Below are 72,089 nucleotides of genomic sequence, written 5' to 3'. Positions count from 1 at the left end.
AGCCTGCCTACACCACAGCCATAGTAACGCGGGATCCGAGCCACGGCTATGACCTATGCCACAGCTCATGGTAACACCAGATCCTTAACCCACCGATCAAGGCCAGGGATTGAACCTTCATCTTCATGGATACCAGTCTGGTTTGTTAACCACTGAACCATGATGGGAACTTCCCACATGACTTTAAAAAAAGATATAATGCTGGTTAAAAAAAAAATAGAAAGTTAGGAGTTCCTCTTGTGGCTCAGTGTGTTACAAACTCAACTAGCATCCATGAGGATTTGGATTTGATCCCTGGCCTTGCTCAGTGGGTTAAGGTTTTGGTATTGTCATGAGCTGTGGTGTAGGCCACAGATGTATGTGGCTTGGATCTGGCATTGCGGTGGTGTAGGCTGGCAGCTGCAGCTCCAATTCAACCCCTAGCCTGGGAACTTCCATTTGCTGTAGGTGTGGCCCTAAAAAGAGCAAAAAAAAAAAAAAAGAAAAAGAATAGTAAGCAAATCCTTGGTCAAACTGTGCCCCCAATAAGAAAAAAAAATATTCCATCTCATCAGATTTCTCACTTTGTCCGTAAAATGTCCATATTTCTTTGTGCCTGCTAGTTGGTCAGGACTTGGAAGTAACCAGCTTTGGGACTAGGGCCCAGACAGTAAATGCTGTGCTGTTATGAGAGCAGGACTGGCTCCATGATTTGTGGGGCTCACTGCAAAATGAAAATGTGAGGCTCTATGTTGACCAATTATTGGGGATTTCAAGATGGCAAGGATAAAGCGCTAAACTAAGCACAAGGCCCTTTGAGGCTTGGTGCCTTGTGACTACACAGAATCACCCTTTGTGCAGCCGGCCCAGGTTCAGGACTGGGAAGCATCCATTACCTCCTCTTCCTTCCTGGGCCCACATTTGTCTTGGAGATCTGCATCCCCTTCTCCCGGCTCAGGGAACTGCTTCCCTCCTTCCACATTCACTCCACATTTGAGACTATCTCTAAGTAACATGCATGTGTTGGTACCAAGTAAATCACAGTGCCATCGACTCCTCAAAGGCCTGATGAAAGGCCTCAGAGGAGAGGCAGCCTCATGGCTCCCAGCAAGGCTGCTCTGCTCCCTCTGAGCTACCCCGTGTGCACATCCTCAACCTCGCTTCCAACTATGGAGTTTTCTCTTCCTTTGAATCTGACAAAATCCTTTGTAATTCTCCTTAAATGTTCCAGGGCTTTTTCCCCTTTTTCAAATCATTGTTCTCAATGCCTGCCAAATGCTTTAGATCTTCCCCTCCTTGTCTTTATTGTAAATACTTTCCTTACTCGTCAATAGCAATATTATGGCTATACATAGTACCAAAAATCTCTACAGCTATCAGGCTTTCTTTATCCTTCTGTTCTCAAAGAATTTGTCTCACTCTATTAGTGTTTATGTAATTCTTCTAATAGAATGATTTTTAAAAACATTTATTGAAGTATCGTTGATTTACAATGTTGTATTAATTTCTGCTGTACAGCAAAATTATTTGGTTTTATATATACACACATTCTTTTTCATATTCTTTTCCATTATGGTTTATCACAGGGTATGGAATATAGTTCCCTGGGCTATACTGTAGGAGCTTGGTCATCCATTTGCTATATAATAGTTTGAGTCTGCTAATCTCAAACTCTCATTCCATCCCTCCCCCTCCCCCTTGGCAACCACAAGTCTGTTCTCTATGTCTGTGAATCTGCTTCTATTTCATAGATAAGTTCCTTTGAGTCATATTTTAGATTCCCCATATGAGTGATATAATTTGGTATTTGTTTTTCTCTGTCTGACTTACTTCACTTAGTATGATAATCTCTAGGTCCATCCATGTAGCTTCAAATGGCATTATTTCATTCTTTTTCATGGCTGAATAGTATTCTATTGTATATATGTATCACAATAAGATGATTTTTTGGAAAAGGAAGCCTGACACCTATTCATAATCTCTTCTATAAAGGTTATCTGCTACTCCCACTGGCATTATCTGATGTCTAGCTAGAACCTTGTTTTACTTTTCTGATTGAGTGTGCTTCCTTTATTAAGGTGTTCCAGGGTGGGCCTGTGTGCCTAATTAAAAGAACAAATTGGAGTTCCTGTTGTGACTTAGTGGAAATGAATCTGACTGGCCTTGAGGATGTAAGTTGGATCCCTGGCCTTGCTCAGTGGGTTAAGGATCCAGCATTGCTGTGATCTGTGGTGTAGGTCGCAGACACGGCTCAGATCCTGTGTTGCTATGCCTGTGGTGTAAGCTGGCAGCTACAGCTCCAATTGGACCCCTAGCCTGGGAACCTCCATACGCAGTGGGTGCAGCCCTAAAAAGAAAAAAAAAAAAAGACAAAAAGAAAAAAAAAAAGAGAGCAAACTATGGATTTGAGGCCACTGGACTTTTATGTAGATTATTTTCTTACTAATTGTTACATAACTTCTGTTCTGATAACAGCATTGTTATTCTTTCTCTTGGTGAAAAGATGTTCGAAGGAAATAACCCATTCCGTCTGGCTGAAAATCAACTGAGCACATTAGTGCTTCATAGCTTTTCATCCTTCCCACTCTAGACACATGTTCACTGCCTTTCCACAGGTTCATTGCATTCTTTCTCATAGACTCTTTCCACCTGATAAGAACGTTCCCTGCTGTCTTCCTTGACATCTCTTTCTTAAGCTCTTTTCCTACTTAGCAAAATCCTCTCTTTCTAGAAGGAAGGATTGGGTAGTGAAAAGAGCATGCCTGGGACCTGGAGTTATTAGGTTCCAGCTTGACATACTTCTGCAACAACTCATGAGCTTTGAAGACTTAGGCAATCTCCTGGTCTCTGTTTCCATAGTTGCAAATGAGAATAATAAATGGCACTTTTTTTCACCGAGAGGCCATGAAGGTTACTTGAGTTAATACATGTCAGAGTTGTTTTGGCTATTTTAAAATGTATGTTTACTACTTTTTCTCTGTGTTGTTCATATTCTAACTTTTACTTTGATAGATTTTCTCAGTTCATGACAATAATACATAGCCTGTTTGTAGTTTAATTTTAATTATATATTTACTTTTTTTGACATTAATTTTTTGGTACTGAGCCAGGTTTTGACCTTTTTTTTTTAACCCAAGGAATTTAGAGTTGAAAATAAAAGGAAAAATTATAAGGAAGAGACTTAAGTATAGTTCAAGTCCTAAAGTATGCTAATTAACACATCTGTTTGCTGTTGGAACATCTGGGAAAGCAACTACATAGAAATTCTCTTAAAAATGATTTATCTAAACATTTGTGGAAGATTCAGGTGTGTGATTTTAATTGCACAATTAATTAATTATTGCTGAGGTTCTCTTATTTCTTCACAGCAATCAACTTAATATAATATGCACTGTAGTCTAAATTATGGTACAGAAGAAAATTAATAAATGTAGCATCAGTTTTTATTTTTATTCTAAAAGTCTGTTTAAACTATTGTTTTTGACATTAACTAGATTTTCTCCATTTCTTTTTTCCTTTCCCTCCCTCCTTCCTTCCTTCCTTTGGTTTTCATAAACAAAATACAATAAGGAGAACAATGTTATATGGAAGAACTTTATCTCAAAGTATTTAAACTGTGAAAAAATGAAAACAAAGAAATGGACAGCAATAGCCAATTTGAACTCTGTCTATGAATTAACTTGGTATACAAAAAAAAAAAAAAGACTGCTGATACTGTGTGTGTATATATATATATGTATGTATGTTTGTTTGTAAGAAATCTGACACATTCATGCCCAAAGAAGGGTTCATTCCTTCAGATATTTTGTTGATTGTCTTTGTCGTTATTCCTTATCACTTTAGGTTAGTTATTTTTTTTCCAGATTTTTACCAGGTTTTAGTGAACTTACCAATTTTCAGTTCATATATCACATGTATATGAGCTTGATACAGTCTTGGGAGTGGTAAATGTCATTATCCAAAGAAAACTATTTGAAAGTCACATCTTCCCATCTTCCAATGTAGCTGGTACCTAATGCAGTGTTCTCCATTGGTCTCTCCTTTGGGTGAAGACCTCAAAGGTTTCTGATAAAATGCAAAGAGGCTCTTGAGAAGAGTATATCATAAAAACATATTTACACATTAATAATTTTACTTAGGTATTTAGCAGCAGAAGAATGGGACTCAGATCCAGTAAGGTGGGGTTTAGAGGAAGTACAGGAGGTAAGGACAGGGCCTTCCAGTTTGAGCTTATACCTTTCCCTTTGGTGCAGGGGCAGACTAGAGCCCTGTGTATCTCTTTGGGGGACAGGTTCTGACGGGAAAGGGTACCAGAGATAAGCCTCATCCTTCACAATGTATCTTAGAATGATGGGAAACTGAACAAGCACATCTACTTGGGTCAAGTTTAGAGGAGGTATGTAGTTCAAGGCAGGGCTTTGGAACCCTGCAGTCCCACCTCCCCTGCTGATAAAGCTGCATAAGCCGAACAGTTACCTAACATCTCTGAGTTTGTTTTCGCATCTGCCAGATGTGGATGGCAGTATCTATTGTTCTGGATTGCAATGATGATTAAGGGGATAATGTTTATAAAGCATTTACAACCCCGCCTCTACTTCATAAACATCGATAAACTGTTAACCTACATGACCATCTATATTGATATCTAATTCTGTGTCTCTTAAGATGCCTTCAATTTTCTGTAACAGAAAAACTGGCTTCAAACTTAACCATAAAGACTGAAACCATAATGAGGTTGACAGACTCAAATGGAAAGCCAAGTTGGACAGTCTTTGGGGTTGGTTTGTTTTAGCGATTTTAGGAATATCAGCTCCCTTGAAGTTTCCTTCTCTTCATCCTTCTTTCTGGCTTTAACTTCATTCCAAGGCTGGCATCCCTTTGTGGTTGGTAAGTGGCCACAAACACTTCCTGGATCTACCTGTTTCCCCATCCAGGAAGCCTCCCAAGAGAGGCAGAAGTCTCTTTTTCCAGAGCTCTCTCTGTCTGTGTGATCCGTCTCGCTCCATGGCCATCCCAGACCTGAAAACTGGGACCAGGGGAAGGGATTATAGTGGTGAATTTATGCCTGAGTCACAAGCTCCAACTTGACATCAGCTTCCTCCCAAACACAGGATTTGTAAAGGGGAAATGTGGCTACCTAAGTCAGCGGGCATGAGTGGTGAGGACACAACCATGGTGTCAATTGCGGTGGAAGCACTGCCAGCAAATTTAATGACTGGAGGAAGGTGTTATTTCCCTGGAGGGGGTAGGTCTCAGAGGTCACATGTGGAGAGGCTTTGTTATCACAGCTCTAGTGAAGACCAGAACCCAGCGTCCTAAAACTATACTGGATCGCCTCCCACCACATAGTTCTATCCCTCTAGATCTTCCTGCTGTGTCCCTTTCTGATTTTATACCTGGGGAAATGCAGTGTCAGAGACTTCACTTCCTCGAAAGTCTAATGAAAGGTAGTGCTAGAACTGGCAGCCCCTCAGCCGTCTCAAGGCATGTTACATCATTCAAAGCACCAGTGGACAACCCAGTTACTAGGCATCTTGTTAGAAAATGAATGGTTGTTGTCATGAACCTGAATTCTTCTTTCAGCGTTGTTTACAAATGACAAATTCCTGGAAGCAAATTAAAGGCCCACCAAAGGGGCAATACATCATATTTGCAAAATTAAAAACAGTGATGCAGATCTGTAACAGTGATGGGAAGCTTTATATATGTGTTCACCAAGCTACAAGTTATATGAAGAGAGCTATGAGGCGTTCCTGTCATGGCGCAGTGGAAACGAATCTGACTAGGAACCATGAGGTTGCAGGTTCCATCCCAGGCCTTGCTCAGTGGGTTAAGAATCTGACATTGCTGTGAGCTGTGGTGTAGGTCGCAGATGCGGCTCGGATCCTGAGTTGCTGTGGCTGTGGTGTAGCCCGGCAGCTGTAGCTCTTATTTGACCCCTGGCCTGGGAAACTCCATGTGCTGTGTGTGCGGCCCTAAAAAGCAAAAAAAAGAGAAAGCTGTGAAAGCTAAGATTAAAAGAACATGGTATTAGGCATTCCCACTGTGGCACAATGGGATGGGGTTGTGTCTTTAGAGCACTGGGACGCAGGTTTGATCCTGGCCCCGCACTGTGGGTTTAAGGATTGCACATTGCCTCAGCTGTGGTATAGGCCACAACTGCTGCTTGCCCTGGCCCAGGATGCAGAGGGACAGCCAAAAAAGGAAAAAAAAAAAAAAAAAAAAAGAAGAACATGGTATTTGCCTCTGTGTGTGCATGTATATATTGATATAAACGCTTAAATATCTTTAAGAATACTGAAGAAACTGTAGATAATAGTTGTTTGGGGAAAGAAAGAGGGATCTATCTGACTGAGACAAAGACATTTTTACTGATTGATTTTTTAACTAATTTATTTTTTTTAAACTCACATATACTACATTTTGGCTTTAAAATATGACTTCAAAAAAGACTTGTCTTCTTAGTTTCAGAACTTGGGTATCAAACTAGGTTCTATTACCTCCGAGCATGGTGATCTTAGGCAGGGCCCTATATTTCTCTGAGCCTCAGTTTCCTCTGTGAACTAAAGACGATGATGTTTTTTCATACAAGATTATGTAGATTAACTGAAAAAAAAAAAAAAAAGGACCTTGAATGCGCTTTTTAAGCTCTCAAGGGGCACCCAATTGCCAGTCATTACTATGTTGCAGCATTTTTCCAGATAATAATTTCCCTTTGCTTCCCTAGCACCCCCCCACCTCCACCCCCATCCCTGCTTTCTTGGGTCACAGCCTCAGGGAGGATGCCTTTGGCATTGAAGTGTAAATAATCTATCTCCTTAGAGTTTCTGGCCGGCAGCGGAAGCATTGACTGGGAAGAGAAACGGAGGGATTCAGGAATCAGGGAAGATCTAAATCTGATTCCATTGGCCTTTTTTTTTTCACCATTTGATGAACATTTTAATTATGGCAGCTGGATTTGGTTTTCCTGCATCCTTGCATAATTGTGGAATTAGGATTCAACACTTCTTACTTTATCTTCACCTATCTAGAAAAGATGGAAAAGTCTGATTGCATTTACTTGTTCAACCAGGAGTCATTGAGCACAGACTGTGTGCAGATACTGGGCTGGATGATCAGGACAATCCTCCTGCCCCCTGGAGTTTACAGTAGAGCTGACTCAACCACTGTTTATTAACTAACTATTGGGCATAGTAATCAGCATTTTTAAATAAAGGATAAACAGAACCCTTAGATACGATAACTCCTTTCGCTGCGGTTACACTAATACCCATGAATGCATTTCTAGTTCTTCACTGGTAATACAGAAACAAAGCACCCACCTGCCTGGAGTTTGGATGTACCTGTACACCCATCCTGGACATATTTTCCAAAGAGCAAAACAGGTAGGGGGCCACAAGGAGCTAAATATTGGGTTTCCCAAGGGTTTCCCCTCTAACTTGGGTCTATAAGTTTGATCCTTGGCACATCCAGGCAGGAGCAGAGGGCTAATAAGAAAGGTAATGAGAGAAACTGAACGAGGAGAGATCCCTTGGAGACAAGAAAGACATCTTTTTAGGATTCAGCATCATGATGAGCACTTGGGAAGAACCACAGATCCTGAGCCAAACTTGGGATCTTCCTTCATAAAAGGACCATGATTCATACTCACTGACTTCCTTCCCCCACTAACCTTCCCCCCCTCGCCCTCTCCTATGAACTCCCCTACTCCCAACAGAACTTCCCATTAGAGAACTCACATTCAAATAATTTAGGTCTGAAAAAAGAAACCTCTTGTTAGAACACAGACATCGTTGACAATTAGCCAGGATTCCAAAGGGGGGAAAAAAAGGGAGGCCCGGGCAAGGTAAACGCATTTGTGTTTATATAGCGTGTGATGTGTTTTGAAGTTTTCCCCAAGGAGAAAGGCCCTCTCTCCAACTTCAAAAGCCATTTTCATGTTTTTGAAATTACTAGAAATTATGGGCTAAACCCCCTTCACACGTAATTTATTTCACCCCGTATCTCATATTTTGTGATAACATGCAAATACCATATGTTGCACTTTCTCTTTATGGATGGAGGAGGGAAGCGGGGAGAACTGGCAGAATTATCACTAGGCACTGCAAAACCTTCCATTGAAATCCGCATTCACCGTGGTGACGTTTACTGGTTATGGCAGAGCTGATCAAGTGCAGATTTTCCTGCTGCTGAGGCTAAAATTGCAAGCTGCTCATAATGCCATCAGATGCTGCTGGGTTCTCAGCCAATGAGAACTTAAACACTTCCCTCCCTCCCTGCTCTCCTTGGCAGTGGCAGCCCCATGGTACCTTTGGTCCACACTTTACTGTGTTTGAACTCCATTGACCGCACGAAGTACTTTCCTGAAATCAGTGTATCTCCCATCCTCTCACGGGTTTCAAATACTCAAATCAGAAGGCGCAGTGTATTCCCAGGACCTTGGCTTTTATTTTCCCTAACAAGTATTTATTTTCTTAGACAAAATGCTCAATATTTAGGAGTATATATTATTCATAAGATCGAGAGAAAAAAAAATCACATCTTATATTTTGCTATTCTCTTTCATCTGAGGCAAAATGTTTTATGCCAGGCCAAGGGAGACAAAAAAACATAAAGCCATTATTCAACTCCTGGCTGCTTCAATTATTTTTCTACCAACAATGGTGAAAAGATGTGATTTTACAAGCAAACAGGAAGAAAAGGCTTGAACACACCTTGGGAGTGTGTTTAAGAAGTTGATTTATGTTTCATGCTGAGTCCTACACCTGCAGTTCAAGCAAAACCCAACTTGGCTGCCCCAAAGAGTCTGGTTTATTAGGTATCAAGGAGTCGCAAGAAGCCATGTAATTAAAACCGTAATTAACTGGAAAAGGAAAGTGCCACCTGAGTTTTGAGAGGCTGTCAATTTTATTTCCATTACAGCTCTCCTGGTTCTCCTCTTGGACTCTTTTTTTCCCCTTTTGCTTGATAAGAAAACAGTGAATATGTACACAGGGCATAGATCTATGTTTTTTCGTGTATTAAAACATGTATGAATGGCGACTTATGGAAAATGTCACACGTGTTATTACCTGTTTCAGGTTTTCTAGACAAACTTCTTCCTGGAAGGGTGAAGGCTGCTACCCAATAGTATAGCCTCCAGCCCCAAGTGACTGACTACGGAGCACTTGAATGGGGGCTGGTTTGAATTCAGATGTGCTGTGAGTGTAAAATACACATGATATTCTGAAGATGTAGTATAAAAAAAGGATGCTCTGAGTATTGATTACTTGTTGAATGATATTATTTTGGATTTGTTGAGTTATATAAGATATGCTATTTTATTTTTTTTTGTATTGAAGAACAGTTGATTTACAATGTGTTAGTTTCTGTTATATAGCTCAGTGATTAAGTTATACGTGTATATATAACTGAAGTATATATTTATGTATATACTTTAAAAAATATATATGTAACTGGAGTATATATGCATATATATACTTTAAAAAAGAATGTGGAAAAATATACATATATACTCTTTCAATATGTATATATTTTTCCAATATATATATTCTTTTCCATTATAATTTATTATAGGATATTCAATATAGTTCCTGTGCTATACAGTAGGACCTTCTTTTATCTATTTTATATATAGTAATTGGAATATACTCTTGTTTAATCGCACCTGTTGCTTTTTACTTTTTTGAGAAAGGCTGCTAGAAAATTTAGAATGACATTGGGTGCTCATAGGCTATTGACAGGGGCAGCACTGTTCTGGAGGTTGGGTTACTGTGCTGCCTTCCCAAGGAAGCCCTGGAAATACTTTACTTGTGCTCTCTGCCATCCCCAGGGCTGCCGGCTGGCACGGAGCTCTTGGTGGCAGGAGGCATGGGTGCCGGAACGTGTTATTATGGCACATGTTTGTGATTGCCAGATTGTTCAACTCGATTTCTCAATAAAAGGCTCAAAGGGAGATGTCTGAGCAGCACAAATGGAAATTCAAGGGTCCTTTCTTCTCTAACTGCCCCTTGGCCAACAGAGGTTCAAATGCAGCATGAAATATGTTAGCACCAGAACAAGGAGTGCTGGAAACTTCAAATGAAGGTACTGAAAGCCCTTCAAAACCAACACGTGCGCCTTAATTTGCGAATTAAAGTGCTGATAAAACAATCTTCTGAAAAAGGTCAATCCATTTACAGTAGATTCTGTAAACTTCAGTCTCACATTCTTACACCATCTCTCTGAACCACATCCTTTGAGGGTAATAAAGAGGATCTGTAATAAAGACACAATTATGTAACAGTTTCGAAGGTGGCTAGGGAAGGATGCTTTTTTGGCACTTAAAAAAAAAAATCAGAAATAGGAAGGCATTGTGAATATCTTCCTCTTCCTCTTTTTCTTTTTAGCGATTTTTGGGGGTGGGTCGGGTTGGGGAGCAGAGATGCGCATTTTGGTCGCATTCAGACGAAAATGCAGCATCTTATTTCCCTGTTAGCAATAGAGCAAGGACAAACCTTTTAATGAAAATTGCCTGAGGGAGTTAAGAGACTGAAACCACCTTTCTGAGGGCAGAGGGAGAAAAAAATCACGTCTCTTCCTAGCCTGTTTGCCCACCTCCGCTGCAATTGCATTTCTAAAATTGCATCTGTTACAAGGTAAGGGTCTCTGGAATCCTCCAGTTCAGAACAGAAATATGTCGGTGCGTAATTTTGGAAGTGAGCCTGAGGTACCCAGAGCAGATGACACACGGGGCTTAGGTCCTGATTCAGCTACAAGTCAGCGGGGCACCCCAGGACCATCTGCGTTCTATAAATTACAGTAACGCCAGCACATGCCGCTTGTAAATCACCAGCGAACAGGCTTCACCTTGTGACACACGACATGAACCCTGTTGTATATTCCAATAAACTCCCATAAACCATCTGATATAAACTCTGGATTATGTTTCTTTAGGGGTTGCAATACTTAGATTTTCTTTGCCGGCCTGATTCGCTTTCAACTTGTGAACTGAATACACACAGCGTCGTTCCCTTTTCTTTCCCACATATATAGGCATTTTGCTGTTTTTCCAAGTCCAGAATTTTACTTAGTGGCTGACATAGGCAATTTGGTGAACTTTAAAGGACCGATCTTTTTTTCTTCCGCCCTCTTTAATAAACTTGTTTCTTTCAACACGACTGTGAATGTCAAAGTCTTGTGGTTACTCCACAAGGAAAATACGATTTATAAACAGCACATTAATGGCCAAATTGTCAGTAACCTACTTCGCTGAATATAAATAAACTTATGTTATAAAGAGTCTTATCATTCATATGGCTTTGCTGGGCTTCTGGCTACCTACACTGCTGCCTTCTACAACAGGTTTTTTTTTATTCAGGAGCATAAGGAGGAAGAACAAATTGGGGTGGAGATAGCATTCAGTTTCATTTATGGCTCATCCACATATGGTTCCAGGCAACGTTTGTTTGAAACACACTGTTATCTTATTCATAGAGCTCATCTTCCATCTCTGGGGAAACCCTTTCTGAGAACTCACTTCTTAAGGCTTGTGATAGCTGACTTACTGGCTCCCAGGTCAACGATATTATATAAAAAATAAAAATAAATGGAAGATCTTCCGTGTTTGTGAATTAGAAGCATTAATGTTGTGTAAATGTCCATAATACCTAAAGCAAATTCTAGATTCAAAGCAATGCCTAGCAAAACTCCAATGGCATTTTTCAAAGAATGAGAACAAACAGTTCTACAATTTATATGGAAACAACAACAACAAAAGAAGCCAAATATCCAAAGCAATCTTTAGAAAGAAGAAAGTTGGAGTCATTATACTCCTAATTTCAAACTATGTTACAAAAGCTATAGTAATTAAAAATGTGATATTGACATAAAAACAGACACATAGACCAATGGAACAGAATAGAGAGTCTGGAAATGAACCCACACATATATGGTCAATTAATTCATGAAAAAGAAGGTGCAGTGGGGAAAAGACAGTGTCTTTAATAAATGATGTTGGGAAGAGTGGAGAGTGACGCTCAAAAGTATGAAAGTGACCATGATTTATACCACAAAGAAAAATAACTCAAAATGGATTAAAAAATTGGATGTAGGACCTGAAACCATAAAACTCCTGGAAGAAAACTTGGGCAGAAATCTCCTTTATAAAGGTCTTAGAGATGGTTTTTTTTGCATCTGATGCCAAAAGAAAAAGCAATGATAGCAAAAATAAACAAGTAGGACTACATCATACTGAAAAACTTCTGCACAAAAAAGGAAACCATTAACAAAATGAAAGGCAAGCTACTGAATGGGAGAAAATATTTACAAATTACATATCGGATATGGGGCTCATATCCAAAAACATATAGAGAATTCATACAACTCAATAGCAGAAAAACCGGACAATCCAATAAAAAATGGGCGGAAGACCTGAATAGTTTTCCAAAGAAGACATATAGATAGCCAAACAAGCACGTGAAAAGAATCCTACATTCCTCATCATCAAATCAAAACCACAATGAGGTATCACCTCACACCTGTTAGAAAGTCTATTATCTAAAAGACTAGAAATAACAAGTGTTGGCAACAATGTGGGGAAAAGGGAACACTTGTGTACTATTGGTGGGAAGGTAAGTTAGTGCAGACACAATGGAAAACAGGATGGAGGTTGCTAAAATATTTAAAGTAGAACTAACATATTATCCAGCACTTTTGGGTGTTTATCCAAAGAAAAAGGAAACACTGATTTGAAAAGATATATGCACCCCTGCCCTGTGTTGACTGCAGCATTAATTACAAGAGCCAAGACATGAAAACCACCTAAGTGTATATCAATGGATGAATGAATAAATTGTGGCATATACATATATGTATTATTCAGCCATAAATGTGAATGAAATCTTGCCATTTTGCAACAACGTGAATGGACCTCAAAAGTGTTATGCTAGCTAAGTGAAATAAATCGACAATGAAAGAAAAATACCATATGCTCTCTCTTATATGTGAAATCTAAAAATATATATATGCTAAAAACCGCAAGCTTGTAGATACAAAGAACAAATTGGTTGTTGCAGGGGTGCAGTGAGAGACTGAGAGAAATGGGTGAGTTACTTATGTTGTTTTATAATTTAAATAAATTGAATAATAATTAAAATGTCATTTTTTAAATTTGTGATTGATTCAAGATTTGTAGAGGGTTCATGTGCTCAATAAAAATTAAAGTTCTTCAAAGTTACAGGAGTTCCTTGAGATATAAATGTACTAACATGTACCTAAAGTTTAAATGTTTAGATTCTGCTGAGAAAATGTCCCTATTGCTGAATGTAATTACCTTAGTGGAAAAGAGGTAAAATTAAATTTTGCTAATTTATACAGCAGCACTACTGTGAATTCAAAACACAACTTCCAGGAACTTCTAAATACATAGTGTCATTCTTTAATTAATGCAGTTTATCCTGTAATTTTAGGGATTTATTGATACTGGCAGAAACATTTGCAAATAACTTAAAAATTTCATGACATATTATGTACCTCAAAGGATTTCATTCAGGTTTTTTTTTTTCTTTTCAACTGCAATCAATAATTTCTTTCAAAACTCTTAATATGCTCAGATATAGTTAAAAGATTCTTGGATAGTCTCAAAAGAAGGATTTAAGAAAACAAATATGAACAAAGATGAACTTTGTAGCATTAATGTTATTTTCTTTCATTCACATCATTTTTGAACAAGTTCTGCCTCTGTTTTCTATTACACCTAAATAGTTCTCGTTTTTATTCAACATCAAGAGATATTAATGTGGGTGCATCAAATCAGAGTTTGGGTTCTTTGAACCTATCAAACTATTTTTTCCAGAATATTTGGGGTTTGATAAAACCCCAAATGCATGCTAGAAGCACTTTTTCCATTAATTATTAAACCCATGTGCATTTTGAAGAAAATTTGATCCATATGGGTTCTGGTTCATTTATGCTTTACTCATCAAAATACTTTTTCTTCAAGTCCATGTCCAAGAAATCTTTTGAGCCCCGTTAAGTTTTTCGAGCTTTGCCAAGAACAAACAAAGTTGAACACCAAAAGATTCAAGTTGGTTTGTAACCCTATACCTACAGAGCATTAGTGGGCTCTAAACTTGGATTAAACACATGCTCTCATCTCTAATAGGTAGTTGGATGTACCTCTAGAGGGAAGCTTGAGGCCTGGTACAGACAGTAAAATTCACATATATGTCAACAGGGGCAACAGATAATCCCAGAATGCATCACAGTTCATTAAATGATTACTTTTATTATACTTTTGGAGTACATATATCTGAGATGTTCCATAGATTTTGAGCTGGAAGGTCAAGAGGCACTCCAAGTAGCTAACAACCAAAAAAAAAAAAAAAGTGTTATTATATAAAATTCTAGTATTTGGGCCACAATTTCTAAATATTGGGACTTGGTTAAAAATAAATAATTATGGGAAAATTGAAATAGTCATTTGACAGGGAAAAATGTGAAAGTGGCCAATAAGTCTTTTCTCTATCTTTTCCTTTTCAAGTGTCTAGTTAAGAGATAACTTTTTTTGTTTGTCTTGTTAGTTTTGTTTCATTGTTGTGTTGCCTTTTGTCTTTTTCTCCCTTGGAACCAATAGGCTCCGTCAAACTAAGGTCATAGGCAAATGTAGATCAGGTTTTAAGGCACCAGGCTTGGACTAGATTGGATTTTAGTCTCAAAAATTCCAGAGGAATTTAGAGTCAATAGATGATTATAAATAAAATGATATGCTTTTCTTGAGAGGTCAGAGAAAATGAAATTTTCTAAGGTTGCCATGATTGGGATTATGTTAAAAAAAGAGTCCTTATTTTTTAGTGATTCCTTACTGAAATATGTGTAGATGATATGGCATGATCTTTATGATTTACTTCAAAATTCAGTGGGAGTTAAGATGAATGGATAAAGATTCATTCGTTTTTATGAATTAGTGGAATACTACTCAGCCATAAAAAGAATGAAATTTTGCCATTCGTAGCACCATGGATGGACGTGGAGGGCATTATACTAAGTGAAATAAGTCAGACAAAGAAAGACAAGTACTGCTGATATCACTTATATGTGAAATCTAAAATGTACAGCAAACTAGTGAATAAAACAAAACAAAAGCCAACTCACAGATATAGAAAACAAACTAGTGGTTACTGATCAGCAGAGGGAAGGGCAGAGACACAATATAGGGTTATGGGTTTTTAAAAAAAAGGATATTATGGAATTAGGTAAAATCATATGTGTGAAATTTTTGAAAATTGTAAAGCACTATGGAATTGAAAGAATCTTTTATTCAATTAAAATTTTAGAAAATTTAATGTGTCCTTTGTTAGTGTCCAAATTTAAAATTTTGATGATGTCTAGTTTATCCATTATTTTTGTGTTGCTGTTTCTTGGATTTTTGATGTCATGTCAAAGAAACTATTGTCTAATCCAAGGTCATAAAGACTTACCTTACATTTTCTCCTAAGAATTTTATAGCTTTAGCTCTTATATTTAGGTTTTTGATCTATTTTGGTGTATGTGGTGTGAGGTAGGGGTCCTGCTTCATTCTTTTGCATATGGCTATCAAGTTGCCCCATAGACATTTGTTAAAAAGGGAATTCCCTTCCCCTGCCATTGTCTTGGCAACAAGCAATTGACCATAAAGGTATAGGTTTATTTCTAGACACTCATTTCAATTCCATTGAGCTGTACATCTAAACTCATTCCATTACCATGAAATTTTGTTTATTGCAGCATTATAAGAAGTTCTGAAGTTGGGAGGAAATCCAGTTGTGTCTTTCTTTTTAAAGATTATTTTGGTTATTCTGGTTCCCTTGCACGTCTATATGAATTTTTGGTTCAACTTGTCAGTTTCTGTGAAAAAAAAATTGGCTGGGATTTATAAGTATTTTTGGAATCTCTAGATGAATTTGGAGAGCATTGTCATGTTAACAATATTAAGTTTTCCAATCCATGAACACAGAATGTTTTTCCTTTTATTTAGGTCTTATTTAATTTCTTTCATCAGGTTTTCAGTATAATTGTTGCATTTTTATTGTTAAATTTATCCCTAAGTATGTTATTTTTTATGTTATTTAATTTAATGTAATTTAATTTAATTTTTATGGCCACACCTGCAACATATGGAAGTTCCTGGGGACTACGGGACAAATCAGAGATGCAGGGGTCAAATCAGAGCTGCAGCTGTAGGCCTATGCCTCAGCCACAGCAACACTGGATCCAAGATGCATCTGTGACCTACACTGCAGCTTTTGGCAATGCTGGATCCTTAACCCACTGAACAAAGCCAGGGATCAAACCCACATCCTTGGGGAAAAAAATGTATCCTTAACCTGCTGACTCACAATAGAAATTCCCTGATGATATTTTAATGGAATTCTTTTTTTTTTTTTTTTTTTCTTTTTTTTTTTTTTTTTTTGTCCTTTTGCCATTTCTTGGGCCACTCCCACAGCATATGGAGGTTCCCAGGCTAGGGTTCTAATCAGAGCTGTAGCCGCTGGCCTACACAAGAGCCACAGCAATGCAGGATCTGAGCCTTGTCTGCAACCTACACCACAGCTCATGGCAATGCCAGATCCTTAACCCACTGAGCAAAGCCAGGGATTGAACCCACAACCTCATAGTTCCTAGTCAGATTCGTTAACCACTGAGCCATGACGGGAATTCCCTGGAATTATTTTCTTAATTCCATTTTCATTGCTAGTGTATAGATACACAGTTTATTTTAATAAAAAAATTTATTATAGTTGATTTACAATGTTCTGTCAATATCTGCAGTACAGCAAAGTGACCCAGTTATACGTATATATATCTACATATATATGTACACACATATATATACACACACACACACATTCTTTTTCTCATATTATCTTCTTTCATATTCTATCACAGGTGATTGGATATGGTTTCCTGGGCTATACAGTGGGACCTCATTGCTTATCCATTCCAAATGTAATAGTTTGCATCTACTAACCCCAAACTCCCAGTCTATCCTACTCCCTCCCCCTCCCCCTCCCCCTTGGCAATCTTCTGCTCTCCGTGTCTGTGAGATTGTTTTGTCCTGTAGATAGGTTCATCTGTGCCATATTTTAGATTCCAAATATGTGATATCATATGGTATTTGTCTTTCTCTTTCTGATTTACTTTACTTAGTATGAGAATCTCTAGTTCCATCCATGTTGCTGCAAATGGCCTTATTTTTGTCATTTTTATGGCTGAGTAGTATTCTATTGTGTATATGTACCACATCTTCTTAAACTATTCATCTGTTGATGGACATTTTGGTTGTTTACATGTCTTGGCTATTGGATACACAGTTTATTTTTATAGTTGATCTTGTGCCATGTAGTCTTGCTGGACTCATTTATTAGTTACAATAGTTGTTTTGTGAATTACTTAGGATTTTTAATAAATAAGGCAATGTTATTTGTAAATATAGTTTTCTTTATTTCTTTCTGGCCGTGGTGTCTTGTCTTGTTTTGTTTTTTTTTTTCTTTTCTTTTCAGCTTAATTGTCCGAGCTTGAATCTTCAGTACAATGATAAATAGAAGTGAGGAGGGTGGAGAGTCTTGTTTTGTTCTTGATCTTAGGGAGAGATATTTCTGCCTGTTACAATTAAGTATGATATTAGCTCTAGGTTTTTTGTAGATATCCTTTATCAAGTTGAGAAAGTTCATTTCTCTTCTTAGTTTGTTGAGTGTTTTTTTATCACAAAAAAGTTGTTGTAATTTGTCAAATGCTTTTTCTACATTAACTGAGTTGATCATGCAGTTTTTGTCCTTTTTTAATACGATGGAATATTACATTGATTGATTTTCATTTGATGAACCAGCTTTTTTATTCTTGGAATAAATCCTATTTGGTCATGCCCTATAATCCTTTTTACATGTTGATGGCTTTGGTTTGCTTGCACTGTGTTGAGGATTTTCGTGTATATATTTATAAGATATATTGGTCTCTAGTTTTCCTTTTTTGGGGGTGTCTTTGCCTTGTTTTGGTGTCAGAAGGACACGAATTTCATAGATAAAGGTAGAAGGTGGCCCTTCTCTTCTGTTTTTGGAGAAGTTTGTAAATAATTGGTTCAGTTCTTTTTTAGGCAGATCAGTTTTACACAAGGGGATGAAAGTCTGAACAACACAGTTGTATGGCACTTACTCCTTATGCCAGGCCTTTAGATATTAGTATATACATCTTACTTTTTCTACCATATATCATCTATTGAACATGTATTTATCAAGCACCTAGTATGTGTTAGGCATTGTGGAAGGGGTTGCAGGAACAACAGTGAACAACACAATCCCTGCCTTGGAATTTACAGCCCAGTGATGGCGACGGACAGGAAACACTGTTGGCAGGGGTAAAATGCCTTATACATCTCTGTAACACCCTCTCCTTAACCTCTGGTGTAATATCTTAAATGCATTCAGCATACCTAAAAGCAAAATAATTTATTTTGGTTTGGTTGCTGCCCTACCACTTGTTTGGGAAGATTGGGTTATTCACACCTCGTCATGTGAGAATTACACAGGCAAAAAATAATTTTATCATTCTTCCCTTACTACAGTAAGGGAAAGGAATGCGTGGAAGTTTGAAAACCTAGCCCTCAAAGCCTGATACATAAAGGCAGGGAAAAAACCCAAACAATGCATCTTATTCACAAAACTGCTCATTGTTCACACGCATGTCTCTTACACCACCATTTCTCAAACTGTCACGTGCAGAAAAATCATCTGGGGATCTTTTTTTTTTTTTTTTAATATAGATTTTGAGTCTATAGGTATGAGGGGCCATAAAATCCTCCATTTCTAGTGAACTTCCAGGTAATGCTTATGTTCCTGGTCCACTGACCACACGTTGAGTGGTGAAGCTCTACACCACATCCTCTTTATGCAAAAGCAAAGAACCAAGAGATAGCAGATGAATTAGGTAGAAAAAATTTCCTTTCGATATTCAGAGTTAGCTGAATTGCTGCAGAACTGTCTGTTGAAGAAAAGACCTAGAAAAATCAACAAAGTCTGTGTACACCCCCCCAGATCCTATGAGAAAACCAGCAGAGAGGGAATAAGGAAACTCTTATCTTCCTGAATGATGTCATTTATGCTGAAACTTAATTATAAGTGAACATCCATCTTTCCTGTCAAACAATGCAGTGTACATAGGCCAAATCATTTTTAATGTAAATATAAATGGTTCTTGTGTGTAGCCGCTGGGGAGATGGTTAATGTGGGGAGGGAGGAGGAGGATAGAAAGCTAATTCTACTTTGTAAAGGGAAAATGGCCTCAGCGCCTTGAGATTTTACCTATTATGAAGAAAACCCCATAAACACTGGTATGTTGGTGATAGGAAATTGGGTTGCTAGGGTCCAACATGCGGAAATTTACCTTGAACAGTTTTACTTTATTTCTGCTTTCCAGTCAGATAGTCAACCTAGAAACATGGACTTTTTCTATCAGCATGATTTTTTTTTTCCATTAATATAGTTGAGTTTTCTGGCACATTTCGGGTCCCACAAACAGTTCTCTAGAGTTTTAGATATAAATACTTAAAGTAAAAGACCAGTAAAGTAAAAACCAAACATTACTCATTGGAACTAGTATATTATGTTATGAAACCAGAAAATGTAGAAACCATAAGCTCCTCTTATTGGTACATAAACTCATGTATTTGGGACTGTTGCACAACTGAAATCATTCCATTTCAAAGGCTCCTAAAGGACCAGATTATTCTGTGAACCCTGATGAGAGAAAATAGACAACCGGACTCACAGGGTAGATTAAGTATGAGTCTAGTAAGGAGGTGACTCCAGGGAAGGAAGAGTGAGCATAGAAACCAGCTAGTGCAATTGGGATGAAACGTACAGAGTCTTCTATATATGCAAGTACATGGTACAATTTTTACATATTATAGGTGAAACTACATTAGACAATTTTCAAACAGAGTTATAACATCTTCCATATTAGCAAGCATTTTTATGCCTGCTTACATGCTTGGGACTGCATTAGGTAATGGGAAGGCTGTTCAGAGGTACAAGGCATTGTTCCTACATTTAGGAAATGATAAACAAGCCCTGGTAGGTATATTCATACATATTTCCTAAAAAATCAGTAACATTGTACAGTGGTGTTTATCTCAAAGTGGGATGAGAAGAAGGAGAGAGAAAGAGAGAATTCCCTTTTGTCTGTGATGCCCAGGAGACTTCCTAGAGAATCTGTGTTTAAGAGGTTGGAGGTGAGAGAGTGGAATTGGCCTCCCTAAACAAGGACAGGACAGGTTCTCTGTGGGGCCAAGTGGATATGCCAAATGGATCCCATGTCCTTTCTGCTAGACCATGATCTGGGAACTGAGGGGCCTGGAATTGCCCACTCCCATGACCCCGGCCTGGCTTCCATGCCTCTCTGCATGTGGACACCTTGCTGCTGCCATGCACACTTAGGCCACCTCATTGCCCTTCATCGACAGGACCAACACCCATGAGCCCTTGAGGCCACCCTAGGCTTCGTGCTGCCAGGATGCTTTCTGACGAGTGCTGGGGGCCACATGAAGGAAAGCTGTGTGCTCACCACAGAATGGGGTATTGTGTTGCCCAGGGCAGACTTAGGCTTTTTATTTATTTTTGGCTGCACCTAGAGCATGCTGAAGTTTCTAGGCCAGGGACTGAACCCGAGCCACAGAAGCCACCCCAACCACAGCAGTAACAATGCTAGATCCTTAACCCAATGTGCCGCCATGGAACTCCCAAAGTTCTGATGGAAAATTGGAATTGGGATTCAAACTTGAGACCCTCAGCCCAGTATCTTTTCCCTGTTTCACACTTTCCTCACTGGATATTTTCATTCTCCAACCTCCCCCTCCTCGCACCTCCCAACACTCCATTTTTAGTTTTTTTCCTTGGAACAAGTACTACAGTAGAAAAAACTGGAATACTGCTTTTTCCACCAACTCTAGCCATTTCTGTCAAACCCTTAATACCATTTCTCCCTCCAGCTCTTTTGTTTGTTTGTTTGGAGAGAATCAGAGAGGAGAAGAGGGGAGGGAAAGGGAGAAAGAGGGCAAAGAGAAAACTTTCCTCTGGAGCTGGTTGCACCTGCCCCAAGAAACAGAATTAGAATTGCTTGATGAAGCAGAAAGGGCAAAAAGATATGCCCGTGTCTATTATGTACGGATTTGGATATAGGATTATCTATCTACCTATTGCTCTATCGATCGATACATTTATCTATCAACTTTTTCATCCTTGCTTCCTACCCTCCAGTGCTGACCTAGAAGAAATAACCTCCTTCTTAATCTGGTGCCTGGAGCAGACCACTGGTGGCATGAGGCCATACTTCACGCTGGGTACATGTTGTCTGACTTGGTTTTGTGGTTTGGAAAGAAACCCTTCTTCTTCAGCGACTTTCTAGATGGGACTTTCTGGAAGAAAAAGCTTCAATTGTTTCCACAGTGGCTCTGTTGCTGGCACCTGTGCCCACACCACTGCCAGCAGCTAATGAATGTGGTGAGCAGCACGGAGGTGGTGGAGGTCAGCTTCCTTTGTGTTCTATTTGTTATGTTTTTAGAAGAATGGGCTGGGTGTCAGGAGCTACTGTTTTGGTTTTGATTACCTATTTTTGTGTCTGGTAGGTCTCTCATTGAAAATGCCTTTCTTCTTTTGTTATGAATCCACAGCATCTGGACTTAATAGCCTCTTCATAAGGATAGGCTTTCCCCAGTATTGTCAAGGTTATCTTGTGACAGGAGACATATTTTTGGATCAGATGACCCAGGTACTATTCAAGAATTCATAAGTGTAGCCATTTTGACCCTAGACTAACATAATATTAAAGAATTTTTTTTATTAAAAGAAAATTTTAAAAGAATGAAGTAAAGCCTGGATTTTCAATGCATCCATTTTAAGGGAAATCACAACAACAAATGAATAACATCCATTAGCCATTAAAAACTGACCACTTTAAAAAGGCTACTAAGGCTTGGGTAGTTTTGTTATTTAATTTTTAAAAATTTACTTATTTATTTATATTTATTTATTTTAAGGGCTGCCCCCCTCAGCATATGGATGTTCCCAGGCTTGGGGCTGAATTGGAGCTGAAGCTGCCAGCCTACAGCAACAGATCCTTAATCCCTACACCAAAGCCACAGCATTGCAAGATCCTTAACCCACTGAGCGGGGCTGGGGATTGAACCTGCATCCTCACAGATACTAGTTGAGTTCATTACCACTAGCCACAAAGGGATTGGCTTGGGTAGAGTTATGAAAGATATGTAAGATGTGGTCATTGCCCACGGTGGGGTGGGAGATGTAGAAAGAGTTATCAGGGATAAACATCCAGCAAGGAAATTGTGTTTTCTCAAGAAGGGAAATTAAATGTTTGTATGTTAGAGACATTCTGAGAGATTTTGAAGGCAAATATGTGATCTGTACCTTTATTCAAACATAACATTTCCTGAGCTGATGTTTTCAAAATGTAGTTTTTTTGTTTGTTTTGCCTTTTCTAGGGCCGGTCCCACGGCATATGGAGTTTCCCAGGCTAGGGGTCTAATCAGAGCTGTAGCCACCAGCCTATGCCAGAGCCACAGCAGCACGGGATCCGAGCCGCATCTGCGACCTACACCACAGCTCACAGCAACGCCGGATCCTTAACCCACTGAGCAAGGGCAGGGATCGAACCTGCAACCTCATGGTTCCTAGTCGGATTCGTTAACCACTGCACCACAACAGGAACTCCCAAAATGTTGTTTTGAGAACTATTAACATGTGTTGGTGACAAAGTCTTGGTGGCAGAATAAATGGAAAGGAAGTATGATATTGTATTTCACCGAATCTCAGGAACCTTAGATGGTAAGATTTACCATTATTTTATACACTCTCAAGGAAGAAAAAGCACTAATAATTAAATTATGTCAGGCAATTGATTGGAAAATGCAGCTGGCTTTCACAGATACTAAAGCATAAAGAACAAAAGTGAGTCTTAGCCTTGATGATATTTGGTCTATCTTCTCTTTTAAAGATTTACAACACATTTTGTTAGCTCTGGGAAGTCCCACGGAAAAGAAACCTGCCTTGTTCAACTTTCCCCCAATTTTGTAGCTTGAAATGCTTTTATTGGGTAAATATCTTTATGAACTTATGCAAAAAGGCCTATTGTACAGATTTCAATTCGTAGCAACTTTAATATTATTTAATTTCAACTTGTTGCATCATTTGGCCATGAGAGCCTCTTAGATGTGTCCTGTGTCCTTTGAACATGACTCCTCAAATCTTTGAGAGGGTTCTTGCTTTCTGGTGTATCAAGAATTTCTAATCTAATCTTTTCTATATCATGGCCCATTTCTGGAATCAGCCATCTTAAATATAGCTTAGTTTTCATGATTTAAAAAGCATTTTAATTTTGTTGAGTTCTCCACCTCGCTTCTGAGTTTTTCTTTTGACTTAGGTTTTTCTTTCATGTCTTGTATCATTTCCTTAATGTCTTTTAGCTCATTTTGGAATAGGATGCTACAGTTCTGATATATTTTTTGAGTATATCTTTCTAATATGATTTTATTTTCTGCAGCAATAATATTCTACTCATTCTCTCCTTTTTTTCCCCTATGCTAACTTTCTATAGAATGCTTTTCTATGGATTTTTTTGTGTGTGAAATTATTTTTCTTGAAGGTTTAGAATGAAGCTTTATTCAGGTAGCTTTTCTAACTTCACAGATCACCCCCTTCTTCTGCTTTTGTGTAGTGTTAAAAATGTGGTGCCTTGTTTTCAGCGATTCCTGACTCTGCTTCCCTCTCCACTTTCATCTGTACCTTCTTTTCTTCATCTTTGTCTCCCCTGAGATGCTCAAATATGATCCCATTCCTACTGCTGGTTTCTCTTCAGTGTGGGGCTATATATGACGTTTGTGGGAATGCTTATTATCTAGTTTTGTTCTAAATATTGCCTGTGAGTTTTTGGTTTTTCTAACTGGTCTGCCCCCACCTGCCAATGTAGGGATTCTGCAGGGATGTAAACATAGGGTCTAACAATAACGCTGCTACCACCACTGCTATATTTCCCAGATCCCTTGGGATATCTCTTTAAAGGCATCGCTATTAAAATCTTGCAGAATAGTCCTCTGCAAAGATTTGGTTTGATAAATGCTATCCTAATGTATTAGAAGCATTCATACTGGCTTAGAGATATTCTACTATCACTTGAAGCCAAAAATTTGATTTCTAGTTTGATTAAAATCTGTAATGTTGGAGTTCCCGTCATGGCTCAGTGGTTAACGAACCCGACTAGTATCCATGAGGACTTGGGTTCAATCCCTGGCCTTGCTCAGTGGGTTAAGGATCCGGCGATGCCATGAGCTGTGGTGTAGGTTGCAGATGAGGCTCGGATCCCGAGTTACTGTGGCTGTGGCTCTGACCAGCGGCTATAGCTCCAATTCGACCCCTAGCCTGGGAACCTCCATATGCTGTGGGTGTGGCCCTAAAAAGACAAAAAGACAAAAAAAAACAAATTTGTAATGTCAACCTTCCCACTATGCAAAGTGTGTTAAGAATCCCAACTGCAGAAGCTTGGATCTCTACAGTGGCATAGGTTCAGTCCCTGGCCTGGCACAGTGGGTTAAGTATTTGGAATTGCTGAAGCTGTGGTGTAGGTGGCAGCTGTGGCTTGGTTTCAATCCCTGGCCTGGGAACTTCCATATGCCATGGGTGTGGCCATAAAAAATCTGTAATGTCAATCATTATTATAATTATGACTTTGTGATATTGTAACCAGCTTTATCATTTACGGAACAACTTGCTTAACCATTCTCTTTAGTTAATCCTACTAACAACCCTGCAAAGGGGGTATAGAGCAAGTAATAATGCTCATTTTGGAGATGAAGATTCAGAAACTTAGGAAAGTTCACAACTGACTCTAAGGTCACATAATTGGATGATGGTGTGGCTGAGTTCTCCTGACCAGTTCAGGGTTGTAACTGCTCTACCCTGTTATTAACCAGATAAGCAAACATGCTGAGGTTTTCTTCCTTGCGTATAAATCCATCTGTGTGAAATAAGGATTTTTTTTTTTTTTTTTTTTTTTTTTGCTTTCTAGGGTCATACTTATGGCATATGGAGGTTCTCAGGCTAGGGGTTGAATTGGACCTGCAGCTGCTGGCCAACGTCACAGACACTGCAATGCTGGATCCCAGCCACATCTGCAACCTACACCACAGCTCTCATCAATGCCAGATCCTTAACCCACTGAACGGCCCAGGGATCGAACCCATATCCTCGTGGATACTAGTCATGAGCCACAATGGGAACTAATTGACAGAACATTGTAAATCAACTATAATTAAAAAATCAAAGAAAAAAAATAAAAGAACATGAGAAGCCAAGTAGACTGATGACCACATCTAAGATTCAAGCACTAGGCTGTATTTCTTCCTAAGAGCAGGGATAAGAAAGCTATAGCCCATGGCCAAATATGACCTATCACCAGTTTTTGTAAATAAAGTTTTATTGAAACAGAACCATGTTCATTTGTTCAGATACTGTTTATGGCTGTATTCATGCTACAGTGGCAGAACTGAGCAGTTGCAACAGAGACTTCATGGCCTGTACGGCCAAATCAATTTACCATCTGGCTCTTTACAAAGTTTGCTCATCCCTGCGCTTGAGCAAGGGCACTTGCTTAGAACTAAATTTGGAGGGAGTATTCACTGTTTGGAGTGTCTTTCTTTCTTTCCCTTCTGACTGCTTTCAGTGCCAAGTAGAGATTATAATGATACTTCATGGGCCCTCGTGCTCTTCCTTCTCTCCTGGAAAATCAAGTATTACCAAAAAAGAAAGAAGAAGGCAGGGGAAGACGTTCATAGCAGAATATTCCTGCTCCTTGAGAACTCACATAGACTATTAGCTCTAATTCCCTGGCAAGTGCAATGTGAGGGTAATGCTGGAATAATATATTAAATATATCTTCCTTTTCTGAGGAAACAGATTTTTAGGTCTCTCATTGCTCATACCCATCATCCGTATCATCCATATATCTCATTAAAGGTTATACTGCTTTCAAATGAGCTTCTGGTTGAGATAATAGTATTGGATCAAGATTTAGTTTATATTGAAATGGTTTGATTGGAACATCATAGTATGAGGAAGCAAGGAAAAGGCCAAATGTGCTTACATTAGATGTAATTTAGTAAAAATGAAAAGTTCAGGCGTTTCTGGCATATAGAGAACATTTATAGCATTTTGGCTTTTCACATTCATCTTTTCAAGTTCCCAGTTACAACATTTTCTTTTCTTAGCCCCTTAAAAATAATGAATAATTTTGCTCTGTACCCAAAGCTTGAAATAGTTTGGTATATGTTAATTCAGAAGATAAAATTTCTTTTGGAAATGCTCACTTTAGTCTGCATATGAGACATGAAAATCTCCTAGCTAGAATTCTAAAATTACCAGTGTCATTAGGTTTATATCATTAAATGGTTTTGAGAATCTTTACAGGAATCTATACACAATATCACAATATCAACCCCAGAGTTGGCTTCTGATTGATGGCATCACTCCATCTGCCCCCTACTTTTTCATCAGCATTAAACATAGGCTTTAGTAACCATTAAAAGTTGATCCATTTGAAAACTCACCCCCCCATCTTGGGATTACATTTTTGGGGACTGTTAAGATCTATTTCCGTATAAATTGTTCACCACATATTACTGTTTTGCTCTTTCCAGATAATTGGGAGAATATTCCTCTGCTTCCTTTACGGTAGGTATGGTTTTTGCTCTGATCACTGAAGTGTGATCACTTCTGGTTATAAGCTTTAAGAACTTGCATGCGAATCACCCCATCACTTCCTTTTTTTTTTTTTGGTCAATAAGCGACATTTCATATAGTGTGGGCTCTGCACATCTGGGTTCCAGAGCAGGGTGATGTGGAGAGGAGCCTTCTGTCAACCTGAGCACCGTATGTAGTCAGAGCCAGAAATACATCTTTGTGTTTTAAGCCACTGGGATATGTGGTGTTTTCTCTTACTGTGTCATAACCTGGCCCTTCCTGATTGATTCAGTATGTCTGGGATGGCTTGGAAAAAAATGATTTGTATTATCCATAGTGGGAAAAACAATCAGTTATTTGCCAAAGAGACGTCTATGCATGTTTGGCCTGGCCTTTTAGTTAATGATTTTATCTTAGCATGCCTCTGGGATGCAATGCACAGTTTATTCTGTCTGCTCACTTCTGTTGTTGTTGTTGTTCCCTATTTGTGTTATTCCCAAGGAAGAAGACATTTGAAGAAATACTTTAGAAATTGAATGTGTGAAAGCCAATCCAGCTCTCCATCAACATCTCTTGGAGAAAGCAACCCTAAGAAAGAATTGAATGGTATTAGGCCTGGGGGAAAAGCAGCTAGAGAGTAACAAGCTATTAGCAAATTGGGTTGCTTTCAGCATAACATACCATAACACAACAGGATAATATAAATATGGATTAGTGCTCAGTCCAAGTTTTTATTGCAAGAATTCTGGTTGATATGAGCAGAGGAGGAGCTAAGACAAAGGTTTAGCCAGAAAAACACATTTCTGCATATGCCAGACCACTTAATCCATTTCTGCACTCCTTTTTAAGCCCAGGCATTATCATTGTTAACAATTTGTCACCTTTTAAAACTCAGAGTGACTAAGCCTCTTCCCATACTCTGGCAAATCCTGTACTTGGACCGTTTTAATTGTCGTGGCCTAAGGTAGCAATAGCTTTCTTTTCTCTTCTTTTTATGGGCAAAGGTTTTCGGTTAGGCCAAGGCACTTTTAGACCTTTGAGAAGGCAGCTGCCAAGGGAAAGAAGCCACTGACTCTGGCTAGTGTGGGTTTATGTTTTCATAGAACAAAGTGATGTGCTTTGCCTATTGTTCTCTTCTAGCCACATGCACAGATTAACAGCAATAATAAAATATTGCTGCATTATCCCCAAAGCATAGGTCTCTGATAAGATAAAAGCTTTTTTCCCAGAGGGGTTGGTTAGTGTCTGGGGGTGGGAGATTGGAAAGGAAGGAATACATTAACCTCATGGTTCTGAAAGAAACGGCCTCTTCCGTTATAAAGAAAATGTACACGTTAAACATGTGTGACTTGCAACATCATAAGACATCGGTTCCCTCCTCACTAGACTTATCTGGGTTTATGGGGCGAGTAAGTGGTTCGAGTGCTGCAGACTGTTCAATGCGAAGCGGTCCTTGAAAGACATACAAAGACTTAGATCCAAAAACATAAGAAAGGAAGGTCAGCGCAAGAGGGGTTATTGAGTTATTAGTGGGTGGAAATTCAGTGTTTATCACAGGCCTTCTACATTTTTTCATGTTCTCATGTCTTTGGATGAAGGTATTATTCCTGGCTTATTCTTCTTTATTACAGTCTTCGGTGTGAGTGTATGTAACATACATGTAAGTGATGGAGTGGCATAATAACACAAAGAGTTGCGAATTCACCATTCAGTTTTAGGGCCACAAACATCATTGTAATTTCTTATATAATCCTCCCAAGTCACACACCTCTGCCTCCTCTCAGCCTCACGGTGACCTCTTTGCTGAACGTTGTTTGCTTTACTTCAAGTTATTCTCTCTCTCTCTCTCACACACACACACACCCACCCACAAACACACCCACACCCACACCCACACGCCCATGTAGTGTGTTCCTTGGCTTTGATGGTTTTTTGAGCTTTATAAAAATGATGTACCTTGTGTAGTTGGCTGGGACTTGCTATTTTTACTAAGATGCACTCATGTTGTTTCTGAAATTTAGTCCACTTATTTTTCCTCCTCTATAATTTTCCATTATGTGACTAAACAACAATTTGTTCATTCACTTTTCCTGTAGATGGGCATTTGAGTTGTTTCCTAGGGTATCTTTTTTTGATGTGACTGGAACTGCTATGAATAGTTTTGATCCTGTCTCCTGGGACATAAGGGCAAAATTTCCCCTGTGTACTGCCGTGGATTGTATTGTAGGTCAATATTCAACTTTACAGACTTTACAGCAGGCTTCCACATTTTTTCCAAAGTAATTGTCCCAATTTGCTTTCCTTTCACTAGTGTTTATGAATAAAAGTTTCCATAGATCCACCTTTTTCAATCTTTGATCTTATAAGATGTCTTAATTTATGCCAGTCTAGTATATAAATGGTATCTCATTGTGGTCTGATTTGCATCTCCATGATTGCTAATGAGTTTGAGCATCTTTGCAAATATTTATTAGCAATTTGTGTCACTATTGGCTTTTTTTTTTCAGCTAGCAAGGTAACTATCTATTCAGTTTTCATTAGGAAGGAATGAGAAACCAGTTAATTAAAGCCTTTAGTAATTAAGTCCACAATTGGTAGATGACAGATGACCAGAACTAAGATGAGTGCAGTAAGTTCTCTCTGTGAAAGCAGAACAGTATGCCGAAGACCCTTGGGAATTCCTCAAGTCTTACCCTTTTAAAATAACTTGTACATAATGATCAACAAGGAATTATATTTATAAATAATGATGCATGATAATTGAGAACTTTCTATAGGCCCACATAGATCAGTTAGTGTTTTATGGTTGTAAGCAACAGAACCCCACTTTGGCTAACTTAAGCTAAAAAAGATTCTTCATAACCATTCTTTTCACAAGATCAAAAGATGGAAAAACACAAAGTCCATCCCTAGAAGAAGAGATGAGTCAATTGTTGGCATCGTGTCATCTTATATGATGATCCCATTGAGATTGCACATGGTCCCCAAAGGAAATCTGGCTGCTGTTACCAAAATAAAAAGGGACAGGGATGGCTGGAGGAAACAACAGACTCCAAACCCTTGACTCATTAGATTCTTTCTTAGATAGAAAGACTGAAAGGAGTTGCTGGCTTCCAAGGAAGATGAATAGAATTTAAATGAAAAAAAAATTGTGGTTTTTAATGTCATGAATCATGAGAAGATACGGCTGAATTATTTTTCTAACTACCCTGACCTTCTTTTTGGCTGAAGTTTTCTAGATTAAGCTAATCGCCAATAAGATAAGTTGATTCAAGCTAAGACAGAAGGATAGTGATGACTCAGCCCATGGAAGGAGTACACTCCACCTCCTGCATCAGCTTGAACCTGTCTGTGTTGGTGGCTTTGGTATTTATGAGATCATATATGCCCCTTCCTGGTAATTGTGAATCCTTGGGAGAGGAACTTGTCTCCACTCCCCAAGGCAAAAGCTGGCTGCTAGGATTTCTTTGGGTCCTGTCACTGGCAAGAGCCATCTCTAAGTCCTATCTCTTCATCTAAGTTTGAGGTTGGTACTAATTTAGGTAGACAGTCAATTCCATATTTAAGCAAGTCAACGATAGGGTGTCTAGGTTCCTGCAAGCCCTCAAGAAACCTCTGAGGTAGGAGGCCCAAGATTGTGAACTCCAGGTACTTATACACATAGCAGCAGAGGGAAGGGTGGCCCCATTTCGAAAGAGGGGATGGGTGGGAACAAGGTGATATGTAGTTAGAATCATTTTACTCTAACTTTTTTGTTTAGAAGGAGCTTTATCTGACTGAAACGTATGACAAACATAACTGATACATAAGCAATAGCAGAATTGCAAGCATGAGCAGTGATAATCATAATGGATAGTATTTATTGATTTTCTCCTCTCTGTCTTGCCAAGGGCCTTAAGTGTCTTCATTTGACCCTTATAACAGCACTTTCCGTTGGTTTCTTATTCCCATTTTACAGGTATGAAAGCTGAAATTCAAATCAGTAAAGTAATTTATATAAAGTCATCAGTGATATAGCTGGGATCCTGTCACATTTGGAATCAAAATTATGAACAGAATGAGTCAGTGCACATTTGACTTTTTCTGCAAAGAGACACTCCATATTTTTTTGATAACTCTGCCTGATACTTCTGTGCAGGATTACATCCATCTGCACTGATGGTAATTGTTTATGAAACAATTAGGATTAGAACAATTTATTTTGAATCGGCGAAGAAAAATTGTGGAACACTGGATGCTTTCTCTCCATGATAAATACCTTTTGACAGTGCCATTCCACTTGTGAAATGCCTTTAGTAAACTCCCTTTCTTCCTCTTTAACTGGTATGGAGAAGCAAGGAGCTGCTCAGATAACGCCTCCTCTTTTGACTGGATATAAAAAAGATGGGCTGGGGAATGTCAGATTCTTTGGTAGAAGAAAATCTTACGTTTTGGTCTGTCGTGATGTCTAATCTTGGGGCAGTAGAAACTTTAACCATTAAGATAATATCACCATAACATTGTATTACAACTCTGTTTTTCACTTAAGCAAAATATTTTGATTTAATAAACTTTTAATCCTTTTAGGAAGGAGAGAGTCTTATAATGCTCAACAGAACCATGAGATTCTTTTCCTGTCCTTAATTTATTATTTTTTTGGCCAACAATGCTCTCATCTGAGTCACCAGGCCAGGGTGTGCTGCTCATCTGGTCTTTCCGCCGTGGACTGAAGCTCAGCATTTTGTGCAGCCGTTATCTTTCAGCTCTCACTGGAGTCAGCAATCTCACACAGCTTGATCTCCCCTTTAATTGGGAATTTGTCTTCTTCCTTGGCTGCTGGCTGCCTTCAGGAAGGAATGCACATTCTCAGTGAGTAAATGGAACTAACTCCCCAACCCTCACCCTCTTCCCACCCCAGCAATCATTAGTCAGAACATCTGTTCACCCCACGTTCAGAACATGATGGAGCTCACACTGGGATATTGGTGAGGGTCTTTTCAACATCGCTTAATTACTAGACTGAAAGCTCCTCTAAAGAAAGAACTGTGTCCTAAACTCAACTGTAATTCCAAACATGAGCATAAGTCCTGGTGCCTATTATGGCCAAAGATGTATTTCTTCAATTATATTGAATATTTACATCTGAGACATTAACTCAGGATGGTTGATAGAAGAAGGGAACCAGAAAGTCATATTTTGTCATAGAGATTTATGTTATGACTTATCCTCCACTGGAATAGAACCATGTCAATGACATCATTCTTTTTTTTTGGGGGGTGTCTTTTAGGGCTGCACCTGTTACATACAGAGGTTTCCAAGCTAGGGGTTGAATCAGAGCTACTGCCTCTGGCGTACACCACAGCCACAGCAACACCAGACCTGAGCTGCATCTGCAACCTTACAGCAATGCTGGATCCTTTAACCCACAGAGCAAGACCAGGGATGGAACCTACATCCTCATGGATGCTAGTTGGGTTCATTACTGCTGAGCCACGACAGGAACTCCTAATGACATTATTCTTATTACATCATTCTCTTTGCACATTTGTCTTTTTAAATCTCAGAGGCAGTAGTAAGAGTTAGGCTCTTGAACTGGACAGATTTCAGCTGGATCCCAACATTGCTGCTTCTCAGCTTGGTACCTTCGGGCAAGTTACTTAAAACATTCCAAGCCTCCGTGCGAGATTGTTGTCATCCCTAAAATGGAGCTAAATAATCACAACTACCTAAGTGTAGAACTTTGTACTTTGAGATACAATTTATAAGGTATATGTAGTAAAATGCTCAGTGAATGGTGGCTCTAATGACCTTACAACCAGTAGAAAAACTGATATTTGTACCTCAGTGAAGCCAACTTTTCCATTCAGTTTCAAAGAGAGAGAATTTTGTACCATCTAAGATTGTTATTCAGAAAAATAAGTATTTGCTTTACTTACATGTGTGACAATAGATATTCAGTGATGGCTGCAATAGCAGGATGAACTGTAGCATAAAATCAATTTTTCATCCTAGCACCCACTTCAACAAATATTTTGAATTGACCATGTGAAGTGAGTTTTCAAACCAGTTTCTCTCTATACCAGTAGACATGTATACTTGGAGATATACATGTCTCCTAGTGTGTATCAGTTGACTATTGCTCTATAACAAACTATTCCAGCATATACTCATTTGACATAAAGTCATTTCTTCTCTCCCACAAAATTATGGGTAGTGGGGTGGGATTTGACTAATCTAGGCTGGGCTCGGTGAAGTGATTCTGATTCAAGCTGTGGGTCGGCTAGGCCCAGTTCCTCATTGTAGGCTGAGTTCAGGTCTGCTGTCTATGCGATCATTCATTCTAGGCACAAGCTCTTCTCACGTTTATGAAAGACAGAGGCGCAGAGAGGAAAGTTCATCTGTACAAGCAAATGTTAAGCCTTTGTTTATATCATAGATGCTGAGGTCCTGTTGGCAAAGCAAGTCACATAATTGAGACTAAAGTCAGGACAATATATTTCTCCTATGGATATGGGCCATTATTGGGAGTAAATATTTTTGAAAAATAATCAATCTACCATTAAGCATAACAGCAGGATGAATTCTAAATTGAAGCCAGGGGCTCTGTGAATAATTTCTTTACCAGTGACTCACATAGCAATAGTGACTGATAAAGGGATTCACATTTCCAAGGGTACGTCTTCAACCAACCTCACACCACTAAGTGCTCAGAATTTAGAATGTTCAGTTCAGTATGTCTAAGAGGCAGGTATGCAACAGAGCTTTAAAAATACAGCACTTAGGAAAATAGACTGAAGTGACTCCTAGGGGATATAGCTAAAGAGATTGCTATTACTTCTGGCAATACAGTTTATGCTTCCTGTAGGAATACTATTTGGGGCCTTTTTTTTTTTTTTTTTTTAGAAAGAAAAACTAGGTTGTGCTTGGGCTGGGTTTAAGGATTTGGCTTCTGGAATATCAGATAAGGTTTTGTATATTTGGCTTAGGAAAAACTTTAATTTGTGGAGAGTTTCAGTCTTAAAGTTAAGAGAAAAAAGAAAACATTAACACATTCTAGACGAGATTTCTAAGTGTGTGTATTGGGGATGGGTGAGTGGGGGAGGGTGATGTTTTAACTTACACTCTTGTTTACTTTCAGCAAAGCATTATAAAGAAATACAGTCTTGGGAATTCCCTTTGTGGCTCAGCGGTAACGAACCCAACTAGTATCCATGAGGACACAGGTTCAATCCCTGGCCCCGCTCCGTGGGTTAAGGATCCAGTGTTGCTGTGAGGGGCTGTGTAGTTCCAGTTGCTGCTTGGATATGGTGTTGCTGTGGCTGGGGTGTAGGCTGGCAGTTGCAGCTCCGATTCTACCCGTAGTGAAGGAACTTCCATGTGGGGGAGGGATGGCCTTAAAAAGAATAAAAAGAAAAAGTACAGTCTTGATGTCCACTGTTGGCCTTAGCATAGCCATTCAAAAAAATATGGTGACCAAAAACAGATTCTTTAGACCTTTACCACCATTATGGAAAGGGATGTATTTGGATAAGGAATTTGTGGGGGTTTTGTTTTGTTTTGTTTTGTTTTTGAGAGTGCAATTGTATTAAACTGAACACTCATAGAGTTTGGTTTTCCCTTCATCCTTCCCACTTCCATCTCAAGGTAAGCAAGCTGAAAGTTCCTCACCTTCCATACTTCGGAAAAAACAAACATCTTAATTTAAAGCATGGTTCCCAAACTTAGCTGCACGATGGACTCATCTGGAGGAATCTGGAGCAACTTTGAAGATACTGTTATCTGGGCTCCTTGTTAGAGAGGCTGATTGAACTGGTCTGGGCATCAGCATACTTAAACCTCCCCTGAAAATCATTGTGCAGCCAAGGTGGCAGATGTAATATATTACATTACAGATGAGGTCGTGCTGGGGCAGAGTGTGCCTCTAACGCAATATGAGGAGTGACCTTATAAGAAGTCAGCCGTGTGAAGACAGAGACACACAGGAAGACTCCATGTGAGGTGGTAGTAGAGCTTGGAGTGATGCATCTATAAGCCAAGGAATGCCAAGGATTTCCAGCTGTCCCAAGATGCTGGGAGAGAGACTTGACCAGACATTTTCTCAGGGCTCCTCAGAAGGAACCCCTTCTGGCAATACCTTGGACTCAGATGTCTAGTCTCCAGAACTGTGAGATAATACATTTCTGTTCTTTAAAGCCATCTGGTTGTTGGTACTTTATTATGTCAGCTCTCAGAAAGTAACACACTTAGAATATATTGACCAAAAATCCTCGTAAGTATTTTAAGAAACTTTGACACATTGACACTGTTTTTAAGTGGTGTAATCTAGCAATATGATGCTTTCCTTAGGAGATCTAAGGAGACATTTGAGGTCTGAGGAGGGTGCTGGGAGTCAGGGAAAGAAATACCTCTTGCTTTTGGAAGACCTCTCATGACCAGGAGAAACATGAGTATCTCCGCAGAAATAATGGGTCCAAGAAAATGCTTGGCAGACTGGGAAGGGCCACTGGGCTTTCAGAGTGAAAGGCTAAGGGCTTGAAGAAAGACACCGAGAGCTTAAGGGAAACCAGAGAGGCCTTCGGCTAATTTTTGCTGGTTTATTTATTTTTTTCCCCATTTGTTTATTCGCTACAAGTCAGATTTTGGAGCAATTAGTGAAATATCATGCAAATATTCCCAGTGTGACTACACATGAATAACTTTAATTCTGCTGAACATTTGTCTTGTTGCTACAAAATACATCTGCTATTTGCATTGACTTAATCTGGGACGATATCGTGAATGCAACCCACAGACTTCCAGAGACATTTCGGAAGCCACTTCCCATTTTTATTGGACACTCTTGACTAGCAAAATCTGCTTTCCTGATCACATGATCCCACCCCGGGAGCCACCTCTTTTCCCAGGGCTGTTTCAGACAATAGAAAAAGAAGCATAATGGAGCATGAGAGAAGGGAAGTGTTAGCAGAGCAGGAGGGATGCTTATCAGTAACAGAAGCAAGCAGCGAAATAAATAATTGAAGGCAATCTTGTAACACATGGATATGCATTCTGGGTATTGGAGAGATGGACAGAAATGCATTGAACTCTTGACATGTGCAAAATAAGGTGTTAGGCACTTCACATAATTCACGTTGTGGAAATCTTATGACCCCCCCCCACCCCCCAGAGGGTAGATTTTAGGGAGGCAGATCATTTGTCCCATGTTATACAGAGAATAAGGAGCAAATGTTTATTTTATTTGGCACTTACCTGATGCCAGACTCTGTTTTAATTCCTGCATGTAAAGAGATAAATAAAAAAAAAAAAAAGAAGAAAGGCCACTGTGTTTAGAGAGTTTAGTTCTCAATGAAAGACTCAGACCTGTGACAGTAAACAAAGAAAGAAGGCACAGACAAGTCGGGAGGAAAGTCATGCAGAAGTAAGACTGTGTGATATGATAACAAGGCCTGGGAAGGTGACTTCATCAGGCAATGTGATCATGGAAGGCCTCTTGGGGATGTGACAGTCCCTGAGACTTGACTGCTGAGAAGTCACTTAAGCAAAGAAGAACATTCCGGGGAGTGAGAAGACCAGATGCTACTGGTCAGGACCAAGAGAAGTAAGAGATGCCATTGGATGCTTTCAAGCAAGGAAGGATGGGCATTGTTACCATTTTTAGAAGAGTGCTTTGGGTGCCATGTCAAGAAGAGCTGGTACAGGGGATCTCTTTTATTTTATTTTTATTTATGTATTTACTTTGTATTTAGGGCCATTAGTGTGGGGTATGGAAGTTTCTGGGCTAGGGGTTGAAGCGGAATTATAGCTGCCGGGCTACACCATAGCCACAGGAACGTGGGATGCGAGTTGTATCTGCAGCCTACACCACAGCTCACAGCGTTGTGAGGGAGGCCAGGGATGGAACCCACATCCTCATGGATACTAATCATGTTCATTTCCACTGCATCACAAGGGGAACTCCAGAAATGCGCATTTCTATCTGGAGGTGGTTGGTGTCATCCAGATGACAGCTGGTGGTGCTTTAGTCCAGGGCGGAGGCCAAGGAGACAGAGAGGAGTGGGGGTAGAAGGAGATGCATTTGGAAGCAGGACTGCTAGGGCTTGCTGGTAGTCAGGTTGGGGAGAGGGGTAGAATTAATGTAAGTGTGAATGATGACTGTAACTTTTTTTTTTTTTTTTTGCTTTAGCAGTTGGTTGATTATGATGGCATATACTGAGATGGAGTAGTCTGGGAAGGAGTGAGTTTGGGAGTTTTAATTCCAAAATTTTTTTTGGCTGCATTTGTGGCATATGGAGTTCCCGGACCAGGTATTGAACTGGTGCCACAGTGCACCACAGGGGGATGTCTGGCATTTAGTTTGAAAAGCCTGTGAGGTATTCAGGTGATGGTGGCAGATCCTTCATTCGGAAGGAAGTTCCCTGGGATCGAGGCCCGCCTCCACCACTTGCCGGCTGTGTTACTATGGACCCGCCCCTAAAGCTCTCTGTAGAGTAAGAAAAAAAAAAAGGCCTCTTTTGACCCATTCTGTTGGTAACATGTAACAAACAAACATGTCTGGCTTACTGAGTTGTGAACATACATGTTACTATTCAAGTGGATATGGCCAGTATTTCAACCCGTGCTCATTAGGAATACGTCTCAAGGAAAGGATAAAGTTAAGTGCTAATGACCTAAGCCTGTCACTTATCAGTGAGTTCCCTACTGGTTTTCTGCTTCCCAGACTTTCTGGGGCTAAGCCCTAGGTAAACTCACTAAACTCCGAAGAGCATGCCACTCCCTTGGCCAGAACCTGCGTCACCTCCATATTGCCCATGACCTATAACCTAGAAGGTCCGAATCCCTTAACTTTGCACTTAGTGAATGACCTCCATGAGCTGACCCCAAACTCTGTTTTCCGTCTTTTCTTCTCATATTACTTTCCTTTGCCCCTATTGTGTTTCACTTTATAATGTGAATGTGGCATCTACTACCTGGAGGTCAGGATCCGCCAATCAATTGACCGTGACATGCTGATGCAAGCCAGTGCCAGCGCCCAAGAAGAAGATGGAAGCCTCCTCTTCCAAGAAGCCTTCCTGAAGACACTCGCTCCGGTGGAGATCATCACTGCACACCTTCTCAGTGCTCAGACCTATGCAAGTGATCCCACCAGTGGAATTGTGGGGAGGAGGAGCCCTGCTTCTCAGCCTTGGGCTGCGCCTTGAACTCCAGTGGGCATCTAGCTACTGAGTAGGTGATCTGTAGGTCTCCCAGGGTAGCTATGGCCAGAAGGATACATTCACCCACTTCCTCTGCCCCCTGTCTTCACCCCAGGTCTTGTCTCCACTGGTTTAACCCAAAGCAGTAAAACTGGTCTTGTCATTCGAAACAAAACAAGACCAAATCTCTCAAATCCTTAGAGTCATTCTTTAACTCATTTATATCACAGATGCCTGCTAGGTGCTAGCACTGTGCTAAAAGTTGGGGCAAATAAATCTGACTCATCTCTCTATCATTTCTGCTCTTGAGATGTTCTCAATCTAATGGCAAAAACATATGTAAAATGCACTTTCTAATCCAACATATCCTAACACAAGTATTGCTGATGCAAGATGAGAAGCACTCGCAGGAAGAAGGGCCTGGGGCAAAGACAACAGAGAGCCCCCTGGCAAGTTGAAAGCATGCGTGGGGTAAAGGAAGGATGAAGGGTTTTCCAGTGGATTTATCAGCCTTCACAGTGTCAGGGAGCCATGATGTTTATGTCACATCCGGGGGAATCCTGGCTTCATTCTCCTGTCTTCATATGAATCTCTTACCTAGTTGTATAACCTTGTCTTTACTTACTGCCGAACCCCCAGTGACCCCACTGCAACCCAAGTTCTTCTAGGTTCACAGAGGGATAGTGAGGGAAGGCATGGACTTTGGAGCCAGGTTAAAATAAGCTTTGATCTTGGCCCCAACCAATGAATGTTTTGCTTAAACTGGGGCGTGTTCTTTATCCTCTCTGAGACTTGGTTTCCTTATTTATAAAAAGGGGATAATGAAAGAACCCACTTTATCCTGGGATTGGGAGAATTGAATGGGCAGCACATGGAAGTCACTTTGTACAGTATTTTCCTGGTAAACTGTTCCTTTACATATTTCTTTTCCCCTCTGCCTCCCAAGTTCAGCGCACTCCCTGGGTGCAGCCTGCACTGTGATGCAGTTGTCCAGTGAGTGAGTAGATGAATACATATGTCTGACATTGTTTGTTTCCTGACTTCCTAGTCTCCATCGATGGCTAAGGTTTTAATTCCATTTCAGTAAATGATAAACGACAGAAATATAGTTTCCTGATTTCAAAACATTTCAATTAAATTATTATTATTAACCTCTAAATCCTTATCCCTGGAAAATGTCCACGTTGAAGTTCATTTCTGGCCCCAGAAGACAGCAATTTGTCAGCTTTTGGAAGATTATGATTCAGCAGGGTTCAAGACCATTTTGAGACACAGGTTCCTTTGAGGCTTCCATCCAAAGATGGCACATCGAAGGCCTTGTTAACACAGGTATTAATATTCATAATACATCCCTCAGTCTCTTCTGTATCTCAGACTCATTCCTCTTCTGTGGTGCTGGGATCTGTATCACTTTATCAGCTGGACCCCAAAGGGACTGTGCTGATAATTCACAAAACAAATAAATCTGCTCGCTGGACCCTCTCCCCCTATTAGCCTCCCAGTTTATTCAGGATCCCTTTTCTTTTTTTCCTCCACTCTGGTTTCTCAATGCAATGCCATGTGATGGAACCACCAGGCCTGAGCATCAGAGCAGAGCCACTGATACAGTCTCTGGGAGAAAGGGTCCCACCTGGGGCCAGCTCTGCGTAGGCGCATAGCAGGCCAGGGGAGGATGCTGGCCACCGCCCCCAAGCACTGCACAAAGTCTTTGCCATTTAATAAAAGAATCACTTGGGTTTATTTCTTTTTTCTTTCTTCCTTTCTTTTTTTCTTTTTAGGGCCGCACCTGCAGCATATGAAAGTTCCCAGGCTAGGGGTAGATTCAGAGCTGTAGCTGTCAGCCTACACCACAGCCACAGCAACATAGGCTCTGAGCTGGGTCTGCAACTATGTCATGGAAACACCGGATCCTTAACCCACTGAGTGAAGCCAGTGATCAAACCTGCATCCTCATGGAAACTATGTTGGGTTCTTAACCTACTGAGCCACACTGGGAACTCTTGGGTTTATTTCTTATTCTACGATGTTATAAACATCTGTTCATTGTACTGAACTGGAATGGTTGGGGTTTATTGGCAAAAAACACCAAACAAATAAAAGTAGAACAGAAGGCTTGACTGGATGCCTAATTGGAGACACCAATAGACATTTTAGAAACTATCTGATTTCACTAGTTGATTGATTTTTTTTTTTCCTATTACTGAGGGGATTTTTGGGTTGGGGGGGTCACATAAAATGAGTTGATAGCTATGTGAAAAATTATATATAAACTCAGCTCTGTGTCTTTCCTTGTGATATTTTTGAACCACATATTGACTTTTCCTGTTAAATTTTCTGCTTACTAAGTGCAGAAGTGGCTTATTATTTATATCTTCAATCAAATCAGTTGTAGGTGTGGGCTTGCTTTATGTTTGGCATTTGAGACCCTCACTGTCCCTTTCCAGTCCTCGAGCATCTGAAAAGCATTGAGCTCTCTTGACTAGATTGCTTTCTCACAATTCGAATCACATCACATTTGCATAAGATCTCGGGTCCTCACTTTGAACTCCCTTTTAATCTCCCTCCCCAGGAATTCTTTTTTACACTTCTTATCACAGCTGAGGAGCTGAGGAAAGACAAAGTGCAGCCTTTCCTTTGAGACTGCCTGCTTGAGAAATTAAAAAAAAAAAAATAGTTCCACACTAGGTGTTCTACAAATCAGGCTGCCCGCTTTCAGTAAGACCCAAGGAGGGGTGTGTGTGTGTGTATGTGTGCGTGTGCGTGTGTCTGTGTGTTTGTGTGTATAGGAACTGAATTCTACTCTGCTTCTTTCTTCTTAGAGAAGACAAGAAATACCACATCTTGGTTTTCCATAAAGCTGACAAAACTGATCATAATCCATGACTTTGAACTTTAAAATCCACAAGCCGCCCCCCTAACAGAGCTCACGACCACATGAAGAGGCAGGTGTGCTGGATAGGATCAATTACAAGAACGAACAGGACTTCTGGAGTGCAATCCTAAACGCAATTTTATTTTTGTCCTGACTTCTCCCTTAAAATCTGCTCAATGAGAAAAGTTTTTTTCCCCTCCCATTGGATGCAAATTCAGAGTCCTCTGGCCTTTCTGCTTCCTTTCAGATGATAAATGTCCAATGGCTGGCTTCAGGAAAAAATATGTGTGAGCACATTAAGGACCAGAAAATATGTGAGCACAGCCTCGCATAAGAAGTCAGGATGGCCAGTCCAAATCAACTGTTTGATGTTCATGCTCAGGTAAGTTTTCACCTCCACCTCCAGCCTGCCCACCTTCTTTCTTCCTTGTGCCCCTTGACCTCTTCTCTAGCTGTCATCTCAGGCCCCTCTAGGGTTGTAGAGAGAAGTCAGAGAAACAGAAGAGCTCCTTCACAACCAGTGCTCTTGTGAGCTGGCTCTGCTTTCTCTGGGCTGGAGTATCTAGAAGATGATTAAAGACCACTCTGTCTCCTGTGGGGAAAATGCAGGGTTGTGTGGACATCACCTGCTGGACCACCCATCCGCCCTTCTCTTGACATTAGTGATGTTTCTTTCTTGACCTGCCCTCTTGATGCCTACCCCGTAGCTCCACCTCCTCCCCACCGCGTCTTAGAGCTAGGGCACCCTTACATCATCAAGTCAAGGCCTTTCTGGGACACGATTCTTCTTTAGAATTTGGACAGCTGGTACCAAAATAACCTTCCACAATTTCAACTCTCTTCATTCCTTCACATTCCCCTTGTGGGAAAGATGTCTGTTGACTTAGGGAACCTGTTCTTCGTTAGTTCTTTTGAAAATTTGCAGCTGGAACATCATTGTTGGCATTTCCTAGGTACTGAGTTGTTGGGCATTTTAAACTTCTGTTTGATCATCCTGCTACATGTGTTATAGCGATGATTCAGATCATAAGAGTTTATCCCCTGTTATGTGTATGCTATGCAGTGCTTAGGACTCTGAGAGAAGCTGAGAGTTGTAAGCCTTCTCTGCACGTGGGTGGCAGTCTTAAGGAGGCTTTAGAGAGGAGGGCCTTCTTCCCCTCCTCTAAAGGCTAAAGGATGGAGAAATTTTGCACCAAGATTGAGAGCAGAAAAGAGTATGTTGTTAAGAGGATGTTGTGCATAAATAAAGCTACAAGGGGAGCTAGACCTTGTGTGTGGACATGAGAAGGCAGAGTGGCCTCCTGTGGGGGTAGGAGTCCAAGAAGACCTATAATGACTCATCCCTTATATAACCCCGTCCCTTTTAGTGTGACTGGGACTGTGATATGATGGACTTTCACTTCAGTGATCACATTATATTACAGGCAAAGGTCCAGGGAGTTTTGCAGATGTAATTAGGGTCCCTAATCAGCTGACTTTGAGTTAAACTAGAGGAAGATTCTTCTGGGTGGCCCTGACTTAATTAGGTGGGCCTTTGGAAGAGACAGACTTTCCTGCTGCTCTGGAAGAAACCATGCATTGTGAACTGGCCCCGGGAAAAGAGTGGCCTTTAGGAGCTGAGGGTCTCAGTCCTACAGCTACAAAAAGTGGAATTCTGTCGACTTGGATGAGCTTGGAGGAGGACCTCAATCCGCAGATAAGACCACAGCCTTGACCACTGCCAACACCACTTGAGGTCACAAGCTGCTAAATGTGTGGTAATTTGTTACACAGCACATAGAAAATGAATACACCTCCTCGCATTAGACCATCTCATGTTGCAGTATGTTGAGAGACAAGGGGACGAAAGTTGGTGGGAGACCTAATTAGGGAGAATTTAAGATGCCAGATTTGAGGGAAGTGTACTATGCTGAATAGCTCCAGATATACTGTGCAAAGAGCAGGTCCGTATTGTTCATGTTCCATACTCTTTACAGATGGATTGGGGGCGGGGCGTGTGCTGCTCTGCATTGTCCTGACCTCAGGACCCAGGCTAATGAAAACCTCTTCTGTAATGTTGCCAATGGCAATGACAGAATACAAGCAGAAGAATACAATACATTGCATAAAGGTGTTTACCTCTTCGGCCCCCAGGTGCCCCTCTTCACTCTTTACTCACATTTCATTGGCCAAAGCAAATTCCGTGGACTAACTTCAAGGGTAGAAAGAATGACCTAGAACTATTTGTTGAATTTTATCAGTCAGTGTTTAATAGCCATTTTTGATTCTAAAACAAGAAGGGGACGGCATGAGAGCCAGGCTCTTGGTTTAGACCCATGCCCCTTCCTTCTCATCCCAGATTCTGAAAAGGTGTGTAATTGTTCACAGCAAGCACATGGCTCAAGTTGTAGTGGATATTTCACACTACACAGAATTGTTGATGACATTTAAAAAAAAACAAGTGTCTTTTTTGGTATTAATGCTTTCTACCCTGGTGTTCTCGATGGATATAAAATGCATTTTGAGCCTTTATCTATGGTCGGAATTTCCATTTTCCTGCCTCTGCTAGGCCTTCATACACTCCTTTCCATCTCTCCTGAGACTCAGTCTGTTAGTGAATTCAGAGTCAGGCAAGGAGGACTCACCAGGTTTTCGGAGAGAGATGCTGGGAAAAATTTCGAGAGGTATTTTAAGTTGTTAGGTTAAGCCTCAGAAAAGAGGGGAAGTATGAGTGCTAGAAAGCTTTCCCCCCACAAAAGCTGATTGTACTCATGCCAGCTAGTCATAAAGTTACTCCAGTTTTAACATTCTCAGGGCACTTTCAAATCTATTACAGCTGATGTAGGAAGGACAATGGTTATTAGTCCCCTTGTGATAAGTGAAAAAGTGAGGGATAGAGAAAGTTTGACTTGCTTCTCTCCTTTTCCTTCCTCTCCCAACAAAATGATCTCTTAGGAAAGAATATGCAGGTATTTTACTTCTTCAAGGATTATCTACAGTTTAAGCTTCAAAGGAAAAAGGAATCTATGTCCCCTAGGAAAATGATTTCAGGCATCCGCAAAGTTGGGGTAGAGACTGGTGTGGGGTGGTAGAGTTACAGACGGCAAATGCCATCCTGTCAATCACTGTGGAAACCAGACACGGAGGAGGCAGGTGGAAGATGAGGGAGCACGTGGAGTGTAAGAAGCTGCGAGGAAGAAGAAGCACACACAGTAGCTGAGCACAAGAAGCTAGAGAAATAGAAGAAGAAATAGGAGATAAGGCCTATGGGACTCAAAGAAGAGGGTGCCCAAGGAGAAGGAAGGGTAAAGTGTCAAACTCCATAGAAAAGGCAGCTGAAAGGAAGAGGGAAAGAGTTGTCAGATCCCGGAACTATATTCAGTCTCCTGTGATAAACCATAATGGAAAAGAATATGGAAAAGATTGTAGGAGTTCCTGTTGTGGCTCAGTGGTAACAAACCAGACTTGTATCTGTGAGGATGCAGGTTCAATCCCTGGCCTCGCTCAGTGGGTTAAGGATCTGACATTCCATGAGCTGCGGTGTAGGTTGCAGACGCGCCTCAAATCTGGCATTGCCATGCCCGTGGTGTAGGTCAGCAACTGCAGCTCTAAATTGACCCCTAGCCTGGAAACTTCTATACGCTGCAGGTGTGGCCCTAAAAAGCCAAAAAAAAAAAAAAGTATATAGATGTATAACTGGGATTTTTTTTTGTCACACCTGCAACATGCAGAAGTTCTGGGGCCAGGTATAGAACCCCTGACACAGCAGTGACAACACAGGATCCTTAACCCACTGCACCACCAGGGAACTCCCTATATATATATAAAACTGAATCGCTTTGTTGTAAAGCTGAAACTGACACTATATTGCAAGTCAACTATGCTTCAATAAAATAAATGAAAAAAGAGAGTTTTGTGGATGCAGTAATTCTAGGCTCTTACGGACCAGAGGACCCTGTTATTAGTGGGGGAATAGAAGCCAGATTTTCATGAAACAGTCTGGTTTCCAAGAAGCTATGGAGGGAATGGTGAGCAGGGTGATACCTACTGTAAGGGATCCAAGCTCAGGGAATTTAAACAATTGTTACAAAGGAAGAGATTTGTATCCTAAGTAGATTTGTATTATATTTAAAGGGGCAAGTGCTTGCAAAGAGAGACAGGTTCATGGTGCAGGTGAGAGAAGGTGCTTTTGCTCAGCAAGAAGCCTGCAGAGGCTGCATCTCCAGTGGAAACACTGGTTTCCTCCAATGGGGGAGAAATCTCCTCCTTGAAGCAAGGTGAGGGGAGGGAGGCAGGGGGAGGAGGAGGGGGAGGGGGGACAGGGGCTTCAGGGAGATGAGGGAGGTGCGGCTGGGGGCTGAGGTCCACTTCTGACTTGACTTTCTAACCTCACAAGAAATTGACCTCACAAGAAGGAAAGATGAAAACCCAGGTCACAAGTTTTGCCCCAAATGCCATTGTGCCCATTTGGGGTCAAGCCTGGTGGCATCTAGGGAGAGCTTTGCAGAGCACTGTCCTGTGTCTGGACAAGGCAGGAGGCAAAGAATGTCCCTTTGAGCCAGCTCTCCCTAGGCGTTCCCCAACACCCCCCCCCCCCCCCACACACACAGTCTGGAACGAAGTCCCATGTCCAAGGTAGGGGACAGAGGAAGGGTTGAGTCTCCCTGAGTCTGAATGGAGCTTGACTCTGAACATGGGGCCTGGCCCTGGGACTTCTGCGAGTGTGGTGGGGGACAGCCATCCAAAGTTTGGAATTGACCTGACTAATCGCGGGACACCTAAATCGTGAGAATACAAACAATCTTGAAGTGTCTTTTCACATTCTCATCTGTGAGAGAGACATTTTCCACCTCGCGAGGGTTTTACAGCTCAGGTTGAGTGCCTTTTTCTTTGTGAGAAATGTGTTTTATGTTGGGGGATTTGTCCTTTGTTCTGTTGAGGAGCGTCTCGTAAAAGACACTTGTTTTTTGGGGGAGCAGCTGCTATCCGTCGAAGTGGAGGAGGGGTTTTCATGGGCAGGGCTTAGGTTGATGTACCAATCTCTTTCTTCGCCAGGGTTTTTAAGGAATCTTCCATGATTGGCTGAGCATGAGGAATCTTCCCGAGACAGCTCTATAAAGAAAGAAAGACAATAAAGACAATCTAATAGGCAGCCAGTCGATGAAGATTTTTGTCTGGAATAAATTTAGCGCATCTCATAAAGTTTTTATAGATGCTACCTTTCAGATGCTTAGAATATTATCCAGCTCAACATTTCTCTCTTCCTGATTTTTCTCACCCTTGCCTGAAAAAAAAAAAAAAGTATTGTAGGATGTTCTTCTGTGTCTATTTTATGCTCGTAGCAGAGTTGATTAAATGGCTGATTTTTCTTTTTCCATTGCTTGGCATTCTTTTCCTGAGGGATTTAAGTAGGGTCTTCCACACAAATCTGACAATTAGTGGGTTTTGTCATGGAATGCAGGATGTGTATCTGTACTTGGCTTCAACATAGAAGCCTCAACAGGTCCTTCCTGAGCATAAGGTTTTGGGGCTTTGGGGCCAAAATAGAAGCAAAATAGAATTTAGGTAAAGATAAAATAACTGATCATGCCCACGTCATAGAACAGAAAGCAACCCCACACCCAGCCTGCAGCAACTACTTGCAAGTTATGTAAAAATTCACCTAACAGGTGAAAACCAAACCAAACCAAACCAAAAAGAGTTAGGAATTATATTATTCAGAATTCTACATACTGTTTCATGCTGGGTTCTTTGCAGCTATGACAAGTGTCTCTTTTTCTCCGGTCCTTCAATAAAATTCCCTCTCTGTCTTTCTGTCTGTCTCTTCTTTCCCCCCCCCACCCCTTCCTGCTCCCACTTGTGTGTTTGGGGAAGGAGTGCCTGAGAGTCCATGAGAAAGCAAGGTTCTGAGGCAGCGGCAGGGGAGCTGCATCTGTGCCAGGTAAAAATACATTCATATCTTTCCACATGGATGGTGCTTGATGAGCCTGCTTTAATGTCCCCTGGGCCCAGGGAGTCGTGTGACTCTATGGCGTATTTTATTATTTAATGGGAAAGAAAGTATATCGTTACAGTAAGGCACCCAATCCTGCCTGATACCCCCTTATTGGAAAAACATATTGTTTTCTGAAAAAAAAAAGTGTATCGTGTGGGGGAGAAGGGGCAAAAAGGATCTGCATCAAGAGAGAATCATCCTCTGAAAATCCTCCTCTTCCCTTAATCGTGGTAAGTCAATGTTCTGATTTTTGCTCAGGAGGCTCCCCTTTTGCAGAAGGAAAGGGCAGTGAAAAGAGAATTTGTTTTAATTGCTTCTTTCCCCCTTCCACAGAGAAAAGCCTCAATAGGGCACATGAAACAACACTTTTTTGTGTAGTGTTGCCAATGATTCTGTACCTCAATAAAAAGAAGTTGGGTATTGTAGGATCTGAGATTAATTTTGCTTATAACATATATACTGTATATGTAAAGTATAATATTATATAATATAAATATTTCAGAAAATGATCAAATAGGGGATACAAATCCTAAACCCGTGGCTGTGACTCCCTTTGCCTCCTGGCTTATGAGAAACACTGGCCATGGAGGAAGGCGGGGGTCCATGGAGAAAGGGGGCATCCCCGAGGACATGGTCTTGAGATGCCCTGGGCAGCCACACTGGGATGGGGTCCTGGAGACCAACCTCAGGTGCTCCTGATGCTCCTTGGTCTCAAGATGGGTGGGGATTGCCATACTTGGCATTTTATTTGTGGGAGGAGAGAGAGGTAACAAAAAACCCAAAAACCAAAAAACGAAAAAATCCCACATCAGTCTCACTCTGGAAGCCAGAAACTTTGAGCTTTCCTGCCAGGAACATCGCGTGCTCACAGGCATGTCCTTGGGCAGCTTCATCTGGCTCCATCCCTGTTCGTCTGGAAAACGAGGCGTTTTATCTCAGGCATGTGGCAGGTGTCAGGCAGCACAGGGAACGTGGCTGCTTTAAATCTGGATGTAAACAGGCTTTGCAAACTGCAGATGCTTATGAGGGAGTCCTTTCTGTGTGCCTGGCCCTGTACTACGCTCCAGGGAGGTATGGGTGAGAACCATACCCCTCAGTGGGCTGAGAGGCTAGTTGAAGCAGGAAGAAGCTTTGGTGGTGTCAGGTCCCTTGGCAGGGGCTGTCCTAGTCAGCCATGGGCAGAATGTTTGATTTACTACAGCAGCCCCCGAACTCCCTGAGGAATGCGTGGCTAGTGTGGGCAGCTGTACAAAGGACAACGAGTCACCAGATACCATTGTCTCTGAGGACCCACCCCCCGCCCCCGCTGCCCATATTTTAACATCTCTAACTCCCGGATGTCTCTGACAGTGAGGCATTGGTTATCTTTAAAATAGCAACTCTTTCTTGTTTTTGGTACACAAAATAATGATGCATCTTACCATCTATGAAGCCTTACATTGAATCAAATACTCTATGAGGGGAAAAATACCATGTCCTTGATCTCCAACACCACCATTAAGTTCAATGTCAAGAGAAGAATTTTATGTGAGTCATCAAAGCAATTCAGTCTGTTATTGAAATTGTTTTACAAAATTGGTCAGGGGAGATGTTTCGCATGGACCTCTCCATGCAGTTGACTTTAACTTTCAGAGCATCTACATGCTTTATTTTCCTTAAAAATTAGTTGTTTTCTATAATTTTATTTAAAATCTTATAAATGGGATCTTATCTGGGGGAGGATTGGTGCTGCCATGAGAGATTCAGTCAGACACATAGGGAAAACATTGGGTTTGCAGCTGGGAACTTAATCGTGACTGTTGCTTTCAACTCCAGGCTCTCTGTTCTTGGTCAACATTGAGCTGCTTCCAATTTTTTGAATGGACATGCCCCTCTTTCTTCTTTATGCCCATTCCGCTGTGCTTGAAGAGTCATAATAGAGACACTCTCTCTTGAGAGTCCAAAGGAGGCAGGAGTAGTCGGTGGAGGGAAATGAGAGAAAAAGGTTGTTCCAATCCTTATACTTTCTTTGAAGGGAAGAAATTGGATCTACTTGCCATTTAAAAATGCTCTTATGATTTTGTTGAGGACTACTGCCCTAGAGCCCTGATATATGGTGGCTACATTAGCATACTCCAGCGCCTGGTCTAATCTTCCATTATTACTGGCTTTGGGATTCCAGTCTTCTTCCTGCCATTTTTTCCCTTTTTTGGTGCCTTGATCCCTTGGCTGTGATCATTAACCAATTCGACCTCTATCTTGACTTTTTCCCTTCTCCTGCTTGGTCCAGCATGCAGATGCGTCCCTTGTCTGTCAGTTCCCTAACCCTACCCCCACCTGTCACAGTAAAATGGATTTCTTCTGTCTTCTGGCAGTTATGAGTCAGACAGGCTCTTTGTTCAAACCTGAGTTTGCTAGTTACCCCATCTAGTTAACATTTCCTCAGTTTGCAAATGAGAGCGTAATAATACTAATGCCTGCCTCATCCTGCTGGCATGCTGTTTAAATGGGCAGATGAATTTTAAGAGTTGAGCATAGCACCTGGTCAGCACATGGGAGCTATGCATCATCTTTTTACCAGTGGTAGTACCAGTTGTTGTGGTGGTAGTCATGCTAGTAATCTTTGGGAACACAGAGAAACTTGCCCATTACTCGAATTAGTTCATGATGACTTTGCTATGCTCTTCCAAACAACCAGCAGGACTTGTCCAAGATTTGCTAGAGAATTAGGTCCTAATGCCCTAAGGCACTGATTGCATGTAATGGTTTAACCTATTTCCTCTGCATTCTGGAACAGTGCTAGCTGTGTACCTTCCTTGGGAAAACTGAGAAAATAGTCACTGGACTCATTTTCTGTGGGGATTAAGTCTTTCAAGAAACCTCATTTGGGAAAAGCTGATAAAGAGTAGATTTCCATAATTCACATGGTGGCGTTTGTATTTGAAAGCCATTTGATTCGGAAGAATGAGTGTGACTCAAAGGGGAACACAGCTAATACATAAATTCCAAATATAGCATGCTTGTAAGGGATTCTGAAGACTCTATCTCCAAGAGGAATTTTGCTGTTGTTTAAAGTTATCCTCTGTAGACCTGATCCTGAAACCTATTTCCCAACTAATAATTTTCATTTTTACATTATTGAACCTGAACGCTGACCAAAGACTTTTCTTGCAGGTGGTGCTACCTAAGAATGTTGATGCATTTATTTTGGAAGCCATGGGGGAATGCCGTCTGGAATTTTAGCCCATCTCATTTTTGCTACACAATTCTTATTACAAAACTAAAATATGCTTTTGGTTGACATTCAAAAAGAAGAGAAGGCAAGAGCAGATGTCTGGAATAATGCAGCCACATCAAGCCTTCCCTTGCATTTGCTTGTCCAGGACAAGCAGAGTACTGGTACTGGTTGGAGACCTGGGTACCAGTACTGGTACTGGTTGGAGACACAGGGAAACTTCCAAATTCACTTGAACCGTGAAATTACAAAACCCCCAAATACCTAGAGAGTGATGGTTATTCTGAACTGTGGTTGGGACCTTTGGTTCAGAATCCCCCCTAGGCTGGAAGGAGAAGGTGGCTAGATGCTTCTTCTTGATGATATCTAGATGTAGATCCAACATATGAAGTCCAAAGGAGAGAGGTGGATGGATTGATTTCCCCAAACAAATCATGTAATTAAGAGAAAGAGAACTCACTAGAACTCTGAAGGGGCTTTTTGGCTAGAAGGCATTAGCTTTAGGAAATAGAAAGGCATTTTCAGTTGTCTTTTTGGAACTGCTGACATATGGTAGTTTTGGGGGCTTCTTGAAATGTTCTCTGACTGTATTATCTTGGGCTCATTTTGATTTAGGGCAGTGATAGGAAAAGTGAACATGAATGGGAGCTGTAATCATCAAAGCATCCTTCTTACATTCTCAGTATGCACCCCCCCCCATTTGGAACACCTACCCCCTGTGCCTCCCATCGAGAAGTAGACTAATTCAACACCAGGGTGACCGTGGGAGAGTGACACCTTAATTGTAGCTAGAAATTGGCACAGTCATTCTACAGTTGGCAATATTACATTTAGCCTCTTTCAATGGGCATTTATATTTAAGCTATTTAGCAAAATGAAATTTATTTTTATAGAAAGGTTAAGCTACCTAGACACTGGTATTAAAGGGATATTTTGCTTTTCCTGTAGAGATTTACCTTCACTTTAAAGATTAAACATGAAATAAGCCATGGAAAGAAGAAAGAAAAAGCCAAATCATAGATCAGAAGAATTCCACTTTCAACATCTTCTAATGAGCCTACAATTAGATAAGGATTGTCAACATAGCATCTGCCAAACACCAGACATTTTTTTCCCCCTAAGATTTGGTAGATAGAAGTAGGGATGTTAGGGGAAGAGAAAGTTGAAAAGGAAATTTTGTGCTAGAAAACCTAGCTCTTTGTGTGTTTCTGAACAAACTAAAGTAAATTGATAGTCCTCTGAACATCCAGGTGGGCTCCTGGCTGTCCCCTTCCAGTGTATTTTATTATTTTATTTTATTTTGTGCTTTTTAGGGCCACACCTGTGGCATATGGAAGTTCGCAGGCTAGGGGTGGAATTGGAGTTGCAGCAGCTGGCCTACACCACAGCCACAGCAACGCAGGATCCAAGCTGCATCTTTGAACTATGCTGCAGCTTGTGGCAATGCCAGATCCTTAACCCACTGAGCAGGGCCAGGGATGGAACTCACATCCTCACGGAGACTAGTCAGGTTTGTTACCTGCTGAGCCACAACAGGACCACCTTTCAGCGTATTTTAAATAGCTCAACTCATGGAAACAGGGCTGATGAAATGATTTTTGTTTTGTTTTGTTTTGTTTTTTCTTAATGCCTAGTAAACTTGCAATACAGGCTACAAGAGAAAGTGTTTTCTAACTCTTTTCAACTGTTTATTGCCAGGTATCACACACCCAATTGCTTCCTCAACTGCCACGTCCTCATCAAAGTAGTACCAACTACACAGACGCAGGAAACTTTATAATGAACAACACACCAGTGTTATGGAGCGTTCTGTGATTCACTGGCTTCAAAGCAGCTTCTTGAAGTCATGCTAAAATGGGGAAGCTTCATGCCTGCAATAAAGGAAAGTGCGTCCACGTCACCTAAGGAGAGCATTAAGGGGAGGGAGACAAAACTCAGGGAGAGAGAGTCTATCGATGATTTCAATCAAAAGCAGGAGCTCTGTGCTTCAATAAACCTTTTACGTGGACCTGCACATGTTGTGATGAGATATTCTGTTCATCCTATTCTGAGGTTCTGATCAAAGGGCCTGTCGTGATGGCTCTTTTGGTTTTAAAATACCCTCCTAAAGATCTTTCTTCTACATGTACTTAAACCCTGGGCGGGAGAGACCTTATACCACCAGCCTTATCCTGAGGGTATGACTAGAAATTCAGCCTCACAGTGAACCCTGAAAACTGTGCCAAGAGCATTTTGGGGGTTGCTAATGAGAACCATAAAATAACACTAAAGAAAGATCTGAATGAACATGCCAGATGACGGCATTTGTACTCCCTGAATTGGGTGGAAGATTTATGAATTGAGTTTCGGGCTGCCTTAGCATCTAGCCTCTCATAAAATTTGGCTGCTGCCCTGTTTAAATAAAATGGAAGATAAAAGTGGTTTCAAGAATGTGATGAAGCGATTGTTATTGAAATGCTAATTTCGATGTGGCAACTGCCTAAGAGATGGCCCTGCATGTGAAACATGCACCATGAAAACTCCTTTTCTCCAGTGTTGTGTGTGCGCGCGTGCATGCGTGCGTATGTGTATACACACACAAATGTTTTACTGTTTGACGAGCCTTTCTGTGAGTGTCCATCTTGGTATATTTCTACACAGTGGCTTTCTCTGTGGGACTGCTTTATCACACATTTTAAATTTTCATTTGTCAAACACATGAGCGCTCCTTTTCAAATCCCACTGCTTGCTTGACAAGATTTGGAACCTTCTAGAAAAGGTTCCCTGGCTCAGTGGCTCTGATCATGGCCCAGGTAATTTGCTTGACTAAAGGATTCACCTGAGGCCAGGGGAGGAAAGGGGATGGTCACTACCTCAGGACCAATTTAGGGAAGAGGCCATTCCCAACAGGCCTTGGACCTGGAACCCCTCAGGTGAAAAAGCTTCATCCAATCTCCTCAGTTAGTCTCAGCAGAATGATAGGCTTCTGGAAACTGAGCAGTACCCAAGGCACTGTTGTCACGGTGGATAAACAAATGGACAGTACTTAAACCACCAGCTCTCCCTGCAGCCATGCAAATCAAAAAGTAAATGCATTTGGAAACACACATAGCCGAAGGTTTAGAAAATGCAGCCTGGTGATCAAAATGTCCAGGGAACGTGCCACTGGCCTGTAACATTTGAGGAAAAATTCATCAGGGCTGGAGTTTACTTGTAAAGAAGGTAACTCGGAAACACTGTCCATATAACACCAATTGTGGGGAGTATTTATTCTATTAGAGTTGCTTTCTCCATTAGCATCAGGGCTAAAATGCACCCTTCCGTCTCTGGAGTATTTATGCTTTCCTTTCTGTAATTCTAAAGGTGGAGGTTGCTGATGTATAATACGTAGGAAGTCAAAAGGATCCAGAGAGAAATGGAAAAAATCCACGACAGACATGAAAAATACCATGCTGGAACTCGCACCGCCTGGCTCAGCGAGGGTTTTCGGGTCATCCATCTTGCCTTTGATTTGTCTGCCTTTTCACTTCAAATAGGTTTACAGGTTTTTAGCTGAAACCAATTAAAGAGAGCCAATTGGCAGGGTTAGCACTTGTGGTGTTTATGGTGTGTATTGTATTGATTTATGCCTCTCAGCAGCTACAGTGAAAAGCAAACTCTATGGACAGGAAGGAAAACCTCATCCCGCGGAGGCATTACAGCGCGCAGGATTAATGCGAGGGCCATAATGCACGGGCCATAAAGAAAAGTGCTGACTAGGCAAGATCAAGCAAGAAGGGAGTTCTTTCCTCTCTTTTTTCTTTTTCTTCAGAAAGACACACCAACGCGAATAGCTTCGTCACAAGGAATTATGCAAGATGCTCAGCATCTGTGGGCAACACGGGGCTCTTTCATGTAAGTAGCAGAAAAGGATGCAGGGAAAGTGAACGCGCTTGCAGATTGTGCTGTTGGCCTGTAGATATAACGTGCTGGGCGAAGACCTATTTTGGCAACCCCGAGAGAATCAGTTCCGGGAGAATATTGGATGGAAGTTACTGAGTAGTGAGACAGGATACTTTTAGATCTTGCAGAATTGTTAATAGCCAGTCAATCTTTTAAGCCTGTCGGTGAAAATACAGAGTGGGCTCTTCTGGAAGATGGGAAGCCTTGGAGGAATACTCATAAAATGAGGGAGGTGGGGAAAAAACAACTTTTGAGGTCTCTTTCTGCCTTCCAGCTCTACAGGAACTAGAGGGTGGGCATCACACTGGCATCTGTGAATGAAAGAGTAAACAGCTCTGGGGAGTTCCCGTCGTGGCACAGTGGTTAAGGAGTCCGACTAGGAACCATGAGGTTGCCGGTTCGATCCCTGGTCTTGCTCAGTGAGTTAACGATCCGGCGTTGCAGTGAGCTGTGGTGTAGGTTGCAGACGCGGCTGGGATCCTGTGTTGCTGTGACTCCGGCGTAGGCCGGTGGCTACGGCTCCGATTCGACCCCTAGCCTGGGAATCTCCATATGCTGCGGAAGCAGCTCTAGAAATGGCAAAAAGACAAAAAAAAAAAAAAAAAAAAAAAAAAAAAGAGTAAACAACTCTACCTTGGGGTGGAGGTAGGGGGAGAACTGTGGCCTTTTATTTGCCGCCCTTGATTGCCCAGGCTTAAAAAATTCAGGAAAGGTAAGCAGAAACTCCTTTGACAAGTCTTATTAATTGTTGAAAACAGAGAGCTTTGATTATTGCAGGAAACAAAGGAAATGTTAAAGCAAGCAAATGGTTTGGAAAATGGCTCAGGTTGGATTGTCGTGTAAGACTTTTCTGACTTTATGTTAAACTTCATAAAGACAGGTGAGTCAGGCACAGCCTGGAATATTTGCAATGATAATAATAATTATTAAGGTGCTAATATTCTTGCTGTGTCTTTGTTTAATAACCTATCCTCTTTTTAACAAAATAAATATGATGCATACATTGGCTCTTTGATTATCAAAATAGTCCTGTGAGTTGATAAGCTTAGGCATTGTTATCCCCATCTGAAAGATGAAGAAATAGCCTCATGGAGATTAAGTGATTTATTATGGCAACTGATAAGAGGAAAGGAGAAAGGAACTAACAATTATTGAAGATTTATGACTCACCAGAATCCTGAACTGAAAAAAAAATATATATATATATATAAAATTTCTCAAAAGTACATATCGATTTCCTTTCTTTTTTTTTAATAGAAGAGGAAGCTGGAGTCAGACTGGTGAAGTAACAGGTTGTAGCAAACAAGGGCGGGTTTTGAACTCAGGTCTCAAGCTCTGGCTCATGCACACTCTCTCTTATTTGACCATGACAGTAATTTTGTTAAAAAGTAAGTTCCTTGGTCTAGCATGAAAAGGGCTTAGAAGTGATCATTCCATCCTAACAAGAAAAGAGTTGAACAAACTGAAAAATCAACTCTTCCTATATCGTTCAGAGATGGGAGATCCCAGAGAAGGGAGATCCCAAAACTTGAGGAGGAGACAAACAGACTGGTAGATACAGAGACTCACAACTGAGAGGGATAGAAACTTTGGTGGGAATCAGTACTGGGATAAGAAAACAAGACTGGGATTGATGAGTTGTTGAGGCAGTCCTCATGGTGGACAAATCTGAGAGAGAAGAATTCCACGGACTCAAATTACTGAGTGGCCCTCATACTTTTATGAATTTTACCTCCAGGAGAAAAAAAAGATGAGAGAAAATAGAAAAAATCCCCTTGGGCTTCTGGCATTGAGAGAGAGAAGAAAAAGGAACCATTCTGAAAAAGCCTGCCCTCACTGCTGGGTATTATCTGACCCTAGTCAACCTCGAGGAAGGGGAAAGCCCACCTCCAGTCAGCTCTAGCCATCTTGTACCATGTTACAAACAAATAAACAAATAAGTGAAAAAAAAAAAAAACCCAAACCAAAAAGCCAAGAGGCACTTTTGAAATTCACAGCCCAGAGTAAACCTCACTAAGAACCTGAGACTGATTCTTAGAACTATGGAATGCTTTGTCTCCTACCACGCCTCACTGTTACATTATTAAAGACCTATTTACTGCAGTTCTTTTAAACCCATACATCATGTCCATCATTAACAAACTATGCCAAAGCAAACTGAAAGGCAAAATAACACAATTTAAGGAGACAGAGCAAAGATTAGAATCAGACCCAGATATGTCAGTGATGTTGGAATGATCAGATCATATATGAAAAACAACTATAATGCATATGCTAGGGATCTAATGAAAAAGGTAAACAGTGGGCAAGAACAGATGGGTAATGTAAGCAGAGAGATGGAATTCTAAAAGAATAAAAAATGAAATCCTAGACATTAAAACCCTGTAATAAAAATGAAAAAAAAATGCCTTTGATGGGGTCAATTACTGGAAGGGACACGACTGAAGAAAAAGTTTCTGAGCCTGAGGTTTGTTAATAAAACATCTAGAACTGAAAAGCAAAGAGAAAAATTGCTGGGAAACATAGAACGGAATATTCAGGAACTGTAAGACAACTACAAATGCTGTTGCATGTATATATATATATATATATATATATATATGCCGGAAGGAGGAGCAAGAGATAAAGAACAGAAGCAATATTCAAAACAATAATAACTGAACATTTCCCCAAAATTAACATTATTCTCCAAACCAGGGATCCTAGAAACTCAGAAAACACCAAGGAGGGTAAATGTCAAAAATAACAACAAAAACCCTACAGCTATCCATGTTCTATTCAAAATTCTGAAAATTAATGAAAAAAAAATCTTAAAAGAAACCAGAGATAAAGAAACAACTTACCTACACAGGAGCAAAAATAATAATTATATCAAACTTTCCCTCAGAAACCACGAAGGCAAGAAGCAAGTATAATAAACTACATAGTGTTGAGAGAAAAAGTTCCACCAACCTAGAATTCCGTAAGCTGAAAAATTATTCTTCAAAAGTGGAGGAAAGGAGTTCCCACTATAGTGCAGTGGGTTCAGAATCCTACTTCACTGACTCAGGTCACTGTAGAGGTGTGGGTTCATCCCCAGCTGAGCGCAGTGGGTTAAAGGATCTGGCATTGCTGCAGCTGCAGCACGGGTCACAGCTGCGGCTGTGAATCAGTGATTGGCCTGGGAACTTTCATATGCTTCCAGTGCAGCCATTAAAAAAAAAATAGAAAAGAAAAAGTGAAAGAGAAATACATTCTCAGATAAACAAAAATTGAGGGAATTTGTTGCCAGAAAACCAGCTTTCTTTTCTTTTTTTTTTAATTTTTTTTATTACTCAAGTGAATTTATCACATCTGTAGTTGTGTAATGATCATAACAATCTAATTTCACAGGACATCCATCCCACAGCCCAAGCACATCCCCCACCCCCCAAACTGTCTCCTCCAGAGACCACAAGTTTTTCAATGTCTGTGAGTCAGCATCTGTTCTGCAAAGTTCAGTCTGTCCTTTTTTCAGATTCCACATGTCAGTGAAAGCATTGGATGTTGGTGTCTCATTGTATGGTTGACTTCACTTAGCATGATAATTTCTAGGTCCATCCATGTTGCTAAAAATGCTGGTATTTCATTCTTTTTAATGGCTGAGTAATATTCCATTGTGTACATGTACCACATCTTCTGGATCCATTCCTCTGTTGATGGACATTGAGGTTGTTTCCATGTCTTGGCTATTGCAAATAGTGCTGCAATGAACGTCAGAGTACATGTGTCTTTGCGAGTCATGGTTTTCTCTGGATAGATACCCAGGAGCGGGATTGCTGGATCAAATGGTAGTTCTATGTTTAGTTTTCTGAGGAATCTCCATACTGCTTTCCACAGTGGTTGCACCCATTTACAATCCCACCAACAGTGTACTAGGGTTCCTTTTTCTCCACACCCTCTCCAGCACTTATTGTTTGTAAACTTTTGGATGATGGCCATTCTGGCTGGTGTAAGGTGGTACCTCATTGTGGTTTTGACTTGCATTTCTCTAATAATGAGTGATGTTGAACCTCTTTTCATGTGTGTTTTCTGTATGTCTTCTTTGGAGAATTGTCTGTTTAGATCTTCTGCCCATTTTTTGATGGGGTTGTTTGTTTTTTTGGTATGGAGCTGCAGAAGGTGTTTATAAATTTTGGAGATGAATCCCTTGTCAGTCGATTCACTTGCAAAGATTTTCTCCCATTCTGTGGGTTGCCTTTTCGGTTGTTTAGGGTTTCCTTTGCTGTGCAGAAACTTTTCAGTTTGATTAGGTCCCATTTGTTTATTTTTGTTTTTACCGTCAGTAATCTAAGAGGTGGATCTGAGAAGATGTTGCTGTCATTTATGTCAGAGAGCGTTTGGCCTATGTTTTCCTCTAAGAGTTTGATAGTGTCTGGTCTTCTATCTAGGTATTTAATCCATTTGGAGTTTATTTTTGTTTATGGTTTGAGGGAGTGTTCTAATTTCATTCTTTTCCATGTGGCTGTCCAATTTTCCCAGCACCACTTATTGAACAAGCTGTCCTTTCTCCGTTGTATATTCTTGCCTCCTTTGTCATAGATGAGTTGGCTGTAGGTGCATGGGTTTAATTCTGGGCTTTCTATCTTATTCCACTGATCTATATTTCTGTCTTTGTGCCAATACCATATGGTTTTGATGACTGTTGCTTTGTAGTATACTCTGAAGTCCAGGAGCCTGATTCCTCCAGCACCATTTTTCTTTTTCAGGATGTCTTTGGCTATTCTGGGTCTTTTGTGCCTCCAAACAAACTTTAAAATATTTTGTTAGAGTTCTGTGAAAAATGTCCTTGGTAATTTGATAGGGATTGCATTGATTCTGTAGATTCCCTTAGGTAGTATAGTCATTTTGATAATATTAACTCTTCCAATCCAAGAACATGGTATGTCTTTCCATCTATTTTTGTCCTCTTTGATTTCTTTCATCAGGGTCTTATAGTTTTCAGAGTACAGGTCTTTTGTCTCTTTAGGTAGGTTTACACCTAGGTATTTTATTCTTTTGGATGCGATGGTAAACGGGATTGCTTCCCTAATTTCTTTTTCTGCTCTTTCATTGTTAGTGTATAGAAATGCCATCGATTTCTGTGTATTAATTTTGTATCTTGTGACTTTGCCAAATTCGTGGATGAGCTCTAACAGTTTTCTGGTAGAGTCTTTAGGATTCTCTAGGAATTTTTTTATTCTTATGGCTGCACCCATAGCATATGGAATTTCCCAGGCCAGGGACTGACTCCAAGCTGCATCTGTGGCCTACACTGCAGCTGTGGCAATGCTGGATACTTTAACCCATGGTGCAGGGCTGGGAATTGAACCCACACCTCCACAGTGACCTGAGCCACTGCAGTATGATTCTTAACCCACTGTGCCACAGTGGAAACTCAGACCAGCCTTGCAAGGAATGTTAAAAAATTCTTCAGAGAGCCAGGTGGCCGTGTGTGTATGTGGGCTGTGGACTAAATTCATTTTAGTAGCAACTCTAATTACTTTCTCACTTAAGTAGAGGGCTCCTCAGGGGTGGGCTCTTTTATTTTCTATGTACCTCCTTTACTCATGCTGGGCCTGACATGTTTCATTACTTAGCAAGTGTTCACTGAATGAATGAATGAATGAATGGGCTGGAAGTTGAGCTACTTTTCTTTTTTGTTTCTTTTGTGTCAACTGCTTCAATTAGAATTCCTTCCTTTCTTCCTTCCTTCCTTCCTTCCTTCCTCTTTCTTTTCTTTTCTTTTTATGGCTGTACCTGTGGCATATGAAAGTTCCTGAGCTGGTGTTGAATCTGAACTGCCTATACCACAGGAACACAGTTTCTGAGCCGTATCTGTGACCTACACCACAGCTTGAGGCGATATCGGATCCTTAACCCACTGAGTGAGGCCAGGATTAAACCCACATCCTCACAGCTAATATGTTGGGTCCTTAACTCTGAGCCACAATGGGAACTCCTCAATTAGAATTTCTGATTTTATTAATGAGTTTCTCCGTCCTTTCACGTCTTTCGCTCTATCCTAGTGATATCATTCCTCGTTGACACAACAAACTATAGCATTCATCTCTCACACTGAATTTTCTTTCAGATTTCCTGCTTTGCTAGCTAAAGCCACACCAACCCAGTAATTATAGTGAATTTGTGTGTCAAGATTTGAAGGTTGGGTTGATTTTGTAGAGGAAGGCTTACAAGATAGTGCATTTTGAGGCAAAAGCCAAAACACTCCTCTCAACTGGGAAGAATAGCAGACTAGAAAGTTACAAAAGATTTTGAGATGACTATGCTTATTATATGTAGTATGCATATCAAAAGAGACAATAAAAAGAGGAGCTAACATAGAGTCTTAATGCAGAATTGATAGAGAAAAATACATATGATGAAATCTTGATAAAATAAAATATTTTTAACTAACCAACCAATCAAATGGATAAAATCAATCCTATTCTTATTAATGGGTTAAGTATAATTTAAAGCCTGGAGAAAACTAAGCATAGGCAAAATATGATGTGATTAACTGAGAATCTGAAGAAAGTACCCTGTGTTGCAAGCTAGGAAATCTAAATTCTAGCTGTGACTGGGAGAAGTGGCTGTGTGTCTTAACCTCCAGGGATCTAATTTGAATTATTTATGATGTGAGGGTGTGCAGACCACATATTCTTTAGGACCCCTTTTAGATTTAACAGTCTCTTTTTATGATTTTTGTAGATACTTAAGCTGAAACACCCTAGAAGCAGAAAAGACAATTTATACTCTGGCCTGAATCCTGAGAAATTTTGCTACCCAGACCTGTACAACTCTGTTCTTAGAGCTGATAACCTTGGACCTTTTATGTATTTAAAAAAAAAAAAAATTTTTTTAAGTTACTGGAAGGGACTCTTAAAAATGGGGCTCAGAGTTTCCCACCTTGTGGGAACATTTACTTCAACCCTATAATTTTACAGGATTATAGGGTGCTAAGAGAGAGAAACCTAGGTAAATTCACAGGGTCATGTCATAGAATTATACTTAGTAAAACCTGTGTCTCTCCACATGGCTCAAGTCTTCTAACTCCTTCACCCTTTCTTCATTCATTTATTCATTCATTTTCTGAGTACTAGTACTTTCTGAGTACCTACTATCCAGTCAGTGTCTTTATCTTCTATCAGGAGTTGAAGAAACATAGGAAACATAATCTCTGTTTAGAAATATGTTTTGATAGAATCTCATTGTCATTTTTAATTTTTTTGGTAGTTGTTTTCCTTCAGCATTTGTCTGCTTTAGCTTTCTAGCTATTAGTTTATCTGTTGTGAGCAGTAGAGCAGAATGGTAGATATTGCTTAGATTAATTAAGATAGTCTTTCTTTTTCTGTCTTTTTAGGGCTGCACCCACAGCATATGGAGATTCCCTGGCTAGGGGTTGAATGGGAGCTGCAGCTGCCGGCCTATGCCACAGCCACAGCAACTGGGGATCTGAGCCGCATCTGGGACCTACACCACTTCTCATGGCAACCCTGGATCCTTAACCCACTGAGCAAGGCCAGAGATCGAACCCATGTCCTTATGGATGCTAGTTGGGTTCGTTAACTACTAAGCCACAGCGGGAACTCCTAATTAAGATATTCTAACATGAAAAAAAAGATATTCATGTTAGATATTCATGTTACAATATAACATGTAAAAACAATAGTCCATCCCCCCTCTCTTTATTCCCTGCCAAATATAATGGCTTTGAGAACAATAATTTTATTTATTCCTCCTTTAACAAGCATATACCTCTGCTCCCTACACTTTTTCAGGAACCTCAACTAATGGAAGCTGTGCCAGCTTCAGTACATCCTTACGAGGCTAACCCTGGGTACCAATGTATGGTCAAATGGAAGGAAAGGGCACAGGTGACTGCCTGCAAGTTTTATAGGCCAGGCCTCGCCATGGTACTGAACACTAGCTCATGTTCTATTGGCCAGAACTCAGTCATGTGACCACTTGTAAAGTAAAGATAGGCTAGAATATATAGTCTATCTCATTGCCAGAAAGGGGAAAAAGTGCCAACAGTCTTTGCCATGTGGCTTTATGCCCAACCACATGGTAAAAAGTGTCCCCAAACCTCACTTTCCATTCAACCAGTGCACGAACTCCAGTTCAGATTTAGTTCAAGTTAGTGGAGGATGATTTGCTTCAGTTGTTAAAAGAGTGTATGAATTCAACTTATGAGGTCAACTTGCTTTTTTCCTCCGGCCCATACCAGATGCCTTTAGAATTCTGCCAAAAAATTAAAGGTTCAAATTTATTTATTTATTATTTTATGGCAATATCTGTGGCATATGGAAGTTCCTGGGCCAGGGGTTGAATCTGAACTGCAGTCGAGACCTATGCTGCAGCTGTAATAACACTGGATCTTTTTTTTTTTTTTTTTTGCCTTTTAGTGCCACGGCCGCCCTTGGCATATGGAGGTTCCCAGGCTAGGGGTTGAATTGGAGCTGCAGCTGCCGAACTACGCCACAGCTCACAGCAACACTGGGTCCCTGACCCACTGAGTGAGGCCAAGGATCAAACCTCCTCTCTCATGGATACTAGTCAGATCCGTTTCCGCTGAGCCAAGAAGGAAACTGCTGTGCTGGGCTGGGGATTGAACCTACACCTCCGCAGGAACCTGAGCTGCTGCAGTTGGATTCTTAACCCACTGTACCACAGCAAGAACTCCAAAAGTTCAATTAAAAAAAAAAATCAGACACAGAACATGGACTGTATAGTTTTGTCTCTATGTCTCTCAATTTCTTCTTTACTATGGAGAAAAAACATAATTACATAACATCTCAAACAACCCAAATAATACCCTTTATTAGAACAAATGAAGACAACAGCAAAAACCCTGCTTTACCTTAGAGGTATTCCTGAGGGATTAAAGAAAGAGAGAGACTTTACTATTCCTATTTTAAAAAATCGAATGCAAATTTACTGGAGAAACAATTTTCATTTCACAGAATGTATTTGTATAATCATAGAAATGTGATTTTCCCTGCCATTAACAATTCACCATTAGAAAATTCTTCAACCTACCAGAAATATTTTTTAGTAACTTATATAACTAACCATTAGATCTATAATGTGGAGCTTTGATAATGACATAGGAATGAGGGCTGGCAAGACTACTAAATCCTTTCAAAAAGACACAAAAGCAATCTTAGACTGAGGTCTTCATGGGGGAGGGTTATTTGAATATAATTTTAACTTAAAAAGCCCCATTTGAGAGTTACTACTATTTCCCTAGATTTCCATATGGCTCCTGGATTTCCCTATCACTCCTATACTTTAGTTTCTGCTTAAATCTGTTTTGTTCAGTGAGACCATCCCATTACTCCCTGTCCCTTCCCTTGGCTTTATTTTTATTTTATCACACTTTTTAAAAATTGCCCTGCATATTGCATATTATACTTTTTTATTTGTTATTGTCTCTATGAGTCACTAAAATATAAGATCAAGGAGGGGAGCAACCTTGGTCTTGTTCATGATCAGTGTTCCCAGCACCTTGAACAAACAGCACCTGAATGAGATTAGGTACTCAATAAACTTAGGTTGAATAAATGACTTGCTGATTTCATGGAGAAACAAGGTTGCCCTAAGCGCATGACCCAGGCGTTGGCCACTGGTCATGACCCACCGTGATATCATAACCTTGTGTCAGTTAGCCTTTGCTGCTGAAATAACCTCCCTCAAACATAGTGGCTCAAAAGATCAATTACTTATCTAGCTTATGACTTTGTGGGCCTCATTTTGGGCTGATCTTTCAGCTGGGTGGTTTTCTTGGTCTTGGCTGGGTTTGCGCATGAATCTGTGGTCAGCTCTGAGTCTGCTAGGCGGGCTCTGCTTCTGGGGGTTGGCTGGCTGTCACCTGCAGTGATGGGAATGACAAGGCATGGGTCATCATGTAGCAGAGCTGTCCAGGCTATTTTCGTGGTAGATGCTCAGGGTTTCAAAGTGAGAGCAGAAGGTGGATAAGCCTTTTGAAGCATATGTTCAAGAGCAGTGTATTGAACTTCTTTTACAATCTATTGGTCAAAGCATGTGATCATGGCAGCCCAGATTCACAGGATGCAGAAAGAGTCCACCTCTACAAGGATGGATCTGCAAATCCAACTTTTCACAAAGATGGATTTAGGCAAGGGAAGATTTGGTGGCCACTTTTGGAACCTATCATCAAGCCATCAATGCTTTGACCTGGAGCGCCTATGGACCCCTGATCTGGACAAATGCCTCTTCCACTAAAGCATCATAAAATCAAGGCACCTATTATAGAGAGTTCAAATGCACATCTAAGGGCAAGATCCTCATCTGCATATTCAAGAAGGCTTCCCTGTGCGGGAGGACTGATTGTCAGTCATCTAACAGCCATCTCCTTTTTTTTCCTCCTCCACAATATTAATTATGTTCCATGCTGTATGCACCTCTGCTCTGCTATCTGCCTTACTTCTCCATAAAGAGATGCTGTTTCAAAATAAATAGCCTGATACACTGTAAAGAAGCTGCGGATACTTAGAAACAATATTTTCTAAATATTTATAAGCTGTATTTCAAAATCTGTTACATTCAGTGAATTGTGTAAATAAATATCAGACCTGTAAGTCACCATCCCACAGCGCCAGTGCAGCTAGGCCAATTACTCATCTATAAACAGACAAGTCATCATTTCAAACTCTGTCCTCTGTCTTACAGCTCTGTCTTTGGAGTCTATCCAGCAAACCAACAAAAGTGTGAAACTTGGTTTTTTCTTACTAAAAGAAAAAAGAGTGCCTTTGTTAGGAGGAGGAATGGCAGCGTTGGTGTTGTTTATTTTTTAATTGCTATAGGATATAAGGGAAGCCATCTCGTTAAACTGATTCAAGTCTCAGCGGCAATAGAAAAGAGGGGGAAGAGGGGGAAACGGGGGAGGAACAGGGGATGGGAAGAAGGTAAAAGAAGCAGAGAGGCTTTCTGCTTAATTCGCTTGAAAAGCTCCAGGCTCGCAGTGTTGCAGTCTGGAAGGACAGGTCAGCCAGATGTTCTTCTGGAACAATATTCCCATTCCCTTGGCTGCAGGATAAGGATGAGAGGGAAGCAAGAAGACCCACAAGCAAGTCATATAAGGTGCCTGTATAGAGCATCTATACTGTGCTCTTTCTCTCTGTCATAGGGATGCTCAGCTTCTAAGAGACCAGATCCAGGTCTAGACACACTAATGAGAAGTGTGCAGTCAAAGTTTGGAGAGAGTGAAGCTACCATATGGAGCTTGAACACAAGTCTGCGAGGGCTTTGGGAAGAGATTTTTGGTGAGGTGTCAAATTGTGGGGGTCTTTAATGTAATCTTGAAGGGCAGGTTTCAGATGAATCTGGAAAAAGTAGGCAAGATGACAACATTGAAAAAATAGGAATGAATTAGGGTACTTACAGATGGTGAGAAGGTGGTACTGAATGCAGAGAAATTTGGTCGGAATGCCTAGGGCCTGTGCCAGGGAGAAATGAGAGCTGCCAGGCAGAGAGGACCAGGTAAGGAACCTGGGACCTATTCTAGTGGTAACTGGAAGCCACTAAAGACGTTTAAACCACTATCCAAAAGTGAATGTGTGAGATGCTGTGAGGAGGAATGCTGGGTTACACCTCTTGGCAAAATTTCGATTCTGAGAACCAGGATCCTCATCCCCAGGATGAGTGTTAGGAAAGGTAAATGGAACAAACATCCCTCTTGACTGCCTAGAACCCACCAGGTTGATCAGAAGTTTCTCTATCAATGGTAGATACTCACTAACAAGGGAAAGAGCCAGTGTCTCTATCAATGGTAGATACTCACTAACAAGGGAAAGAGCCAGTGTCTCTCTGTTCTCATTCATACTCTCCTTCCGCCCCCTCCCCATCCCACACCGTGAGAGGTTCTGTTTCAAGGCACAGCCAGATGGACTGCATTCTCTGGGAGTAACACTTCATTTTAAGGTTTATCTTTTGGTCCATTTCTGCAGAAAATGACTCCTTTGGAAACACACTACTTGAGCACTTGAACTAATCTCTCTTTTGTAATGTTTATTTTTATTTATTTATTCATTTTATGGTGACACCCATGGCATATGGACCTTCCCGGGCCAGGGATTGACTCCAAGCCACAGCTTCGGCAATGTCCAGGCTGGGGATCGAACTCGCACCTCTGCAATGACCTGAGGTGCTGCAGTCAGATTCTTAACCCAGTGCATCCCAGCAGGAACTCCAAAATAATCTCTTTCTTTAATCTCTACACTTCCCTGTGTCTGATGCTGATATTGTGCTAAAAGTGTCTATACACAATTTCTTTGATCAAATACATGAGCAAACAAGCAAATCTTCTGAACTAATGAAAGACCCATGCAATCATTCCTCATGCTAGCCTTTTTTTTTTCCCTGTAAATATGTTCAGATCAATCTTTTTCTAATTATTTACATCAGTTAGCTATTTTCCAACTTTTCTGAGACAGATTACTGGTTGGTGCAGGTCCCAACCAATTTTTTATCTTTATTATTTTACTCTTCTTAAATCACCCCATCTGGCCCCAATGCCAACACACTTTCTAGATGAAAGGTAATACTTCCTTTTTTTTTTTTTTATCTTTTTTTTTGTCTTTTCGAGGGCCGCACCTGTGCGGCATATGGAGGTTCCCAGACTAGGGGTCTAATCGGAGCTGTAGATGCTGGCCTACACCACAGCCACAGCAACACGGGATCTGAGCCCTGTCTGTGACCTACACCACAGCTCACGGCAACACTGGATCCTTAACCCAATGAGCGAGGCCAGGGATCTCATCCGCAACCTCATGGTTCCTGGTTGGATTCGTTTCCGCTGTGCCGTGACGGGAACTCCCAATACTTTCTATTTTGTAACTAGACTGAAAAATTTCCTTTAGCTCATCTAACAAATTTTATTAGAATGTTCAAACCTATATTTTAAAGAATTAATAACTTTAGTTATTATAAAATAACAATTATTTATCATAAATATTTAAATTACAAGAACGTAAGAAATAATGAAATTACTGAGAATGCTAATTTTCAGAGGTAAGTGCTATTAACATATGGATTATGATATCTCCTTGCTTCTTCTATTTATTTGTATGTGAATAGATTACATATACACATGGATTTTGATCTGGGAATCAGAGAGAAAGAAACAAAAAATATGATTTTTTTAAAGGAAAAAAAACAAATCCGAGTCATAGTCATCATTACTCAAGATGAGGGGAAAGTAGATGACATGAATATTTATATAGAGTCTGTCATAAGCAACGTAAAATATTAGTATTTTCCTGGTTTACTCAAACTTAGAACTTCTTTACCAAATTCGACAATACTATATATATTTTTTTTAAATAATCAAGGTCATAATAAGTGCTACCGGAGAGGGAAAAGAAAATAACAGACGGCCTAGTAATTATAGTGGTGCCAGCTACCAGAAAGGGTTAGGGGGCTCGATAAGTCTGTTAGCATTCGGATTGTTGTGCCTCCCCCTTTCCAGTTTGAAATCTTATAGCCTCCACATAAATATTTTTAAAAACCCAAATTGGTTCTTCAAGATGTGAATGACAGAGGTAGTTTCCTTAATGAAAAAAGCAGCCCCGTTGTTTAGAAGTTGCTAAAGACTTAGCTTTAAAGATGCAGTTTGTGCAAAAAAGAGAAACTTTGGCCAATATAGCATAATTTTATCGATAACATCCTCCGCAAAAATTTAGGAGTTAGGGAAAACACCTATCCAGAAAAAGAAACTACTTAAAATGTCATAAATCCCCAAAGATGTATTCTGAGTAAAAGATGCCTGTAGAGTGTGAAAGGAAAACGTTTTGGAAATTAATATAAATCAGGAACAAAGTTGGTAGCTGTAATTAGTCTCTATTATCGACAAACAGCAAAATATCAATATGGGGTGGGGCATATTTTTGTCTGAACTTAGTTCTGATTTGATAAAAGAGTTTTGATTTTGTTTTTTGTGTTTTGGTTTTCTTTTTTTTTTTTTTGCAACAAGTCACAATAATTTAACTTAAAAAGTTTCTGGAAATATTTATTGTATATAGCTGAGAAGATGAAAAGAATGTAACTATTACTCTTGGTTTGTTTTGAAGTTATTTACTTAGGGCTAAGCACCTCATTTTTCTTGTGTACAAAAAGTAATTATGCAGTCAAAAGAAATATAGCTCATATACTTCAAAACATATGAAAAATGTAAAACTTTATTACACACATTAATTTCTAACAAAGGACATCTCTAACATCAGTGTAACTGGGACAAGCCAGATAACTGATGTATATATATGGATGTTTCTCCCAAATGGGTTTTATAAAGGCAAACAAACAAATAAACAATTTCTTCCTTTATGTCTGCCTCCCTTTTATAAATTTTTACTTCCCAATATAGGCAATAGCTTTGAGGAGGTTTTTTTTTTTTTTTTTGGTGCTTGTGTATGTATTAGTATATTCTGTTCAAGCTAGTCTTTCTAGCCCCCGGCTCCACCCTCTCATTTTTAATTTTATTGTTTCGAGCTACTCAAGTTGAATCCATTTCTACATGCAGCAAAGACATGAAAACCTGTACGTTATGAACTAAATAGGTTGATGGTTTTTCCAACTTGGATCTTGACTGTTCCAACCTTCTAGAAACATCAGCATATTCTTGGAAAGCCCCTTTTAGTGCGAGCCAAGCCTATTCTGTTTTGCCCTCACTTTTTCATTCCCCAAGAAGCAGCTCCTGGATAACAAGACCTGGATTCTTGCCACTCTAGGTGGAAGATTTGTGGGTTGACTTCATTTGTCTTGGGGCCCAAGACAACTTAGGCGGCAGAGGCACAATTGGCTAATGTAAAAAATGGAGGGATGGTGTGGTACTCACCTTGGGTGTAGGAATAACTGGAAAAATCATTTTATTAATGAAAATTACTGTGATAAAAGCCAAATAACGAACCTATGTCATATGGGATAGCAGAACATGACATTTTAAACTGTCAAGCCAGAAGATCAATGGAATCTTCTTGTTCTAGTTAAATATGCACAAATTGTCTTGATGATTGTAGCAGTTTCTTAAATAAGTGAAAAAGATATTTGTGAGAGGTCTGTGTGTCTATACTTGGGGATTGGTGAAGGGTCAGAGAGTGGCTTATAGTCCTGAGAAATATCACAAGGAAATGGAATAAATAACTCCCTCAGGATATGATAATCTATAATAATTCAGAATTTTTCAGAAATAGAAAGCAAAGCACTTACTGAGTTCAGTCAAGCATCATGAAACCCCCCCAAAAATAAAATCTGTAGTCCAGCTCGATGAGTAACTGATTGATGATGCAATGATTAACCTGAGCAAAGCATGTGGTTTTGAGGACAATACCTGACGGAGGAGTCACACATTATTGAACTACAATATATACTCCCCTTTTTATTTTTTCTTGTTATTTTTTAAAATTTTTATTTATTTGTTTATTTTCTCTGTGGTAAAACTTTAAGGGGAAACTCTTTTGAGAGATAATTGGCTATGAATGGTGTTCAGGAATTTTCCAAATGAGATCTTTGAAATACCAATTAGACTCTGAACTGGATACCAGTACCCCAAAATTAACTGACCAGAGAATAATCATCAAGATTTAAGTTGAATGTTCCCATTTCTATTCCTTTAAGTTCCCCTCATGTGATGTTCATGGTGTATCTGGGAGATTGGGAAGGATCCAAAGAGATTGCTAAAGAAGTTACCACTTTAATGCAAAAATAATGCCATCTGGACATCCACCATTTTACCTTAAAGTTGCAAGTTACCAAATGAGAATGATTACTCTACAGTCAAGGAAATTTCACTTACAAATCTTCTTTGGGGATTTTTGACATCCTAAAGTCATATATCTCTTTAAAGCGGTTAAGAATGAGATCTTTAGGGAGTTCCCCAGTGGCCTAGTTGTTAAAGATTTGGCATTGTCACTGCTGTGGCTTGGGTTTTATCCCTGGTCCAGGAACTTCCACATGCCATAGGCATGGCCAAAATAAAGAAATAAAAAGAGAAGAATCTGCATGAATTAAAAAAAAAAATACCAGTGAGATCTTTAAAAAGAGAGCTTCTTGAAAAGGGAATACTTAACCACTGTTGGTGGGAATATAAATTGAATTTGGACACTATGAAAAACAGTACAGAAGTTTCTCAAAAAAATAGAAATAGAACTACCATATGATCCAGCAATTCCATTCCTGGGCATATATCAAATACATACAAACAAACCAAAAACCCAAAAGTCAAAAAGCACTAATTTGAAAAGATACATGCACTCCAATGTTTATAGGAGAACTATTTATAATTGCCAATATATGGAAGCAGCCTAAGTGTCTATCAACAGATGAATGGCTAAAGAAGAGGTGATACACACACACACACACACACACACACACACACACACACACACACACAGACACACACAGTGGAATATTACTCAGCCACGAAAAATAATGAATTTTTGCCAATTGCAACAGCATGGATGGATTTGGAGGGCATTATGATAAGTGAAATAAGTTAAAGATATATACTGTATAATATCACTTATAAGTGGAATCTAACAAATAAGACAAAGTAATTCATATAACAAAAAAAGTAACAGATACGCAGATACACAGAACAGACTAGTGGTTACCAGTAGGGGAGGGGCAACATGTAGGGAGGGAATTAAGAGGTAAAACTCTTATGCATAAAATAAGCTGCAAGGATGTGTTGCACAACACAGGGAATATAGCCAATAATTTATAGTAACTATAAATGGAGTATAATCTTTAAAAATTGTGATTCACTGTACTGTGCATGTGTAACCTATATAATGTACATCAACTATACTTCAGTTAAAAAAATTAAAAAAACTAGGGAGAGCTCCTCAAGTTTGCCTAATTTTTGTTGTCAGGTTATGAGCCATTGGTGGGGATGATTCCAGAAAATGTCAGTTTTCCTATGGAGAGATTCCTGAAGTCCTTCACCCTTCATTCAAGGCCAACTTACATATTATAATACTTTCAGGGGCCCACAAAAAAATCTCTTAACTTCTTTAAAAATTAGAAGAAAAAGTGAACTTCTAGGTCAAAGAAAAGCTCTTTTAAGATGTCATATTAGTATATTCTTTGTGCCACCACAGTCATAAAATATAATTTAATATTTCTCTTTGGAGGAAGTGGTCCGCGAAGGTAAGCATCTTTAGTGTCCATGAGAATCATAATGTGGCCCTGCCCCCATTCACTGTCTTTCACCCTAAAACTTGCCTCCCTATTTAAATTTTTTAAATTCATGAGCTTCAATTCCTTTATCTGTTAAAAGAAAGTATTATCTAACAGGGTTGTTCTGAGGATTAAATCAAAGAGCAAACTCAAGAGCATTTTGTAAACTGTGAAGAACTTTCTTAAGTGAGATCACAGTATTACTTTCTTGGTCATGGTCATTATCATCCATTTAGTCACTGAAGCTAGAAATCTGGGATTAAATTTGAATCCTCTCTGTCCTTCTCGTCCTCCTAATAGCTGTCATCATCTTTGAGTTCTACCTCTTCTGTGGCTCTGAAGTCCATCTCTTCTTTTCTGGTCCCGTTGTTAAAGCATGCTCTCTTTTTAAAAGCTTTTATTATGAGAAATTATCATACTAAGAGAAGTAAGTCTGATGGAGAAAGCCAAATATCATGAGATCACTAATATATGGAGTCTAATAAAAAATGATACAAAAAATAAACAAATCAGAACAGACTCAAAGATTTAGTAGAAATGAAACTAATGGCTACCAAAAGGGAATTGTGGGGGCAGGGGGGGGATAAATTAGGGGGTTGGGATTAACATATACACACTACTATATATAAAATAGCTAGGTAACAAGGACTTACATGTATAGCACTGGGAAATCTACTCAACACTCTGTAATAACTTCTATGGGAAAGGAATATGAAGAAGACTGGATAACGTATACATGTAACTAATTCACTTTGCTCTACACTTGAATTTAACACAACATTGTAAGTCAACTACACTCCAATAAAATTTAAAAAAGGAAATGTAAAAAAGAAATAAAAAATTTTATGATGGAGAAATTTAGATATACACAGAAGTACACAGAAGAGTATAACAAACCCCATGTACCCATTATCCAGACCCCCCAATCAATCCTGCTCTATATCCATATCCCAAGCCACCTTCGAAGCAAACCTCAAGCATTAAATAATTTTATCTATAAATATTT

General features: G+C 40.1%; 3 long non-coding RNA genes across 12 annotated transcripts in view; all 3 read left to right on the top strand.

Annotated features, from left to right (window-relative positions):
• Positions 1–3,780, top strand: part of LOC106509797 (uncharacterized) — a 114,191-nt gene extending 110,411 nt beyond the window's left edge. For 5 of the 9 annotated variants that reach the window (XR_014839704.1, XR_014839699.1, XR_014839698.1 and 2 more), the window contains one exon: positions 424–711. This is a non-coding gene — a long non-coding RNA (uncharacterized LOC106509797). Of the gene's footprint in view, positions 1–423; positions 712–2,294 lie in introns of those variants that run through there. The other 4 variants (XR_014839703.1, XR_014839697.1, XR_014839707.1 and 1 more) reach the window with 3 other exon arrangements.
• A 26,913-nt stretch (positions 3,781–30,693) lies between these two features.
• Positions 30,694–34,910, top strand: LOC146404756 (uncharacterized). Its single transcript, XR_014839717.1, has 3 exons — positions 30,694–30,796; positions 31,396–31,583; positions 34,359–34,910. It is a non-coding gene; the product is annotated as an uncharacterized LOC146404756 (long non-coding RNA).
• A 2,782-nt stretch (positions 34,911–37,692) lies between these two features.
• On the top strand, positions 37,693–51,980 carry LOC146404755 (uncharacterized). 2 transcript variants are annotated; one of them, XR_014839716.1, is made up of 4 exons: positions 37,693–37,937; positions 41,026–41,160; positions 46,632–46,698; positions 51,665–51,758. It is a non-coding gene; the product is annotated as an uncharacterized LOC146404755 (long non-coding RNA). The 2 variants fall into 2 exon arrangements; XR_014839715.1 differs by lacking the exon at positions 37,693–37,937 and adding an exon at positions 38,609–39,235 and having other exon boundaries at positions 51,665–51,980.
• Positions 51,981–72,089: the final 20,109 nt, after the last annotated feature.

This window comes from Sus scrofa, chromosome 3, assembly GCF_054392235.1.
Source record: "Sus scrofa isolate SSC_HxYL_T2T_F1_AM1 chromosome 3, Sscrofa_HxYL_maternal_Yorkshire_Landrace_v2.0, whole genome shotgun sequence".
Classification (NCBI taxonomy): Eukaryota; Metazoa; Chordata; class Mammalia; order Artiodactyla; family Suidae; genus Sus; species Sus scrofa.
Note: the sequence above shows the minus strand (reverse complement) of the source record. Positions and strands in the feature narration are given on the sequence as shown.